This window comes from Musa acuminata, chromosome BXJ1-7, assembly GCF_036884655.1.
Source record: "Musa acuminata AAA Group cultivar baxijiao chromosome BXJ1-7, Cavendish_Baxijiao_AAA, whole genome shotgun sequence".
Classification (NCBI taxonomy): Eukaryota; Viridiplantae; Streptophyta; class Magnoliopsida; order Zingiberales; family Musaceae; genus Musa; species Musa acuminata.
In genome coordinates, this window is record NC_088333.1 from 13,318,739 (window position 1) to 13,390,827 (window position 72,089).

At 38.6% G+C, this 72,089-nt stretch overlaps 3 protein-coding genes and 1 pseudogene across 7 annotated transcripts in view; 1 reads left to right on the forward strand and 3 right to left on the reverse strand.

Moving 5' to 3' along the window:
* LOC135678907 (diacylglycerol kinase 7-like) overlaps window positions 1-4,976 on the reverse strand; it is a 19,463-nt gene extending 14,487 nt beyond the window's left edge. The window contains exons 1-5 of one of the 2 annotated variants that reach the window (XM_065192151.1): window positions 4,533-4,975; window positions 3,121-3,243; window positions 2,122-2,259; window positions 1,955-2,040; window positions 1,694-1,781 (exon numbers count right to left, since the gene is read on the reverse strand). In XM_065192151.1, coding sequence (XP_065048223.1) covers window positions 1,694-1,781; window positions 1,955-2,040; window positions 2,122-2,259; window positions 3,121-3,243; window positions 4,533-4,868 — 771 coding nt within the window. In that variant the 5' untranslated portion in view covers window positions 4,869-4,975. Of the gene's footprint in view, window positions 1-1,693; window positions 1,782-1,954; window positions 2,041-2,121; window positions 2,260-3,120; window positions 3,244-4,532 lie in introns of both variants that reach the window. The other variant, XM_065192152.1, reaches the window with a different exon arrangement.
* A 393-nt stretch (window positions 4,977-5,369) lies between these two features.
* Window positions 5,370-5,996, reverse strand: LOC135678909 (multifunctional methyltransferase subunit TRM112 homolog A-like; annotated as a pseudogene).
* Window positions 5,997-38,765: 32,769 nt separating this feature from the next.
* LOC103991946 (probable alpha,alpha-trehalose-phosphate synthase [UDP-forming] 9) lies at window positions 38,766-43,408 on the forward strand. The gene is made up of 3 exons (XM_009411491.3): window positions 38,766-41,053; window positions 41,824-42,097; window positions 42,621-43,408. The coding sequence occupies exons 1-3, from the start codon at window positions 39,108-39,110 to the stop codon at window positions 42,942-42,944; spliced, it is 2,544 nt and encodes an 847-aa protein (XP_009409766.2). The 5' UTR covers window positions 38,766-39,107; the 3' UTR covers window positions 42,945-43,408.
* A 2,335-nt stretch (window positions 43,409-45,743) lies between these two features.
* On the reverse strand, window positions 45,744-54,782 carry LOC135678910 (uncharacterized). Of its 4 annotated transcripts, none has more exons than XM_065192157.1 (5): window positions 54,617-54,782; window positions 53,142-53,220; window positions 48,802-48,897; window positions 46,391-46,492; window positions 45,744-46,308 (listed from the first exon to the last, which is right to left on the reverse strand). In XM_065192157.1, exons 1-5 carry the CDS (start codon window positions 54,691-54,693, stop codon window positions 46,264-46,266), a joined length of 399 nt encoding a protein of 132 aa, XP_065048229.1. In that variant the 5' UTR covers window positions 54,694-54,782; the 3' UTR covers window positions 45,744-46,263. The 4 variants fall into 4 exon arrangements, with proteins under 4 accessions (XP_065048229.1, XP_065048228.1, XP_065048227.1 ...); XM_065192156.1 differs by having other exon boundaries at window positions 53,136-53,220; window positions 54,617-54,781; XM_065192155.1 differs by having other exon boundaries at window positions 48,784-48,897; window positions 54,617-54,774.
* Between the last annotated feature and the right edge of the window lie 17,307 nt (window positions 54,783-72,089).

A 72,089-nucleotide genomic window follows, 5' to 3' on the forward strand; every position in this document is an offset into this window, starting at 1 on the left:
CCATCAGCATATCACTTTACAAAAGAATGACACCGAAATATAGATATTGCATGGGCTTACTTGGAGAAGGCGACCAAAAAGATGAAGAAGTGGGCAGACTTATGAAGGCGGTCATAGGAGTTCAAAGTCGACGATTTGGTGTTAGTAAAGTTCCAACTAGCATCACTCCAATTCTTTAAGAACAAAGTACACAAAGGATTGGTGCGTAAGTATGAATGGCCTTTCCCAATTATCAGTAGGGTAGGCAACGTCTCCTACAAGTTGTAGCTGCCAGCGTGGCTCAAAATTCACAATGTTTTCCACGCCAACAACTTGAAAGCCTACCATTCAGATCCGCAAGATGCTTCCCGAAGTATTCCAACTCGGCCACCCCCCACCATAGCCTCCTACGAAAAGAGAGTTGAAACCATTTTAGTGGATCGCAAGATAAAGCTACCCAATGGTGTTGAACAAAAGGAGTACTTAGTGAAGTGGCGAAAGCTTCCCCGAAACGAAGCCAGTTGGGAACCTAAAGGCGCCCTACGACATGAAGAAGCAATCATCAATAACTACCAACTAGTGTTGACGAGGGCGTCGATAGTTTAAGTGGGGGAGAATGTCATGAACGGTCATTGCGCACTCGCAACAATTTCGTTCAACGAACCGTTCGTCACTTTTGCATGCTTGTACCGAGACATGGCAGTATGTTTTGCCTTAGTTTTGTGTGTTTTTGTTGTAAAAAATGCATGTTTGAATAGGTTGCAGCGCTGCAGTGCGACCGCTCGCCGCGCCAGGCCGAACTACACAAAATAGCTCTGTTTTCACGTGCCACGGCTTATTTTCTGCAAGCCGCAACTGCACGCGAAACGTCAGCATCTCAGTACCCTAGAACCCTCCAGGTGGCACAGGGGTGGATGGGGCTTCGGTATATTGTTGGGTGTTGAAAAATCTTCACAAGTTCGCATGTTAACTTGACGGAAACTTGTCTTCGCGCCCGACACCTGGTGAGCAGTTGTTTATGGACTTGCAACTATTCGTTCTACCTTCTAAGGTCCTTGTTTTCTCCTTCCTCTTTTTTCTCTCTTGCACTCAAGGTGCTTGCTGAATTGCTTGTAAAGCTTCCCTCTCTGCGAGACGTCGGGACTTGTCCGTCGCTCGTTTTCAATCTATTCAACTTTTTGTTTTACAGGTCCTTCAGGACCTGTACGAGATTGCAACTAGGCTGAACCTTTGCGGACGCATATGTTGCAAGGGCGCCTTAGGACTTAGGTAATCCTAGCTAAGTCCGAGGTGTTGGCGTAAGGGTGCTTCACGGCTTAGGCAATTTCAGCTAAGTTCATGACTTTGCCGCAAGGGTATCTCACGACTTAGGCAATTCCAGCTAAATCCGTGACAAGATGGCGATGTCGAAATTGGCTGTTACCGATCGATTTCGTATGGTAATGGGGTAGAAACAGCCCCAATCGATGGTATCGCCCGGTAGCAGGTGGTCCACGTACTGGTTTACTGGCGGACCAGTACATATCGCCCGGTACGGGTGGTATCATTCGATATTAAAAGCCCAGATTTCAGCAACATAAGAATAACATGCAGTTCTTTTGCAGGAGAGTAATAATTAGCATGTATCAACAGAATCATACAGTATAAATTAACTAAAGAAACACCAAAACTAGAAAAATATATAACAGCAACAAGAACAGATTCAACATCACACCTGAGTAAGATCGTACTCCTCCATATGCTTAAGAGAAAATGGAAGTTCTAGTCGTTCTGTTTCTTGCATTATGATTGTAACATGCCAACTGCATATATTATAAATTTTTAGTTAACATAGCTGTGACACATCTTCCCTTATCTTTGAATTCAAAAGTAGAGAAATTCTAAGATAAAGATGTATCACCGTTATTGAATGATAAGCTTAAGAATGAATGGAGATCGGTTAAATTAACAATGACATAATGGTGATTATGCTCACCTATCAAGGTGTTGAACAGGATTCGAGACTGCCTTAAGAAGAGATTGTTTCACTGCTGACTTCCATGCAAAAGGAAACGAACCACCCTGCATTTGGGTAACCAGATAAACTGGTGCTATCTCAATGAATCTGCAATTGTCAACTGACAGTTAAATGCAGCTCTTTACCCAACCAAAACTCCTTGAGAGATCATTCCCCGTTCCAAGTGGAATAATGCCAGTTGGAGGAACTGGCTCTCTTTTCTGCACAAAAAGTTCTCCCAGGCTTCCCAATATCCAACCTACCGTACCATCACCTCCAGCAACCTGCAAAAGAAAATAATTAATCATGCATCCCATAAAAATATACTGCCCAATGGAATAAAACTGGAAAAAAAAACTGAAGAGAAGTGAATAACTGACTAGCACAGTATCAAAACTGTTGGAAATCGAATGATGATAATTTCAAACTGATCAAGGTTAACATATATTAGATTGGACACCAATTCAAACTAAAACTTAAGCTTCTAGGTTGTGGGCCAAACCCAGTATATGTAATTTGAACCTATCAATTGTTGGTGATGATGCGGGACTATTTTTTATCTCTCTTCAGCATGCACAACTGAATATTTTCAATACTCTTATTCATGTGTGGGTTGATTGTCTTGTCTTTATTCGTTAAGGGTTCAAACTTAGTAAGCATCTTTTCTGACACTATAGGACGGTTCACATATTCGCATTCACTTGTCATGGTATGACTCATCTACATTCAGTCAAACTCATGGGTTGAACCACCACATCTTGGCCTTGGCTACCAAACCCATCTTAACTCAATTTTTTAAACTCATTTAGATCAAATTTTATCTACTTGGCTCTGATACCATGTTGAAAATCAAATAATGATAATTCTGATTCTAACTGATCAAAGTTAACATATATTGGATTGGACACCAATTCAACCTAAAAGCTTAAGCTTCTAGGCTGGGTGTCAAACCAACCTAAACTTTTCAAGTTTTCTTAGTGATATGGGATTATTCTCTTAGTCAATCTCTCTTTTTTCTCACACGCATGAATATTTCTAACTAAAACATCGGATAAAAAAGGAAATACTTCACTATGATCCATGATTGTAAGAAGTTCAAGCATGCATGAACAGACACAGCAAGCAATCAGTTCAAGAAAATATACCATAACTCTTAAGTTTTCGCGAATGACCCTTGCAAGATTGTCGCCATTGTCACCCAAGTTTTCTAAGCAAGTCAAACCATACTGAACAAAATGAGGAGGCTGGATATCTGAAAGATCAAATACCTGGATTAAATAAGATAAATAATTAGTAACGTGCCAATTTTGCACACATAGATATGATTCCAGAGAAAATTTTTAATTATAATTATCAATAAACAGCATCATTGGAGTCCATGTGGATCACATTGCATTGACTTGAACATACTAGAATCCTACTTCTCTAGCAGAACTCAGCCTGTCCAAAAATTCTTACTGCAATAATGTTCCATCTACAGTTTCCACAATGGTAACATGAAAATTTTATCACATGAACTCATATCAACTATAGGGTTTTAATTAGCTACTAGAAATTGACAAAACAACACTAGTAGCATAGCAAATCAGTACATATCTAAACAATAACCACATAGGAAGCTGTTGGAAGATTGGGTTTTCTTGAATTGTATCACATCCGCAATTGAAGTACAGAATCATAAATTTTAATGAACTTGAAAATTCTGGACAGCAAGTTCCAGCACAATCTACCTTGGTTCAATATATAATTAATGAACAAAACAAAATAAGTACATGACACTCTTAAAGGCCATCAGAATTCATTGCTGATCGCCCTATCCAAATGTGTATGGAGTTTGATGTCCTTTTGTTTCTCCTTTTTTCCAATAAATTGTTGGTCAAAAGAAGAAAACCATATGGAATTCCCATAGCAAAATAAAGAATAAAAGGCAAAAGGAAAGAAATATATCACACGGCAGGCTGATCATCAAGAAGGTGCAGGCACCAAAAAGATCCAAAGTCAAGAAATCCTCTCAAATTTGAGTCCACAATGTATGCAATAACAATCTTAGGACAACCAAAAGTTCAGAATCTTGCTAGTAACAATAGCACTGAATCAACATTTAATGCTCCATAATTCAAAGATCAAAGAAGTTCAACACAAAGATGTCTACCTGATAACCATGTGTCTAATTTTTGCCATTTTTAGCTTTTATTATCACTGTTTCGGAACCTAAGAGACCAAAACTTTTGCTTGCCCAGATGGTTTACCATGCTACATACATATTAGTAAATAACCTTCTCTAAAAGCAAAGCAGCAAAGCGAACCCAAACTCTTAAGTCACCAAGAATAAAATAACTCCGAATCCTCAAAATAATGCATAAAGATCGATCGAGAAATGCAAGCTTATCACGAACTAAAGATCTAAAGATTCACTCCAGAAACTCCAAAAGTGTACTCAAAGACTAAAAGCCACTGTAAGCCAGCCTCGATCTTCGACCTCAGGAACCCCAAAGGAGATTTCGCAAAATGCAGTAGAAAACGCAAGAAGAGAGAGGAAATGGACTTGTTCGTTGACCTGTTCTACGCTGATGAGCTGCTGAAGCCGGGCCGTAAGCTGGGGGCCATGGCGGCCGCCGCTGCGGGAGTTCACGAGCACCACTATCGGCGCCTCCGGCACCTCGTCCGCCTCCTCCCCGGCTCTCACCGCCGCCTCGGCGCTAGCGCCCGCGTCCCGGTTGCGGATGGCCGACGACATCGCCGTCCGGATGTACGCCGGTATCAAGATCTTACGCCTCAGCTCCTCCTCGTCGATCCCCATCCCCAAGATTCCACATCTCCGGATGGACTCCCACAGCGAGGATCTCGCCGCCACCGTTCCTCCCCCCTCTGCAGCCGCCGTGAAGTTCGACATCTCCCTTCACGCGCTCGCTAGCTGCCGTGTTCGAAGAACGCGAAGCAACCGAGGCAAAAATCGGAGTGAGAAGGAATTAATGCCACTTCAAAAAGGAGGGAGAGAGAGAGAGAGAGGTCTTTACAATTATTATTTTTTACTCGACTGTTTTGGATCGTAGAAGAAAAAAAATAATTTAAATTAATTAGGCGCATAATTCCGCTTGTCTTGCAACCAGAGACGGGGGCGGTCGTTGACTGCCCGTGGAAGTAGATACTCAAAAACGGCACCGTAGGTAGACGAAATTACGAAAATTTGCCATCCTATTGTAAGTGGTTACCGTTCGAAGATGAACGCCAGTTTTCCCATATCCTACGTTCCTCCCAATGTTTTTATTCTCGAGCTGACTGCACAAACATAGTGGGACCCGCACTTCTTCAGGATGGCAGCAAACAGACGGTGCCACCTGAGAAGTGAGAACACGGACTGGTCCAACGCGTTCAGGGAAAAACCAAACAACGGTTCACCAATTAGGATTCTTATAATTGCAGATGGCGATACAAGAGACCAGAGTTGTACAGATACATCAGGGCATTTCCCAGCGACACAAAAACCTTAATCCTAAAGCCGAAGAAAAAGGAAAAGGGCGATCCGCAACGGTCCCCTCGAATCAGACCTCGTCTTCGTGGAGGAGCATGTTGGGAATGCCCTTATTGACGGGGAACCCGCGGCCGGTCTCGGGGCAGACGAGGGCACCCTCCTCGACGTCGATCTCGAGCAGCGCATGGTGGAACCGGTGGAGGAAGTCCTCGGAGCCCAGCATCGCGACGTCGGCCTCCTCGGGTAGCTCGCCGTAGCCGACGGCGTCAGCGAGGGCCTTTTATTCGATCTTGGGGAAGATGTGACGGAGGAAATCGGCGTTGAGCTCCACCTCCTTCTCGACCCGCTTCTCAGCCTCCCGGCGGAGGGGGAAGTCGTTGGCGACGCCCTTGATGTTGCAGGAGAGAATGTTGTGGGTCAAAAGCCTCATCTTTCCAGCTCTCCCTTTCGCTCTATCGATCGAACTTGTGGGCCCTTGAGATATCTTCCTCTGTTGGTGTTGATGACCGCGCAAGCCCAGTGGAAACGCAACACGCGGGAACGGCACGAGGAAAGAACGCTGCGACCAGCCTTCTCGAACACGCGGGAACGGCACGAGGTAAGTTGCGCCGTACCTGCTCGACGAAAGTCGACAGCAAACTTTATACTATGCTCCACAAAGAGAACTTAGTTAGTTTTATCTAAGTCGTGTGGCACCTTTGCATGTCCGTTCGTAAAAGTCAGCTTCCCTAAAACCTCTCATGTCCCTTAGGATCCACAAAAGAAAGAACGAGTTAGAGAAAACACCTCATTCGGGATCCACAAGCAAACATTTTCGAAAACAACAATACAAATTACAAACAGACTTTACAAGCTCTGAACAGTTGCATAACAAAGGGTCAAAATTGTCCACTACAGATCGAAAATCTCTCACAAGTGTTCACATGACATAACTTTTATTTACAAGTCTAAAGCGGCCACCAAACCCAACTAAAATGAGACTATTAATCTTTCGGTCGTCCCTCAATATGTTGTGTAAAGCATGAACATACCAAAAGACACGGACATACATAAGCATTACATCAAACATCCTATTTCGAAGTTTGTCCGTTACATTCTCCCCCACCTATTCCTTCGACGTCCTTATCGAAGCCTTTGTGAACACTACAACTCCTCGCCTTTGTTAAGTCTTCAATCTTCTGCTCCAATTGTAATGCGCCTCATGGCTCTCAGTTGCTCTCCGTTGTTGTTTTTGAGTAGTCGAACATTTGATATGCCATGCTGCTTCAACTCACCAATGACTCTGACTCTGGTGTGGGGTTGGCTGAGTTGTGTTGATTCTTGTTGATTCCTACGGATCCTCCGGATGAAGGAAAAGACCATCCTTACTGCGTTAGTCTCTCAAATGCCTCATGCTGCTTGAATTTGGTGGATGCTTGTTGGAGCTTTTAACGAGCATCGTCTCGCAAACTTATGAAGTTTAACATCAAGGTTAGAAAATATGCACTCTATTTTGTAAAATCTAAATGATTAAAAGAAACTAACATTTATGTTAGTATTTGTATTTTAAATCTTTTAAGCAAAGTATTGAAAGAAAGATATAAGAGTCTAGTTTCTAAAAAAATAAGTTTTACTAAAAAAGAAAATCTATAAAAAATTGTTATAGTTAAAACAAGATAGATAGCTTATAATTCTAAAAAATTTTAGATTATCAAATTTGTGGCTCAAATAATATTGATGTTATTAGAAGGAATAAAACTCTACAAATTGTTCATAAACAAGAAGAAATCAAAGATAGAATTCTATATAGGATGGGTTAGAATACTTGTCTAAGAATAATTTAATCCTGATAAATTAGTTCAAAACCTCAAGCCAAAGCAACACATCTTTTTCTTCTCTTTCAATTCATCTTCCCTTTTCTTCTCTAATCTAATATAGGTTACAGTAAGATTCTCAGATAAGTTTTTTTTTTTTTTCTCCTTTAATTACTTAAATTTAGCTAACATAAAGATAACAAAATGACAAACATACATCAAGGAAGTATAGAAAATATATGTATCATCAATAGAACAAGCACAAGTAGCACAATTCTTAGATTAGCTAGTGACACATGCCCTTCATCTTTTCTCTTTTTTTCTAACTTAATATGAATCCTTTTATAGATTACATTCAAATTTTAGGATTCATAATTAAGTCCCGAACCTAGCAATAAGCTTTCAATGTAAAATTCTTTAATATAAAAAATTATTAAAAACTTCTCATTAAAATAATTAAACAAAAATTATAGATATCATAAATAATTTAAAAATGAAAGATATTACATTCTCCCCTCCCCCAAAAGAAAATTTAGTTTTTTAAATTATCATATGTCAATCAATAAAAAGATAGAGTAAGCTTTCTTCATCTCCTTTTCTAGCTCCCAAGTAGTTTTATTAATAAAATAGTATTTTCAAATCACTTTAACGAGAGGAATTATCATATTTCTTACTATTCTCCTAGAAAAATTATTTAAAAAATTCTCACTAAAATAATCAAACAAAAATCATGAATATCATAAATAATTCAAAATTGAAGGATATTATACTCTCTCTCCTTAAATAAAAATTTAGTCTTTTAAATTGTCGTACCTCAATCAATAAAAAAATAGGGATAAGCTTTTTTCATTCTTTCTCTGGCTCTAAGTAGTTTCATTAGCATAATAATCTTACCAAATCACTTTAATAAAAGGAATGATCCTATTTCTTAGGACATTTTCTTTCTTATCGATAATTTAAGTAGGCTCTTTCATATAGGATAAGTTTTTATTGATTATAATTAACTTATACTTAATGATATATGAGAGATTAGGTATATACTTTTTTATCATTGATACGTAAAATATATCATGACTATAACAGAAGGATGGTGACAAGATAATCCTATAAACAATAGAATCAATCCTCTCAATGATCTCAAAAGGTCTAATAATTCTAGAGCTTAACTTTTCTTTCTTCTCAAAATATAATATACCCTTAAAAGGGGAGACTCTCATGAATATAAAATCCCCAACTCAATATATTTTCTTTTATTATCAGTATAGCCCTTTTAATGATTCGAAGCCATCTTTAATCTCTTTCTTATAGCTTGAATTTTCTTGATAGTCTATTTTACTTTGTTTGGTGCTAATAGTTTTTTATCACCAACCTCTTCCTAATGTATAAGCATTCTACACCTTTTCCAATATAAAGCTTTATAAAAAATTATCTAAATACTTAAATAATAATAATTATTGTAAGTGAATTAAATAAGAGAAATACTTTTATCCCATTTATGTTTCCAATCCATAATAGAAGTTTTAAGTAAATCCTTAGTTATTTAAATTATTTTTTTTGATTGACTATTATGTTTTAGTGGAATGAGAAAAAATAAAGAAAATAGAAAAACACTAAATTGTTTGCATTTTAAAAATTTTAAAATAGTAAAAAATTTTGTTATAAAGGTCTATATGGTCGAAATTGAAAGCTTTCTTAAAAATTTTATTATATTTAAAATAGTCCTTTAAATCAATACTCTAATATTGGATCTAACTAAAATTTGACAGATGGTATACAAACTCCAGAAATACTTTGTAATAACCGACAACTACTTTTTTTTTACATGTATACAATTATTCTTATTTGAATAATATTAACAAAAATATTTTATATAATTTCAAATTTTACAAATTCAAAACTCTTTATAATTTTAATTTTTTTATATAATTACAGAGTTCACCAATTTGGAAGTTCATGTATACAAACTAAGAATCAATTTTTTTATAAAATCCTAAGTTATCTATAATTGCTCCTGCAATGTCTAATTGAAAATGCTTCATCTCCTCGTGTGAGGATACAGAAAATCTAAAAATTAAAAACTCCACATACTTCATAAGGAATATAGCATAATCATTCTTGGAAAATACAAAGTTCATTAATTATATAATTTATGAATGATAAAATATATGAATTCATTGTGTTCGAACATGGCAACTTACGAGGCAACTTGCTTCAAACATGATATATTTTGATTCTCCATTCCCTTGGATTTGATAATTGACATAATCCCAAGATTGCTCTTCTTTTTGTTCTTTAATGTCTCAACCTAAACAACATTATCATTATAAAAATTGTTTATTGAAATGATATGATAGCAATCCACTGAAGAGTTACCGCTTTATAATATTTTCCTATTTCAATTTTGAGGTTGAACATTGAATTGCAATGCTTTCAAATCTTCTTATGCAAATTAATAATCTGAAGGTGCTAATGTGAGTGCTTTTTTATTATGCAATGGCACAAAAATATATTTTATTAGTCTAGCTTCATAATTCTCGCTCCACTGTATAATTAATTGGGACCCATGTACCTTGTAATATTCTTGAAATAATAGCACAAGTATTAGTGACCTTAAAATTTCTTAGTAAATAAGAAAAAATAACTCGAATCATAAATACAAATATATCTTAAATCTTGAAAATATTATTACATCACACACAAGATTCTTCAAAATAATATATATTTTTTAATTTAGAGAATTTTTTAGATATTTATTCAAAATCTTAACAATTTGAGGTTTTTCTATTTTCTCTATGTTATACCTAATTCCACAAAAACATAATGTCTTTATATTATGATTTTTTCTAATTATATCTCTAAGTTATGTTAAAAAGTTGATAAAAAAATCAAATTATGATATACAATACCTTGATTTTGGTTAAACCTCAAAATCAGAGTATCGACCTTAAGGACCATTCTAAATACTATAAAATTTTTAGAAAAGCTTCCAATTGTAACTATATAGGCCTCTATAATAAATTTTCTAATTTAGAGAATTGTTTTATATTTTTTTATATTTAAAATCTTAATAGTTTGGGTTTTTTATTTTCTCCATATATTATTTCAATTCCACCAAAACATAGAAGCCTTTACATAATATTTTATTGATATTTGAGCTTCTAAATATATCCATAAGCTATGGTAAAAAGTTGATAAAAAAAATTAAATCCTCGTATATAATACCTTGAATTTGGTTAAATCCCAAAATCAGAGTATCGACATCAATAACTATTTCAAATACTATAAAATTTTAGAAAAGCTTTCAATTTTGATCATATGAACCTATATAATAAATCTTCTAATTTAGAATTTTTTTCTTTTTTTTTAGAATCTGAACTGTTTTTTATTTTCTCCATTTGTTTTTTCTATTTTCACCAAAAAAATAATGTCTTTATGTAATATTTTTTATATTTGAACTTCTGAATATGTGCCTAAGCTATAATAAAAATTTGGTCTACAAAAGTCAACTCAAGGACTATTTTAAATGCTATGAAATTTTTAGAAAATCTTCCAATTTTAACCATATGGACCTATATAATAACATTTTTTAATTTAGAGGTTTTTTGATTTTTTTGAGAATCTGATTTTTTTTATTTTCTCCATATTTTCTCATTTTCACCAAAACATGATGTCTTTATATAATACTTTTGACATTTAAGCTTCTAAATATGTCCCTAAGCTATGGTAAAAGTTTGATATATAAACGCAAGCTCCTGATACTTTGATTTTTATATGACCTCAAAATTAAAGTATCAATGAACAATTCAAATGTAATGAAATTTTTAGGAGAACTTTCAATTCCAATCATATGGACCTCTAAAATAAAATTTCTAATTTAGAGAATTTTTTATTTTTATTTGAGCTTATTCTATTTTCTCCATGTTTTTCCCATTTCCACCAAATCTACCAAAACATGATGCCTTTATGTAATATTCTTTGATATTTTGGCTTCTAAATATGTCCTAAAGTTATGATAAAAAGTTGGTCCAAAAAAATAAAATCTTGATAATGGATACCTTGATTTTAGTTAGAACCCAAAATTAGAATATCAACTTCAAGAATAGTCAAAATATTTAGAAATTTTCAAAAAAGCTTTCGGTTCCAACCATGTGAACCTCTATAACAAATTTACTAGTTTACATAATCTTTTTGATATTATTTTAATCACTGTATTTTTATTTTCTCCATCTTTTTTTCATTTTCACTAAAGTATAATGTATTTATGTAATATTTCTTAGCATTTGAGCTTCTACGTAGGTCCATAAATTATAATGAAAGTTTGGTCCACGAAAGTCAATTTATGATATATGATATCCTAATTTTGGTTGGATCTAAAATCAGAGTATCCACCTCAAGAAATGGTCCAAATGCTATGGAACTTTACGAAAAGCTTTAAATTTCGATCATATGAACATTTATAATAAATTTTTTAATTAAGAGATTTATTTTGAGATTTTTTATTTTTTATAAAATTTGAATAATTTGGTGTTTTTTTATTTTCTTTATCTTTTTCCCATTTTCATCGAAAAAATGATGTCTTTATGAAATGTTTTTTAATAGTTGACCTACTAAATATGCCAAATAGGTATAGTTAAATTTGGCCTAAAAAAGTTAACTTTTGATATACAAATCTTGATTTTAGTTAGATCAAAAAATTAGAGTATCGACTTAGCAAGGAGGGAAAGAGTGTAATACTAGTTGAAGGAGACTTTTTGCTTCATCCAGCTACATTAGCAATTGAAATTTTAGTGAAATTTTAGTAGCAGATAAGATTTTTTTAACTGTATGAAAAATTTCTATCTTTCAATCTGTATAAATAGGAGAGAACATGTGAATGCAAAATAGTTTTTTCAATAATTCTTTTATCTCTTGTAACATAATATCGTAGCCATCGCCGTGAAGATGTCCCCAAGCATATTGTCATGAAAGTCTCCGAGCTGATCCCCGTGAAAGTCTGACTTCTAACATCTGGAAGTAGACCAGCTTCCCCGTCGGACTCCACCGCATTTGCTACCCAAATCTCAGCCCCTTCTCTTACTGTCTCATGGACCGCGACACCACCTCAGTCGCTTACCCCTCGGTTGTTGCTCCCGCCGTGACCGCACCCGGTGCCACGACAACGAGGGTCTATTTGTTGGTGCGGCCGGCCTGCTCGTCCTCGGCGATGGACCCCTCTCTAACCCCTACCCGCTCCTTCCCTCTTCTCCTACTTGAGCCGGCGGCATTCTTTACTGCCGCCTTTCCTCTGCCCCTTCGTGCAGAAGCAGAGCCGACGCCAAGAACCCTCTCTGCCTCGATGCAGCCTCGCGGCCGCTTCCCCCTCTTCTCCTACCTGAGCTGGCGGCATTCTTTACTGCCGCCTTTCCTCTGCCCCTTCCTGAAGAAGCAGAGCCGACGCCAAGAACCCTCTCTGCCTCGACGCAGCCTCCTGGATAGAGTTCACCGAAGCAGCTGTTGGTGCACACCTTGTCCCTCGCCAATTCCGGTAGGTCCACCCGAACCGCTGCCGCCGTAGCGATAGCCGCCACCTGGGAGATCGTGAGCGTCGCACCCTCCAGCCTCTCAGTCGCACCATTGCATCCGCAGCAGAGATTTGCCTCTAAAATCCCAAGGAAGCTATGTCCTCTTCCGTGGAGAGTAAGAGCGGCACTTGGTCAAACATCTGACATGGACGGGCTGCAGACTGCAAGCAGCTGCGGCTTCCTCTAACGTCCGCTGCAAGCCTCCTCCCTTCACCTCTCTCTCCCAAACCCGTGAGACCACTGCTCGACCAACAAAAAAAAAAAAAAAAAACCTGCCCTAGATGTCTTCGTTATCACGTTCTAGTTACTATTTCTATAAGGAATTATAGTACTTCTCGGGACTTATCTCTATCAATGCTACCATGCTAATCCCTTTCAAATTATCAAAAGATGACAATTATGTATCCTGACATGCTCAGTTTTTTAATCTTTTATTTGGATATGACTTGTTAGGCTACGTTGACGGCTTTCTCAATTATCCACCAGCCATGATCAATATCCCTAGACAACCTAGTCTAGTACCAAATCTAGCTCATAAAATGTGGTTGCGTCATGATCGTTTCATCCTCCAAGCTATTCAAGCCTCAGTTGCTAGATCCGTCACTCTATTGATCTCTTCATGTGTGACTACTATAGAAGCGTGGTCTAAGCTACAAACAACCTTGGTGAATCGTTCGCGTGCAAGCTCAGTCTTCTATCCAAATTAATGGTGACAAAATAAGAGAAAAGTACTATCACTTATTATCTACAAAATATCAAAGTTATCATCGATGACTTGACTTTGATAGGTCATTCCCTATATGATGAAGAGGTTATCATCCATACCCCTAATGGCCTCGGAGATGAATACAAGGAATTGGCACCTGTAATTCGTGCACGCGACTCACTAGTGTTATTTGAAGAACTCTATGATAAGTTGACTAATTAAGAGACATATTTGAAGCGTGAGGACAAACTGCCCAAACCAACTATCACAGCTCAAGTTAGTCACAAGTCGAAACGGAAGAGTACTCAATACGCTACGAACATTACCAAAGATTTGACCAATACATCTCTTGACCCTATGGGTCCCATGCAAACCCCCCCTTATCCTCATAATCATAATTTCTCGCAAAGTGGCAACTCCAATACTCATCCGCCTTACATCCTACCCCTCTAAGCCAACAAAGACGAGTTATCTACTAGTTGTGTGATAAAATCAGACACTCCGTTAAAGTTTGTCGGTCTCGACCCCACCTCCCTGCTCCATCACACTTGCCTTAGGCAAATCTCCTAACTACTCTGACGACTAGCCAGCCCAATTGGATTGTAGACTCTGGCGCCTCCCATCACATCACCTTTGATCTTTAGAATTTGTCTCTCCACAACACCTATGGCAGCAATGAAGATATCATCATCGGTGACGGTAAAAGGACTTCCTATAACTCATACTAGTTCCATAACGCTTAATTCTGATACTACAATATTTACACTCGATAATGTTTTATGTGCCCCTCATATCAAACGTAACCTTATTCTGTTTCTCAATTTTACAAACATAACAATACTTCAATTGAATTCTTTCATAATTCCTTTCTTGTCAAGGACTTGAGCACGGGGCATCCTTGGTCTAAGGCTCAAATAGAGGCAATATTTACAAATGGTCGTTGGCTCCACAAATAACCCAACCCACTATTCACTCCTCCGTTACGGCTCTAGTTGATGTGTGGCATCGTTGTCTTGGTCATCCCTCGTCTTTTATTCAGTAGAAATTATTTTCTCGTTACTCTCTTCCTATTTTTAAATCACATAATTCTATAACGTATTGTGATGCATGTCTTAGCAATAAAAGTCATCGATAGCCCTTTGGCTCATCCTCTATATCCTTTAAACCGTTTGAAATTATTTATACCAATGTTTGGGGCCCTACTCCAATTTTGTCGTTTGATAAATTTAGATTTTATATCATTTTTATATATCACTTCACTAAGTATACATGGTTATATCCTCTTCACCATAAATATGAAGTTTCTACCATCTTTACCATGAAAGTTGGTCGAGAACTACTTTCAGTCTACAATCAAAACGATTTACTTTAATGGTGGTGGTGAATATCAAACTTTGGCATCCTATCTCTCAGCTTGTGGTATCCAACACCTTAAGTCTCCCCTGCATACTCCTCAACTAGTTGGCTCCGCCGAATGCAAACATCGGCATATAGTTGAAACTGGGCTCACACTTCTACATCAGGCCTTTATGCCTTCAACCTTTTGGACAGTAACATTTCAAACTGTTGTCTACCTTATTAACAGAATGCTTATGCCAATCCTACAATACTAGTTCTCCTTTAACACACTATTTCACAAACCTCCAACGTTCGGTTGTCTATATTATCCATGGTTACGTCTCTATGACTCCCATAAGTTAACATCAAGATCTAATCCTTGCGTCTTTATAGGTTACTCTATTGAACATAATACTTTTCGCTGCTATAATCTCCACACTCACAAAGTCTTTATATCATGTCACGTTATATTTGTTGAGTCTATCTTTTTTTTCCAAAACCATAACTATCCTACCATGCGGACCACTTCACTAACCATTCCTCACTGGAGTATACCTCCGATCCAATCGGACGAGCCTCTCATGACATCGTCCAGTTCCTCCCCTCAAGATCTACACTATACTACTCCTCCAGTTCAGCAATTGCACATTCCCTCTATTCCTACTCCACTCCTTTCTTCTCAAATTGATGGGGTCATAAGTTCATAAATACAACCATTATGTTTACCTTATTCTCGACCAAGTGACCCTGACGTGCCTCCACCTGACCCGGCCTGTGTCAATGACTCTCAACTGCTTATTCCAACAACACAACCTCACAATCTCATAGTCTCCAACCATCCTATGACCACACACTCTAAAAGTAATATTTTCAAATCACGTCGAGTCATTGACCTACATGCTATCATGGATTCCTTATCCACCATCGTTGAACCCACCACCTTCACTCAAGCCTAAAAATCTCTGCATTGACGTACCTCCATGTGTGAGGAATATAATGTCCTCCTCCATAACTCAATATGAGATCTAGTACCCTCTTATCATATACAAAACATCATCGGGTGTAAGTGGGTATTTCGAATTAAGCAGAACCCAGATGGCTCTATTTCTCGATGTAAGGCATGCTTCGTTGCCAAAGGGTTTCATCAAAGACTTGGAGTTGATTTTACTGAGACATTTAGTCTCATTGTTAAGCCTACTACAATCCAACTTATCTTGAGTCTAGGCACTACTAAGGGTTGTCAATTACGACAATTAGATGCTAATAATGCATTTTTACAGGGGACTTTAACTGAAGATGTTTTTATGCAACAACCACTTGGTTTCACTCATCCTCAGTATCTAAGGCATATTTGCAAACTTTGAAAAGCTATCTATGGACTTCGTCAGGCTCCAAGAGCTTAGTATACTGAACTTGGCTCTTTTTTTGACTTTAGTTGGCTTTCTCAACTCCAAATCTGATTCCTTGTTATTTCTATGACAACACCATGGAGACACAATATATATTCTGGTATACGTGGATGACATTATTGTCATAGGCAACAATCCTACAGAAATCTAAGCGTTCATCAAACAGTTGGCAGATCGATTCTCGCTCAAAGATCTAGGACCCTTGAACTACTTTCTGGGCGTAGAAGCTATATTCACATTTTCATGTCTCTTTGTATCACAAAGAAAGTACATTCAAGATTTATTATCAAAGACAAACATGTAAGATGCAAATGTGGTTACAACTCCTCTCTCTGCTAGTGGCTCTCTTAAAATATTTGATGGAAGACCTGCTACGGAACCCACTCAATACCGATAAGTCGTTGGCTCTTTACAATACTTAGCTTTCACCCGTCCAGACATCTCCTTTGTAGTCAATAAATTATCACAGTTTATACAGAGGCCATCTACTATACACTAGTCTATGGTCAAATGAATCCTGTGATATCTTAAAGGGACCACCCTCAATCATGGTTTCTTTCTTCGTAAACACTCTCCACTTCATCTTTATGCCTTTGCCGATGTCGATTGGGCAATCAACTTTGATGATAGAACATCCACATCGGGATATATTATCTTCCTTAGTACTAATCCAATCAGTTGGAGTTCTAAGAAGTAAAAGATAATCGTATAGTCTACAACTGAAACTGAATACCGTGTTATCGCCACTGCCATTACAGAACTCAATTGGGTCACAAATCTGCTCAAGGAACTCAACATCAATTTCACTCATACAATATATTGTGATAATGTCAGAGCAACCTATCTATGCGCTAATCCGGTGTTCCACTCTCGCATGAAACATATTGCTATCGACTTTTACTTTGTGCGAAATCAAGTTGTCTGTCGTCAACTTTGTGTTTCTCACATGTATACGACTGATCAATTAGCCGACTCACTCATGAAGCCTCTCGCTCGTAAACTTTTTACATCGCATCGATCTAAGATTGGTATCTTTGATAGGAGCACATCTTATGGGAGCATGATAGCAGATAAGATTTCCCTAACTGTACAAGGAAATCTTTCTACTTTGTTGAGGGAAATCCTTCCTCTCAACCTGTATAAATAGGGAGAGAACATGTCAATACAAAATAGCTTCTTCAATAATTCTTAACGTCTTCTATCTCTTGTAATAGAATTTAGATACATAAAAATCATAAGTTATATACATAAAAAATAGCAACTGATAAGAGTGTTTTGGGTTTCAAGTCTTCAATTAATGCAGGATAGTTTTAGATAGCTAGGGTATAAATCATACAAAAGTTATTAACTCTCTACTTGAAGTTGATGACAACGACATTGGAAGTTTGCACTGAGATGTTCTAGAACTCGAAAACAGCACAGGAACTCAACGACGACACAGAAACTCTATGGTGGAGCAAGAACTCAATGACAACATAGGAACTCGACAAGGACACTGGAAGGGAGGCAACTGCAAATGACTAAGATGAATCTCTAAAACCTTAAGGCACAAGGAGCTGGAATGGTAGCTTCAGGTGAACGTGGACGTGAAAGGTCGTCAACATTGGAGATGAAAGGTCGTACATCCCCCGTAGACATCCCTTGGAACTAGGTAAATAATGTACAGTATACGTATCCAACCAGTTTGCGTTAAATCGATTTTTTCCTTGATTCAGCCAATGTAAACTCAACCAGTTCTACAAGGGTATTCATGTTATTTAAAAAAATAGGGGCACTATTTAGAAAATTTTCATGTTATTTAAAAAAAACCAAAGTTACGAGCTTTTTCCAAAAATTTGCCCATAATTTTTTTATCTTTTATCTTTCTAGGATTGATCTTTATTTCATCCCATTTTTCAAGCATTTTATGTTTGGAAGAGAAAAGTTTGTTTAAGTATTCGAAACTTACGTAAGCAAGAAACTTTTTCTAAAAGTAAAAAAATACATGTATCTCGTGTACTTCAATTTAAGAACAAAGGATATGCGAATCTTATATCTTGCTTTCTATAAATAATTATGTTGAGATTTGTGTGATAAAACTCGTTCAATAACCGAGTCGCAATATAGTTGTTCTCTTTAGGTGTCACATAAGTATTTATTTAGTAAGTTCAAAATGAAAATGTACCGAGAAAGTCATTTTATATATCATTGTTCTTGTAATTGCCAATGTAATGAGAGAATATATCGAGTGCTTTAGAATTTCTTTTAGTTTGAAATGAATATACCGTGCATTTAGGATGCTTTAAGATAAATTAGATGCTTCAAATGTTATATACTTTTTTTACAAATGCATCATGCACAAATGAGATATTCTAAGATATATTAAAGCTTTGAATATTTTTTTATATTTGATGTATTATGCCTAAATAAGTGTTGGGTCCAGCCGATATGTGGGCTTGGATAATTGGGCCTATTAAGCCCAAATCACTAATTGAAGGCAGAAAACAAGAGGAAGGGATCGGTGCGTGTGGGTAATGAACGTGTGCGACGACTGACGTGTAAAGAAAAGAGGAGAGAGAAATAGAGAGAGAAAGTAAGGTTTTTGAGATTTCTGCTTAACGATCGGTGGCCAAATGTTATCAGTTTTGGTCCAAATTTTATACGAAGAATCCTTGCAGTAAGCTCTACAATCCTAATGGTGTTAATCTACATTTTACCATTTCTGAGGTACTTTCCTATTATACCCACTTTGTGAGATCTATAATTCTTTTATGAGGAGATCCATCATATGTGATGAAGATATGCTATTCTTGAGCCAAGATCTATGATATTGATATTATTGTGATCCTCTAGTTATTCTAGAAAAGACCTATTATAAACCTGTTATCATTATTATTGATAGTGGAAGTTTAAGGTGGACTACGATCCCGTGGTTTTTCTCACATTGGGTTTTCCACATTAAAAGATTTGGTCTCACTGTGTAATTGATTTTTTGTTCTATTATTTATACTATGCTGGTTGATATTTCCATTTGGATATCAAGTTGGTATTTTGATGAGGAACCCATTTTGATGCATAAAGAGGGAAAAGAATATTTCGCTTTAATAGGTTTTTTCCCAACAAGTGGTATCAGAGCAATAGGTTGTTTGGTGCTAGTTTTTCTTGTCTGATTGAAATGGAGCAGACAGATAGTATGATTAAATTGAACTCATCAAATTATTCCACTTGGAGGCGTTTAATGGATTTGTATAAGCCTATCAAGGTTAAAGATAAACCTTCTACTATGGACGATGAAGAATGAGAAGTTCAACATAGAAAAGTCATTGCCTATATTAGAAGATGGATGAATATAAACTTGTATGAGCATATTTCGGATGAAACCAGAGCTGATGTTGTTTGGCAAAGGTTAGAAAACCTCTTTACGAAAAAGACAGTGGAAAATAGAATTTCTCTCCTCAGAAGACTTGTAAATTTGAAGTATAAAGATTGTGGTAACATTGTTGAGAATATAAGCCTATTCCAAAGTCTTGCAAATAAGCTGGTTGCTATGAAAATGAATATAGATGATGAGATGCAAGGATTATTACTTCTCATCTCTTTACCAGAAAGTTGAGAAACATATGTGGTGACAATTTGTAACTCCACGCCAGAGGGGAATCTAACTATAGATATGGTTAAAGACAATTTGCTAAATGAAGATACTAGAAGGAAAGAACAGGGTAAATCTTCTTCTAGGGCATTTGTTACTCAAAAATAAGAAAGACGTGGAATAAGTCATAGCAGAAATCCACATTGTTATAGAGGAAGATCCAAGTCTAGAAGAGATATCAAATGTTTTTACTGTAACAGGCCAGGTCACATGAAAGAAAGAGTAGGTTTTGGAAGCGAGAATAGAACGAAATGAATAAAAATGAGAAAGAGATCAATACAGTTGCTACTGAAGGTAATATCACTATTGTCTGTGATGAAGGTTGTGTTAGTCTTATAGCTCAAGATAGTAATTTGGTAATTGACTCTGGTGCTTCATTTCATGTCACTTCTCATGGTGATTTTTTTAGATCTTACACTGCTGGTGATTTTGGTAATGTCAGAATGGGAAACAGTGGTACATCTAAGATTGTGAGTATTGAAGATATTTGCTTGGAGACAAACATTGGGAGCAAATTGATACTCAAAGATGTAAGGCATGTTCCAGATATTCGTCTTAACTTGATATCTACAGGTAGACTTGATGATGAGGGTTTTGCACACTATTTTGGTGAAAGCAAATGGAAACTCACTAAAGGTTCTCTGATTATAGCAAGAGGAAAGAAACTTAACTCTTTTTTGTTGAATCTCGTATTTTGATGATGAAACCACTTGATATGTGTTTAAAATTTAAACTGCATTTTGAGTGATGCAGGTCTACTCGATCAGGATTAGACAGTTGACGCAGGAGGAATTGACGTTGCGCCGAAAGAGATCACGTCAGGATATTGGATGGCTAAATGCTTCGGACGTCGGGCATCAGGCCAAGGAGAGCGAAATTGCGCCAAGGATATCGGGGTTGCGGAGGTCAACCGTCGATTGGGCAACCAGCCGCAAGAGAGGACGATGCACCGAAGAATTGGACGAAGCGCCAACCAATGACGTGCCGGGCAATAGAATGTCAATTCGCGTTGTAATAATTGTCTAGATCGGAGTAGAGTTTTGGTTTATGTGTGCAGGATTAACTATGATAACGATGAAGACATAAAGTGAAACAAAGTGCTGGAGTCAAGCGCAAAGGATTCGTTGGGAGTTCGAGAGTTCGACGGAAGTCCGAAGGTTCATCGGGAATGCTACCGGAAATAGCTGAGAATGAGAAGGGAGCTTGTTGAAGGGTTTTTCGGAAGTTCGTCGGAAGGTTCGTTGGAAGTTCGCGGAGCTCACCGAGAAAGATCGGAGCTTACCGAAGAAGCTCGTTGGAACTCGCCAAGATCAAATCGTGAAGTGTAGGAGCTTGCCGGGAGTCCGCAGAATGGTTTCCGAGAGTTTATCGGAACACCTTCGGAAGTTCGCCGGAAGCTTGCCGGAAGAAGTCTTGACTTACGGACTTTGTAATAGCTTAGAAAATGTCTTTTAATTCATAGTAAGCACGTTAATTAGGGTTAGGATTAGGTGTTAATCCTATAACCCAAGTAGGGGCCAATTGGGCCCGAGTTCGGACTGGTTTGGGCCAAGTTTGGAGCCCAACCAGTGAGCTGTATTGGCCTAGGCGGTGGCACCGCCTAGGCTGGGCGGTGACACCTCCTGGGCTGGGCGGTGGCATCGCCAGCATCGGGAACATAAGAGAATTCAAATTTTTGGAGCCCAAATTTGAATCCTCTTGAGGCCTATAAATACCCCTCAAGTCTCAGTTGAGAATACAACTTTTGAGAAGCATTTTGATCGAGAGAAAAGTCTTAGAAAGTCTTAGCAAGTCTTATTTTCAATTTGCTAGAGAGTTCTCCTCCTTCTTTCTTACTGAAAATTTGTAAGAGGTTGAACTGCTTGTAAAAGGTTGTAAGAGGGGTATTTACCCTTCCATTTCAAGAGATTTGCTAGTGGAAGGTGGGAGCCTCATCGAAGAGGGGCCTCGCAAGTGGATGTAGGTCATTTGACCGAACTACTCTAAAATCGGCGTAATCTCTGGTTTGCATTTCATTATTGCTATTTACATTACTGCAAACCTTCTTACATGCTTTAGTTCCTTATTACCTTTGCTGCGCAACTTTAAGAATACGCTTTCAAGTTAATTTTTTCAAGTTCCGTTCTTATCGTACGAAAGATTTTTCTAAAACCGAAGTTTTAATCCGCTGCACTAATTCACCCCCCCCCCCCTCTTAGTGCCGCTTTGATCCTAACAATTGGTATCAGAGCCCAGTATTTCTCATTTCAGATTTTCACCCGAGAGAAATGGCTCTTCATGGCTTTCAAGAGGGCTTTTCGGTTGTTCGTCCACCATTGTTTAACGGATTGGACTACACTTATTGGAAAACTCGAATGAGAGTTTTTTTTATTTCTATGAATTTGGATATATGGAATATTATTGAAAATGGTTTTCAACTTCCCTCTAAACCAATGAACGAATGGTCGGATTTGGAGATGAAATATTTTTCTTTAAACGCAAAGGCTATGAATGCCTTATTTTGCGCTTTGGACAAAAATGAGTTCAATCGGATTTCTACGTGCGAAACGGCTTTCGATATTTGGTGAACACTTGAAATCACGCACGAGGGAACTAGTAGAGTCAAAGACTCGAAAGTTAACATTTTATTGCATGTTTTTGAGCTTTTTCAAATGCAACCAAGCGAGACTATAGGCGACATGTACACCCGTTTCACGGATGTCGTCAATAATCTAGGAGTTCTTGGTAAATCTTTTTCGAATTTTGATCTCGTAAGCAAGATCTTAAGATCCCTTCCAAAAAGGTGGGATTCTAAAATAACCGCAATACAAGAAACAAAAGATTTAAATATTTTTCCACTTGAAGAACTAATTGGTTTGTTGATGACATATGAAATGGTGCACAATGCACATGATGAACAAAATCACCCTCCAAAGAACAGGAAGGATTTGGAACCCCAGACAAATGAATACCACTTGAGCAATGACTCAAGTGATGAGGACAATGATGAACTTGAACTTCAAACACTAAATCTTAATAAGTTTATCAAATAAAAATCTAAAATAAACAATGAACTTGAATGGAGGGAGAGGCCAAAGAAGAGGAAGGCAACCAAGGATGAATCAAGAACTTCCAAAGGTGAAACGGAGAATTGGGCTTTGACAGGCTTCGACTACAAGGTAAGTAACTCAACTCTCTTGAATTATTTTGAAATTACTTGATGTTTTCCACAATGCATTTTCTCTTTTCTTTTGAATAATTATTTTTCTTGAAAATTGTATGTTTTATGTTAATAGAATAAAATGTTAGATTTAAATAATCATATATATGTGCTTGAGAAGAAAGAATGTGTATTTTGATGATTTCCATATTAACTTTCAATGATGATGCATGGTTTTTATATGGAAGGCTCGATGATATTTTTTTTAAACCTTGTCTTTGGTTTTCAAACATGATATATGTTTTTGACATAAGAACAAAACTTGAGTATGCTAATATAAAGTCAATCACATAAATTAAAACTAAAGAAGTTTTAGTTATCTATAAGAATCATTCAAAATTATGTTCAATGAAACCATTGCATAATGATGTAATGAAAATATTAAACATTTTGAAACCATGTTTTAGTGTCATGCATAATGATCATGCTTAATAAATTTCAAAATTATGCATAAGAATCTTGTGATTTATGGATTATTGATTTTTACCATAATGAAAGAGCCTTATTAATCTTTGTTGTAATAAATCTTACACTTTTGGTTTTAAACATTATACATGTTTTTATTTGGTATAAGTGAAATAAAATCATATGAATTGAAACAACTAAAAAGAGGAAAATATTTTTTCCTTGAAAATTTATTTTTCTCTATCCTATTGATCTTGATGTTTATTATGATAAATCTATGTATACCATTTTGAATCTCTTGAAAGTAATGTTGATATTTTGATGATTTTGATGATTTAAATTTGAAATGAGTTTTATCAAAATCATGATATTGATCTCTTGGAATAACATGAGATTACCTGATGATCATTTTGATTCATGGAATTTTGGATTCATGACTTGGTCTTTCATTTGTTTATGAGATGGTTGAAATCTTTGTACGTTTGAATTCTTCCCTTCTCCTTTCAATTTATGCATGTTATATGTTAAAGATTTAAAACTATGTTTTGGTATCATGCATATCTAAGAAATATTGATGTGACAAATTGAATAAATTGAAAATGAATGATGATTTTTCTCTTGAATATAACTTGTGATATTTTTTTTATAAATCATCATTTTGATTTCTCGACATTCGATACATGAGATTTTATTATAAATCAAAATTTCTCATTAATCTATCTTCTACGATTTTACTTGATATTCTCTTGAGAGGAGATTTTCTAAATGAATCATGATTTTTCCTTATGAGTTCTTGGAGTTATTACTTGATTTTCTTTTAAAACAAGATCTCTTCTTTGTACTCCTATGTTTTTTCTTGATATTTTATTTAAAGAAGATATTTACTATATGAATCATGTCTTTTGGTATTCAAATGATTTTATCCTTCATGATATGATTTCTTTGTATTTATGGCTTGCATGGCTTGAAATGTTTTGGTATGATGTATACAATGATGAAATATTCATAAAGTTAAAATGATGTATGCAATACTTATGATAATGATGTACATGATGTATTTATTGCATATGATGTGTATCATGAATGCTTTAAGTGATGAATGTTTGGTATCATGATCAACATGTTGATAAATGCTTGAAAATTTTAATGTTTGAGTATCATGTATGATATGCTTATTAATGATGATTGATTTATTTTTCGGTATCGTGAATGAAAAATAAGGTTATTGAAATTGTATATGTTTTAATTTGAATATATAATGATGCACAAATAAGAATGATACTTACCTTTGTCATAATATGAAAATTGATATAAGGGTCTTCCCTTCTTTTTGACAATGACAAAGGGGGAGCAAGAATTTCTAGCGTGGACATCATGAAAAGAGGCAAACTAACTAGCTTGCACAATTCAAGATGAAAGCAAAAATTGCACTTCTCAAAAGAGAAGATGCAAATGTAACATTTGCCAAATTGTTTGCTTGCCTCATGTAAAACATTATCTCTTGCTAGTTTGGCATTTTTGCTAGCTTGTATGTTGCAAAACTTGATCACTTTTTCAAACATTTTGCTAGCTTACACTTTGCAAAGAAAGCAAAAATGGCACTTCTAGAAGAAAGAGGTTGTTATTTTGAACATCACAAGCTTGCCTATCTTAAGAAACAAAAATTACAAAAGTGCTATCTTGCCTATCTCAAGAAGCAAAACTTGCAACTTGCACATTGCAATAGGAAGCAAGAATTATGAGCTTACACAAGAAAGCTATCTTGCATTTGCTTTCGAAATTTTTGCTAGCTTGTATATTGTGAAACTTACATATCGTAAAAATTGCTAGCTTGTAGTCTAAAGAGAAGCAAAAAGTTGCTATCTCAAAAGAAGCAAATGTGCTATCTTTCCTATCTTAAGAGGCAAAAATGCTAACTTGCACATCTAGCAAAACTTGACAAATTTGCATATTTCAAGAAGCAAGAGTTGCTTTCTTGAACATCTCAATATTGCTAGCTTGCATGATGTAGAACTTACTATCTTGAACATTACCAAAAGTGCTATCTTGTATGCTGTAAAACTTGTATATCTAAAACTTGATAGCTTGAATGTCCTAAGCATGATGCATTACTTGCTAAATTTTCTAGCTTCAAAACAGCATGATGATAAAACTTAATATTATGTTTTTCATGCAATGAGTTGAACTTATATTACAAACACAAATAAATAGTTGTACTTCTCCTTTTTGTTGATGACAAAGGGGGAGAAGTATGTTGATGACATGATATGCATAAGTCTATGCATGAGTTCATAATGACGTGTTGCAAGTATTCATGATGAATATTGCAATGACTTGAATTCAGTTTGAATTCAAGGTTCTATCAATATGGCATATTGATATGGGGAGTTTGTTTAAACTTCGGGAGTTAAGGTTAACTCCGTCATCAAGTGGTTGTCATCATCAAAAAGGGGGAGATTGTTGAATCTTGTATTTTGATGATGAAACCACTTGATATGTGTTTAAAATTTAAACTGCATTTTGAGTGATGCAGGTCTACTCGATCAGGATTAGACAGTTGACGCAGGAGGAATTGACGTTGCGCCGGAAGAGATCACGTTAGGATATTGGATGGCTGAATGCTTCGGACGTCGGGCATCGGGCCAAGGAGAGCGAAATTGCGCCAAGGATATCGGGGTTGCGGAGGTCAACTGCCGATTGGGCAACCAACCGCAAGAGAGGACGATGCACCGAAGAATCAGACGAAGCGCCAACCAATGACGTGCTAGGCAACAGAATGTCAATTCGCGTTGTAATAATTGTCTAGATCGGAGTAGAGTTTTGGTTTATGTGTGCAGGATTAACTACGATAACGATGAAGACATAAAGGGAAACAAAGTGCTGGAGTCAAGCGCGAAGGATTCATTGGGAGTTCGAGAGTTCGACGGAAGTCCGAAGGTTCATCGGGAATGCTGCCGGAACTAGCCGAGAATGAGTAGGGAGCTTGCCGAAGGGTTTTTCGGAAGCTTGCCGGAAGGTTCGTTGGAAGTTCGCGGAGCTCACCGAGAAAGATCGGAGGTTACCGAAGAAGCTCGTTGGAACTCGCCAAGATTAAATCGTGAAGTCTAGGAGCTTGCCGGGAGTCCGTAGAATGGTTTCCGAGAGTTTATCGGAACACCTTCGGAAGTTCGCCGGAAGCTCGCCGGAAGAAGTCTTGACTTACGAACTTTGTAATAGCTTAGAAAATATCTTTTAATTCATAGTTAGCATGTTAATTAGGGTTAGGATTAGGTGTTAATCCTATAACCCAAGTAGGGGCCAATTGGGCCCGAGTTCGGACTGGTTTGGGCCAAGTTTGGAGCCCAACCAGTGAGCTGTATTGGCCTAGGCGGTGGCACTGTCCAACACCCGAGAGCTGGGCGATGACACCTCCTGGGCTGGGCGGTTGCACCGCCCAACACCCGAGCGCTGGGCGGTGGCACCGCTTGGCTGGGCGGTGGCACCGCCAGCATCGGGAACATAAGAGAATTCAAATTTTTGGAGCCCAAATTTGAATCATCTTGAGGCCTATAAATACCCCTCAAGTCTCAACTGAGAATACAACTTTTGAGAAGCATTTTGATTGAGAGAAAAGTCTTAGAAAGTCTTAGCAAGTCTTATTTTCAATTTGCTAGAGAGTTCTCCTCCTTCTTTCTTACTGAAAATTTATAAGAGGTTGAACTGCTTGTAAAAGGTTGTAAGAGGGGTATTTACCCTTCCATTTCAAGAGATTTGCTAGTGGAAGGTAGGAGCCTCATCGAAGAGGGGCCTCGCAAGTGGATATAGGTCATTTGACCGAACCACTCTAAAATCGGCGTAATCTCTAGTTTGCATTTCATTATTGCTATTTACATTACTGCAAACCTTCTTACATGCTTTAGTTCCTTATTACCTTTGCTGCGCAACTTTAAGAATACGCTTTCAAGTTAAGTTTTTCAAGTTCCGTTCTTATCGTACGAAAGATTTTTCTAAAACCGAAGTTTTAATCCGCTGCACTAATTCACCCCCCCCCCCTCTTAGTGCCGCTCCGATCCTAACAATTTTATGTCATGGAAGCTAGGCTACACAAAGGAGAGATTAATACAATTCAAAAAGATGAAAGTATAGATCTTTGGCATAAGAGGCTTGGACATATCAACGAGAAGGGACTTCAAACTCTTGCTAGAAAGTAGTTCTTACCAGAGTTGCAAGGTACATCTCTTAAATCTTATGATCATTACTTAGTTGGAAAAACACATAGAGTTATATTTTATACATATCCATCATCTAGAAGATCAGATGTTATTGATTTAGTTCATACTGATATTTGTACTATGCAAATTAGAACTCCTGAAGGTGCTCTTTATTTTGTTACTTTTATTGATGACTATTCTAGAAAAGTGTGGGCTTTTGCTTTGAAATATAAAGACCAGGTACTCGATGTTTTTAAGAGTTTCAAGTCAGTGTTGAAAGAGAAACTGATAGAAAACCAAAGTGTATTCTATCAGATAATGGTGGCGAGTACAGGGGTCCTTTTGAGAATTATTACAGGTTCCATAGTATCAGGCTTGAGAAAACAGTTCCTAAAACTCCTCAACAGAATGGTGTGACAGAAAGGATGAACATAACCATTAAAGAAAGGATTAGGTGTATGCTTTCCCATGCTAAGTTACCAAAGTCATTTTGGGGGAGGCTATGAGAACTACAGTTGATCTGATAAATCTTTCTCCATCAGTTCCTCTGAAAGGTGATGTTCTAAAGAGAGTATGGAGAGGAAAAGATATATCTTATAATCACTTAAGAGTCTTTGGGTGTAAAGCATTTGTTCATATTCCCAAAGATAAGAGGTCTAAGCTTGATAGTAAAGCAAAAGTATGTATCTTCTTGGGATATGGTCATGAAGAGTTTGGGAACAAATTATGGGATCCAGTGAACAAGAAGATTATTAGAAGCAGAGATGTTGTGTTTCTTGAAGACCAATTGTTTGATGATGGTGATAATATTGAGAAGCCAGAAACCTCTATTTATATTCCTTGGAGTTTGGGTCCAGTTCCTTCACCTGTAGTTCATGATGATCATGGGGGAGATGAACAAGAAGATTATGGTGAGAATACCAGTGATGATTCACCTACAATTGATGATGCTGAACCAACTAAACAAGCACCTCCACCACCAGTTGAGATTCCATTAAGAAGATCTACTAGAGAGCGACAACCATCTATTAGATATCCTCCACATGAGTATGTTATGCTTACTGATGGGGTAGAGCCAGAAACTTACCAAGAAGCTATTCTACATTAGAATAAGAATGAGTGGGTTAAAGCCATACAAGAAGAGATGAGATCCTTGCTTGAAAACCATACTTATGACTTAGTAAAATTGCCTAAAGAGAAGAAAGCTCTCAAGAATAAGTGGGTTTACAAATTGAAGACTGAAAACAATAGCTCACAATAAAGATATAAGGCACGACTAGTTGTGAAAGGATTTAGTCAGAAGAAAGGTATTAACTTTGAAGAAATATTTTCTCCAGTTGTGAAATTGTCCTCTATCCGAGTTGTTCTTGGTTTAGCTACCCGCTTGAATTTAGAAGTTGAGTAACTTGATGTAAAAATAGCATTTCTTCATGGTGACTTAGAAGAAAAAATTTACATGGAGCAACCAGAAGGTTTCAAAGTCAAAGGAAAAGAAAATATGGTGTGCAAGCTTAGGAAAAGCTTATATAAACTCAAATATGCACCTAGATAGTGGTATAAGAAGTTTGATTCCTTTATGATGAGCCAAGAGTATGATAGAACCATATTTGATCATTGTGTATTTATGAAGAAATTTTTAGATGATGATTTTATTATTTTACTATTATATGTTGATGATATGCTGATTGTTGGCCATGATGTTAGAAAAATTAGAAAGCTTAAAAGAGAGCTAAGTAAGTCTTTTGCTATGAAAGACTTGGGATCGGTGAAACAAATACTTGGCATGAAGATTCTTCGTAATAGGAAGAAAAGGAAAATTTGGCTATCTCAGGAGACTTACATTGAGAAGGTTCTTGAAAGATTCAACATGAGTAAAGCCAAAGCAATTTGTTCTCCACTTACAGGTCATTTCAAGCTTAGATCGAAATAATGTCCTACAAGTGAGAAAGAAAAAGAAGAAATGTCCATAGTGCCTTACTCATCTGCAGTAGACAGTTTGATGCATGCTATGGTTTGTACTAGGCCAGATATAGCTCATGCAGTTGGAGTTGTCTATCGATTTCTCTCAAATCCTGGAAAGGAACATTGGGCAGTAGTGAAATGGATATTAAGATATCTAAGAGCTACTTCCAGATTATGTTTATGTTTTGATAATGATGAACCTGTGTTAGAAGGGTACACAGATGCAGACATGATAGGTGATATTGATTCCAGGAAGTCTACTTTGGGGTTCTTGATGACATTTACAGGGGGAGCAATCTCTTGGCAATCAAAGTTACAGAATTGTGTTGCTATATCAACCACAGAAGCAGAATATATAGCAATTACTGAAGCCTGTAAGGAAGCTTTATGGATGAAAAAGTTTCTATAGGAATTGAGCTTGAAACAGGAAGGATATACTGTTTACTATGATGTCATTCACCTCTCCAAGAATTCAACATACCATTCTAGATCCAACCATTTTGATGTGAGATATCACTGGATTCGTGATGTGCTTGAGTTGAAAGAATTACAGTTGAAAAAAGCGCATACAAATGAGAATGGTTCAGATATGTTGACAAAGTCTTTGCCTAAAGAGAAGTTTGAAGCATGTAGGCAAAGAGCAGGCTTGGTACAGCCCATCATATGAGATGGAGGGGGAGAATTATTGGGTCCAGCCCATATGTGGGCCTGGACAATTGGGCCTATTGAGCCCAAATCACTAATTGAAGGCAGAAAACAAGAGGAAGGGTTTGGTGCAGTGCGTGTGGGTAATGAATATGTGCGACGACGTGCAGAGAAAAGAGAGGAGAGAAATAGAGAGAGAAAGTAAGGTTTTTGAGATTTTTGCTTGACGATCGGTGGTCAAATGTTGTCAGTTTTGGTCCAAATTTTATACGAAGAATCCTTGCAGTAAGCTCTACAATCCTAACAGTGTTGATCTATATTTTACCTTCTCTGAGGTACATCATATGTGATGAAGATATGCTATTCTTGAGCCAAGATCTATGATCTTAATGTTATTGTGATCCTCTAATTATTCTAGAGAAGATCTATTGTAAACCTGTTATTATTACTATTGATAGTGGAAGTTTGAGGTGGACTACGGTGCCATGGTTTTTTCCATATTGGGTTTTTCATGTTAAAAGATTTGGTCTCACTATGTGATTGAACAGGTTTTTTCCCAACAATAAGTTATGATGGGTGCTTTTTTTTTTGCTATATTATTTATACTATACTGGTTGATATTTTCATTTGGATATCAAGTTAGTATTTTGATGAGGAACCTATTTTGATACACAAAGAGGAAAAAAAATATTTCACTTTAACAGGTTTTTTCCCAACAATAAGTTATGATGGGTGCTTTTTTTTTTTTTGTTCATAATAAAAATGGGTTGTGTCTAAGTGTTTCAAGATACTTTGGGATGCATTAAGTAATTCAAATATTTTTCTTTTATCCAGAATTCATGTACATATAGGATGCTTTGGGATGTGTCGAGCATGTACATAAAAATATTTTTTCCTAATATGCATGTACATATAGTTTTTCATCTTAGATGGAATATCATGTCGTGAGATATCATACTTTCTAAGCCTTATCAGTTATATTGGACATTCTAAATATTTTCTTATCTTATATGGATAAGTCATATATAAATAAGATACTCTAGGATGTATCAGATACCTTAAATAATTTTCTTTTATCATGAGTGAATATATTATGCATATTGAGATATATTGAGCATATTGAATACTTTTGGTGGACATATCATGCATAGTAGGTATGCCATGTCTTAGTCACGTTCGATGTTTTAAACACTTTTATGTCTTAGACAAAGCATCATATATAAAGCAAATACTTTGGGATATATCATATGCTTTGGATGCTTTTCATTATAGACAAATGCATTATACATAAAACGTATGCGGTCAAATGCTTCCAATTTTTTTTTTAATCTTGGGTGGAGTAATCATGCAGGTTGCTTTGGGATGATATCAAATGCTTTGAATGATTTTTTTTATTATGAGCAAATATATCACACATAAAGGGGATACATTGATCATAATAACGTTTCAAATACTCAGCATCCTATGTGGGCATATCGTATGAAAATAGAATTCTTTGAAACTCATCATATATCTTAAATATTCTTTTGTCTTGTTTGAATGTATCATAGGATACTTTGGGATGTGTTTGATTTTATAAGTATCCAAATAACTTATATATTTATTTATATATTATATATTTTGTTTACATGGTGTGATGTTAAGGGCTCTCAACTCTCATTAGTGCTTGTATGGTGTGATGTTAACAACTCTAAAAGAATGTTAATGACAACTCTCACTAAACCAAGGGGGCATCGGCTTGGGCCCAAGCTAGCCGAGTAAAGCTAGCAGAGCTGGTCAAGTTAATTGGACAAACAAGATTAATCTGATCTAGGCGATTTTGCCCATATGATCAAGTTTGGGAATGTTTTAATAGGTTAATATTTTTTACAAGCTCATCTTGGGCTGGCTAGGTATGATGGAGAGGGACGCTGCTGGACATTGTGAGGTTGAGACTGTGATAGAATTGAGGTAATAGTAAATAAGTGCCATGCATATTTGTGTTAGAGAATTTAACATATATAGGAACTTAGTATCGTGGCAATGAGATTCATTTGTGAAGGAAAGGTTTTGGGCTTGATTCATGTGTGGTAAAAATATTATTCTTTTTTATATACAATTAGTTGTTGCGATGAGGATGGAGGTTGTGGACGAAGGATCTCGACCTGACCCTACTTTGAGAGGTATGCACTCAACCTAGTGAGATAGAGCTTCTTCTAATTTTTTAAGATAGGGATTCCCAACTTGGATTTACGAGAAATCCTAGCTTTGGCTTCATCTAAGAGATGTGCACTCAGCCTAATGAGGATGGGTTTGAGAAGCTTAAGGTGGGCCTTATGTCGAATGAGGTCACTTGACGTAGAGCTTCTTATTTATCCTTTATCATTGCCTCCAAATAGTGCCTCATAACAAATCCACCAACAACCCATCAAGTCAAATTGGACTTTGACTAGCTTGAAGATATGATACGATTGATGTGAAGATACGATGACTTGATGATATAGTTGTCTTTGAGGAGTTGGTCATCTCGAGGAAGAAATCATTCAATCATCTTAAAACAAATAATCTTCTTGAAGGTGACAATCAACTTAGGTCATAAACAATTGAATTCGGGTACGATATAGCACTGGGCATACATTTGCCCTCAGATTCAAATGACTTAGCTTAATAAGATGATAAAGGCAAGAGTTTAAGATGATTGTTTATTTGTATGTTCTTTTTTATGTTAAGGCTTTGGTTATTATGTGTTGGTTCGACCGTTAGAGTAAGTCAAAAAATATTATCTAAAGCTTATTAGCAAACAAAATGAATTGTAATGATCACAAGAGAGTGCAAATGAACTAATTATCAAGTCTTCTTATTAAACCTAATGATATAGTCATCTAGCGGTTCATCCTCATCTTGTCCAATAGTTAGCAAGGCTACCATAAACTTCTTTAGAAACAAATATTGACAAAGTGGAGCTTAAATTTTTTTATCAATCATCAAAAGTGCATAACCAAGGCTGGAGGAAAGTGGGGTACTATTCTTTTATGTTTCTTTGTTAAGTAGCCGAAAAAGTATGACACATCCATCAAAAATCTCTAGATTGAAGTCATGAAAATTGAAGGAAACATGTCCCACTTGAATTTGTCAAAAAAAAAAAAAATCGATCCACAGAGCTACTACCCTCTTTCCCATATCATTCATGCAAGGTTAGACTCATCTTGTTTGGACTAATATCTTAAGGAAATGATCTCATCTTGGAATTGGTTCTGAGGACAAATACTAGGATCTTCATGTGATTGATGATTTATGTACTATTGCTAGATGCATCAATTGTGGGAGAAGAGGTATAATGGTCAAACCATTATCTCAATTAAGGCTTAGACCTATTGGATAATGCCAACGAAGGTCTTAGCATGAATAATGACCTGAGCTAGATTCTTGATTTGGGAAAGAAATTTATGTTCACTCGAGATCCTTTGTTGGTAGTGTGAATATAGGATTGATTTGGATAATCCTATGAAAGAAAAAATTAAATACCCCTAGTCTAAGGCCATTGTTATAGTGAAAATCAACAGAGAGGTTTATTCCCTAGTATAATTCTTATGGGACTTATTTGTTTTTGATAAAATTGACTCGAGCTATTCCTTTTAGCGTCAATATATTGTAGTTGAATTTAGATGAGGTAGAAAGTCAATATATTTGTGTTTGATAAAGTTGAATTTAGATGAGGTAGAAAGTCAGCAGAAAGTCAATATATTTGTTTTTTATAAAATTGACTCGAGAAAATTGGTCTAGCATTCGAGTATTTTGAACTTAGATGAGGTAGAAACTTTCTTGAAAGAAAAAAAAGAAATTATATCTCATGTCTCTTGTCTCACTTTAATTTAAGAGTAGAAGATGTTTATATCTCATATCACTTATTACAAGAGATTGTACTGGGGTTTGTCCGAAAAAATCCTTGATCTATCAAGCTAATATGTGTTTATTCCGCTTAGTCAGTCAAACTAATATGTGTTCATCCGACAAAATACCAAGTGTTTGTTCGGCAAAGCCCAAAAATATTATTTAATAAGTTTGAAATGAAAATATACATAAGAATCTCACTTTATATAATAGTATTATGGTAATTATCCATTTAATGAATACAATAGTTTTTTAATGCTTTATTGATGTGGCATTGTTAGCGGACTTATATTTATCACGAGTATGCGATGTAGCACACACACACACACCTATAATACTAAGATAGGAAAAATCAAATGATATCCTAGTCATTATACAAAGGTACAAAGGGTTGGACTATAAAAGTGGCTCATACACTATTTGCGGAATATAACATTCAACCACCACCTAAGACACCAAGACTTCATCTCTCTCCCTTTTTCTGCTCTTGAAATCCTAGTTTTCTATAAGAAACTTCTTGAGTTGAATATTGAAGGTGTATTACCAGTGATTTTTTTGACATCTCTTTGTTTAGTAGATTGACCTCAACAAAACAAAAGGAACTACCTCTTCCTGTGCGCTACTATTAATTTTGACCAAAGAATTTTGACTTAATAGTTTAGACTCAATCAGTTAATAGGTCAGTTATTTTGTTATTCCAGATCATGCGATCTAACACTTGTATTTATTTTTATTGCTGAAACAAAATTGCTTTATTATATTATTGAAACCAAAATGATGTTAGGATTATTAGTAGTGGAAAATGTTTTTAGATAATATAATTTTATATTAAGATGGATGAACTTTAACGTCTAGAAGACTGTGGCCACAAAATTAATTACCTCCTTATTGTACGATATTGTGTTGTCATAAGACACTCTTTCGTTAGACACCATTCTCTTGTTCGCCACCACTTCTTCATTTGACACCACTTTCCTCCTACCATGCCCCCACACACGGTCGAACAAAAAGAAGATGATATCCCTGGTTATCATGCAAAGGTGCATGGGGTTCCCTCAGCTGCATCACATATCATTCCCGGTACCATATATAAAAGCGACTGTACACAATAATCGATGGATATAATATCTAGCCACCACACAATAAACTAAACCAAGGCTCTCTCTCCCTTAGAGCTAGCTCTCAAAGCCTTAGTTTCTACGATAGACAGAGTCGAGTATTGGAGGAGGATTGTTAGGTACTTTCTGACATATATTTTGTGCATCCATCGTCTCTCTCGCTCCAAGGCAAAAGTCGTGTTCGCTCCTGAACTCAAGTTCCATAAATTTCGGTGGCTCTAAGCATGTTTGCGGCATCGATAGAGTTGGGAATATGGGCTCGGTCGATCAAATCCATCACGACTTGGGCCAACATCCATATCTTATGAGTAATATCCATCTCCTTCAAAAATTATGAATGAGAGAGAACCACCTCATGTGTAGAATGGATGGGATCCACAACAACTTTGCTAACTTCATCCATCAAGATGCGATGCTTGGTGGCTGCAGATGTACCGTTTCCCTCCCCACCTTCTTACCATGAACACGGCGTAATTAAGAATACTGTTCGAAGCGGTAAATGTCGACAGAGGAAGCTTCTCAGTGTTCGGGTGGGGGTACAATCTAACACGTACTTTCTTCGCATGCAGTCCTCGTGATTCTCTAGAAAGGCATCATCACTCATAATCTTAATCAAAGATGTAAACAGCCATTTATCATCTTGTTGTTTGAAGATCTCAGCATTCAAATAGATTGCAGACATGCATGGATTAGGATCCGACTTCGAGCATATTGGGTTGGGCTAGCGGCTAAATAGGTTTATTATCCTTCATTTTCTACTTCTTTTGTGTGTATTTGTCCAGTGAAAAGCAAGGAAGAGAGGAGAAAAAAGAGCACTCCTGTTGTTGCTTCTTATCCTTTATGCTCCCTAGGTACGTTGTGTGCCATGTTTCGTGTTGTAGTCCGATGTCTGTGGCACATTGTAACATACACCACCTGTTCCACCTGCAAGTTAGATCATGTCAACAGATGTTGGTGGGAGGCATGGAAAGGCAAAGGCAGTCCTTGCTATTGTACCTCCTTTGCCATTGTGCACCACAGCATGACGTACTTATCCAGATGTTTGTTCCAGCGGGCGCAACGCCTCCTTCCTGGATGAGCATGGTGGGAATTGCAGGACAGCAAAGCCATTGATTCCCCCCGGACTCTCTTCTGCTGTCCTCTCTGCCTCCTTCGGACCCAAGCAAAGGTGGAAGGTGGGACGAAGCTTCTGCAGTTGTTTGTACATGGCAAGCTAAGCTTTGGTTGTGTAGGTGGGATCGGGTGTGGCAATCACCGAGTACCGCAGCGCCCTCTCCATGTTTCCCTTCACACCCCCCACTGGTTTCCTCGAGTTAGAAAAGCCTGTCTTTCTGCTCTCTTTTGCCTCTCTTGTCGTGGATAGGGTTCACCAAATCCAAATCCAAATCCACGCCGCAATCATGGCGAAGATCTCGATGGATGCCTTCCCCCACCAATTTGACTTTCCCACACGATACAGAAATCCATCCGGCCTTCCCGACCTTTCTCACTCCTCGGGAGGGATCAACGCCCACCATGCATTCGGTCTATGGTCAATGGTATACCCGTGGCACCTCCTCCCATCGTCAAAGTCGATCGAGTTGGCTTAGCACCTTCTTGTTCTCGTCCGAGCTTCACACCGGGCTTTCCGTCAAGAAATGTGTGCATGAAGCATGTCGGCATGCAGCACTCGGTTCTAAATGTGCCATCCCCTTTGTCCTCCTCGTCATCGTCAACGCAAGCCTTGGTCCTCATCCTTTCACAGCCTGAGACGAAGGTAGGTGCATTAGGTCCGATGGCAAGTAAGAGTCCTTTACCAAAGGTCACGACGTACTATAATCGAAGTGTTGTTAGCACCGATAAGCCAACATGGATGGGCCTATTCATGCACCGCTAATTCTTATTTTACATTATCCCAAACCGTGGGTCTTAATTTTCACGTCTGCATTAGCTGCGCTGGAAACCATATTACTCGAGACTTAAATCCCCTGTTTTCCTGGCTCTGTCTTCTCTCCTACCACGCTATTGGATCAGACCGTGATCTTTAACCATTGGAGCTGGACCACACATCCACTAATTTATCCGGATAAGGCTCCAATTAGGTGTTTAGGGAGGGTGTCCACCATGGTCCATGAATCCACCTGATTTATTTATTGAGGTTGCAAATCCCTCACCCATCTTTTCTAAGTGATTCTTGTGTATCTATCGTCCAAAGTTTTGGAAATAGCACGATCTAGACTACGGAGCTCACCAAGAGGACCCATGGGACCCATTTATATGTCACCACCTTTCTCAAGTGGTAAGTCGAGACGGGTAGCTTTGACGGGGACGGCATGAGCGTGTGATGGTTATTCGTAGGCCTGCTGCTACGCGCGCGCCCAGAGTGGCCCTTCCTTTTAGATCCGTGGACCACGTTTAGCTAATCAGCACTCCGGAGGAATAGATTAACCTTAAATGGCCCAGGATAAAGTGGATCCCACGGAGGTCCACGTGGCTAGCGGAGCCGGACAGCTACGTGGACGTGGCGGTTGGGTTTGGATAACCATCGGCCGTGACCAACACGGTCAAACGTGTGACACGCCCCGGGTGACGTAGGCGGCGCGTCAACCTCGTCGCGGATGGCGACGTGTCGTCCATCCGAGGCAATACCTCCGGGGCCCGCGTCGAGACCGTCTCCATAGAATCAGCTATGCGACCCCTCGGCTATCGCGTTACGGCGAGGCTCCTGCGGACCGGCGTGCGGCGCACGTGGAAATCGACTCGTGGTTTCTCTCTATAGGAGCTCGAGGAGGACCCCGGCGACGTCGACGTGCTCCGCTGTGCAACGCTGTCGTAGTCGCCGTCCACAGCCACGTGTCAGGGCATGCGTAGTCGATTTTACGGAACTACCCTCATGTTTCGTGTGTTTTCCCCAACATTCGAATAAATTGATAAATCTCGGCATGGAAATGCAAAAGTCGTTGTATCTGGAATCGTCGGAAGAGTCGTGCCTACGAGACAGGTGTGTTCCGCGTCCGCTCATCGCACTATTAGCCACCATGGAATGCCAAATCCATGAGAACGATGAGGAGGAATCATCGGAAGCGATCGTAGCCAGCTGGAAATTGCGAATGGATAATTATCGCCGAGAAGTCTGACTGATAAAAAGCTACGGTGTGCATGCACATACATGATTTGGATCGTACATGGGCATCACACCAAGCGTATCACTTGCCTACAGCAGACGCCGCTCCTGATGAAGTGCCTACAGCATATCTTAATGGATTTTTAGAAGTTTTCTTTGGAATATAAATGAGCACAATATTTATTTTAGAAATTATAAAAGAAAGGGGAAAGAAAGAAAGAAAGAAAGAAAGAAAGAAATCGAGTTATTATGTAAATTCAAAACCTTCCCGAATTTGTAATTTCACCTCATGATAAATATGAAAAGTCCACCGCCTACTCCCGGTCACCCCCTCCAGCTGCCCGAGACCCCACACCTCCAAACCCTCCAGTTCAAAATTTCCCTTTTCCATTCCCCTATCCATTTCCCTTCTTCCCATATCTCCCTTCTCCTTCCCTTTCTATCCTCTCCGACGAGAAAGACTCATCCCAAAGAAACAAATAGAAGAAAGCAAGGAAGCGGATCCCCTTTCTCTAATCGTCACCGCCCTGGTTCTACGATTCCCTTAAATCCACGCTTAACGGCGCCCGCGTCCAGCAACACTAACCCTCGCCATCACCACCGAATGCGCCCCACCTCTTCTTCCTTCTGCTCTGTCTTCTTCCTCTTCTGTAACACCCTCCGATAGCCACCACCGGCCGTCATCCTAACCCTAACCCTCACTCTGTCTCCAGATCCAGAAGCGGGTCAAGCGATGCCCTCCTTCTCCTCCGCCAACCTCCTCGAGCTGGCAGCCGGTGACGACGCCGACTTCGCCGCATCCCCTCTTCGTCCTCCCCTCCTTCCCCGCCTCATGGCCGACGACGGCACCCCCGCCTCCCCGTCGCAGCGGGAGCGGCGGATCATTGTCTCCCACCGACTCCCCCTTCGCGCCTCCCCTGACCCCTCCGCGCCCGGTGGCCTTTCTTTCTCCTGGGACCCCGACGCGCTCGCGCTCCAACTGCGCTCCGGCCTCCCGCCCGCCGCCGAAGTCTTCCACGTCGGCACCCTGGCCGCCGCCGCCACCATCGACCCTGCCACCCACGCCGCCATCTCCCGCGTCCTTTACGATCGCTTCCGCTGCCTTCCCGTCCTTCTTCCTGCCGACCTCCACCGCCGCTTCTACCATGGCTTCTGCAAGCACTACCTCTGGCCCCTCCTCCACTACCTCCTCCCTCTCTCGCCGTCCTCCCCCGGCGGTCTCCCCTTCGACCGCACCCTCTGGCTGTCCTACCTCTCCGCTAACAAGCTCTTTGCCGACCGTCTCATAGAGCTTCTCAACCCCGACGATGATCTCGTGTGGATCCATGATTACCACCTCCTTGCCCTCCCGACCTTCCTCCGGAGGCGCTCCCCTCGCGTAAAGTTGGGATTTTTCCTTCATTCTCCCTTCCCTTCCTCCGAGATCTTCCGGACCATTCCTGTTCGCGATGAGCTCCTCCGAGCCCTCCTTAATGCCGATCTTGTCGGCTTCCACACCTTCGACTACGCTCGCCATTTCCTCTCCGCTTGCTCCCGATTACTCGGCTTGGATTACCAGTCCAAGAGAGGCTATATTGGCATCGAGTACTACGGAAGGATGGTCACAGTTAAGATCCTCCCTGTTGGGATCGACATGAACCAGCACGAATCGGTGATTTCTTCTCCGGAGACAACCGTCAAAGTCCAAGAACTTGCGGAGAAGTATAAAGATAGGATCTTGATGCTGGGAGTAGACGATGTTGATCTTTTCAAAGGTATCGGAATGAAGCTTCTAGCAATGGAACAGCTATTGGAAGAGCATCCGCAGTTGAGAGGACGGGCAGTGATGGTCCAGATCGCTAACCCCGCAAGAAGTGAGGGGAAGGATGTGCAAGAGGTCCGGGATGAGATAGGGTCCATATCGAGGAGAATTAATGAGCGCTTCGGAGGACCTGGATACGAGCCCATTGTATTGATCAACCGCACCGTGCCAACATATGAGAAGGCTGCCTTCTATGCGGTGGCTGAGTGCTGCATCGTGAATCCAGTGAGGGATGGAATGAATTTGGTCCCATACAACTACACAGTCTGCAGACAGCAGAGCCCAGCACTCGCGGATGCTCCAAAGAAAAGTATGATTGTGGTGTCAGAGTTCATTGGGTGCTCGCCATCTCTCAGCGGCGCCATTCGTGTTAATCCATGGAATGTGGATGCTGTGGCGGAGGCAATAAATTTGGCCATCACCATGCCGGAGACTGAGAAGCAGCTGCGGCATGAGAAGCATTATAAGTATGTCAGCTCCCATGATGTTGCATATTGGGCAAAATCCTTCGATCAGGACCTGCAGCGGGCTTGCAAAGATCATTACCTTAGGAGGTGTTGGGGGATGGGGTTCGGAATGAACTTCCGTGTTGTTGCTCTCGGTCCTAATTTTAGGAAGCTGTCGGTTGAGTATATCGTCTCGGCATACCACAGGACGAACAGTAGGCTTATCTTACTTGATTACGATGGGACGATGATGCCACCGAGTTCTATTGACAAAAAGCCAAGCAGTGAAGTTATTTCCGTTCTGAATGGATTATGCAGTGACCCAAAGAACATTGTTTTCTTGGTCAGCGGTAGAGGGAAAGATGAGTTGAGCAGGTGGTTTGCACCATGTGAGAAGTTAGGGATCTCTGCGGAGCATGGATATTTCACAAGGTAATATGCATTGAAATACCGAATTACGTTTCTTTAATTGGTTGTTCAATAATGGCATTTTTTAGTTTTGGTTAGAGAATTTGGTAAGAGAATCTGAAAAGTTGGGGTACAACATATGACATAAACAGGAGTATGCACAAAAATCATCATTGTTGTGTTTTGACAAGTCATTTCCATATAATATGTAATATACAACTTGTGCCAGGATGGCATCCTTGTATATAAAATAAGCCTGTTTAGATTTATCCTACCTGGACCTCACATTGATAAGATTCTCATGCATCAGACTACCTTTCCATTTATTATACAAATTTTGTGAGTTATAAATAATGCAAAGGCTTTCCTTTGTCAGAGGATGTGGAAAATATAGGTAACACTTGAAAGGAATAGAAATTGCCACATGAATGAATGCAACAAAGTTTGCTTTCTGAAGTGGTACATCACATGGCATAGAAGTTCACAGATGGTTGAACCTGATAAAACTGGATTCAGTAACATTATTATAGTCAGCCATTTTAAATGTCTTCAGAAGATGAAATGAACTTCCATAGTAATACTGTGATTAAGATATGTAAGAGAAGTGTAACTGTATGTATTTGAATGTTTCTGCATTTATTCAATGTATTATGATGATCTGGTTTCTAACTGGCTATCATAACCAAGTAATGACATCTGAAATTCTGAATTGATTGGTTTATACACCTTGTTTGATCAAAACTGAAGGGAAGGTGCTATTATCTTGTGACTGACTGGTTGCCATTGGAGTGCAGGTGGAACAAGGATGCTCCATGGGAATTGTGCATGTTAGCCACAGACTTTGATTGGAAGAAGATTGCAGAACCTGTAATGAGACTTTACATGGAAGCAACGGATGGATCCTCCATAGAACATAAAGAAAGTGCCTTAGTTTGGCATCATCAAGAGGCTGATCCGGATTTTGGTTCTTGCCAAGCGAAAGAACTTCTTGATCACCTTGAGAACGTGCTTGCCAATGAACCCGTGGTTGTGAAAAGGGGCCAGCACATTGTTGAAATAAATCCTCAGGTATGAAGATGTTGACATGATTTTTATCACCTTTTCTAAATCACATGCTTTAAATCTGAACAAAAGAAGTTTCAATGTTACATCCATGACTATCATGATTAAAATAAGAAAAAACTTAGCTTTTAAAATTAAGGTGCATGGTTTAGGGTTGACTTTTGATGGAAAATGCCCACCTTACATATGGCTACAGTGTCTTTTGATCATTTGTGAATGTCCTCACACATTTTGATTAGAATTCTATCAAAGGAAAAAAAAAGAAAGGATGGTTCTCCCTTGGCTTGGGTTGCCAGGTGTCCTTTTATTATCATTTGTGCTTCCTAGTTTTGTTCAGCCTTGACTGCCTTGGCTTATCTTGGTTGCTAGTCTTCTTTTCCTCCCTTGTTTTATTCAATATTGACCTGTCTTACACGTAGGGGATATGTTCAGCCTTGACCACCTTGGCTTATTTGGGTTGCTAGTCTTCTTTTATTATTACTTTTCCTCCTCCCTTTTTTTATTCAATGTTGACCTGACCTACGCGTAGGGGATAAGCAAAGGCATGGTCGTTGATAATCTCATGGCAACCATGTTGAGCACTGGAAAGGCCCCAGACTTTGTACTATGCATAGGCGATGACCGGTCAGATGAAGATATGTTTGAGAGCATCAGCAGTTACACAAACAATTCATCAGTCCCAGCAATTGCAGAAGTCTTTGCATGCACAGTTGGCCAAAAACCAAGCAAGGCTAAGTATTATCTTGACGATACAGTGGACATCATAAAAATGCTTCAAGGCCTGGCCAATGCATCATCTGTACAACCACCCAGACCTGCACAGCTTCAAGTGTCATTTGAAGGTTCTCTCTAAGCAAGTGCATATTGTTTGTCAGATTATTCCAAAATGATCCAAACTTTCTGAGGTGGGAGTTAAACCAGCCTGTGCGTGTGTTGGTGGAACACATGAACTAGAAGGATGGATGTGGAAAACTAGGAATTCAGTTTACATAAGGATCTACTGCAGATTGATGCTGAAACTTCATTGAAAAAGTCAGCTGGCTTGGATATTTCACAGGGAACAAATATTCAGATATTGTATCAAGCGAAGCCATCATACTCAAAGTTAAACTAGCAGTTATATTCCAGATAAAAATCCTTCCCGGATGTAAATATATCATATAGAAGCTTTTTGTTTCTTTTTTTCTTTTGCTCTTAAAAATGGTTACAGTTCTAAAGAAATTTCATTTCGCCCTCATGTTCTTCCAATATGTATGTTTTTCACTTATATTTGTGACAGATACTGAATGTGATAGTGGCTTAATTGCTTGATGTTTAGCATGGATCAATCTTGACAATGAGCTAAGAATTCAGAAACATTTTAGTCACCGAAAATTTTCTGAAACAACAAACAAAATAAGGGATTTATATGATTGAATGAACCACAGCTGCTATCAAAGTGTCTCACCAATGACAGTTCCATGAACATTGTAAGAGTTTGCTTGTTCTGTTGCCTTGGGGGAACGAAATCTGAGCATTAAATTATCATGGAATTTTCATTTACGGGATCACTTCTTTGACTGGAAAAGATTTGGTGTTGATGTTTATCCAAAATGACCTTGCTGAAAATGTGTGGAATCTAAATCAGAAATCCTTGAGCTTTACCTCGGATTTGATGTGTGCTGTCCTTTGAACATTAATTCGTCACAATTACCAGGTCATGAGAACAAGCATCAGAAGTGTTCAGTTGGATCTCTGTTCTTTGTTCTTGGAAGAAATTTTCGTCACTTTGGTGGGAAAGCATTCAATGGTGGTTTAGTGGAAGGATATACTGCAACATTCACACAACCACAGTCTGTCATCGATCCTCCCAAAGTTAATGTCACGGGAATCACATGGGAGGTATGTTCAATTGTATGGGATATAATCTATGTGTCCACTTTTTCAGTGGCCACCAACTAAATGTTTCAACATAATATAAATATAAAGGGTTTTATTCTAGATCTGTTTTCTTCATGTATTATTTCTTTAATCTTTCATCCAATTCTTCATCCCCCCTGTTTCCTTTTTAGTTAGTATTTAATTGGAAGAAATTTTCGAGAGAGAGAGAGAGAGAGAGAGAGGTTGACTTTTAACGGATGAGATGTATAAGAAGAGACGATTGATCCAAGGAGAAATGTTAGCGTTGTATAATGAACATGCATGGTTGGTCAACGCCGCCAACTTTGTGGTTGGAGTTCTCAAGCACGTCCAGTGCATCAACATCTTTGGAAAAAGATGATTTGTATAGATGAGAACAGTCCTATTAGCATGTCTTTGAAATGGTTGACCTAGTGGGTTGACTTTTGAGCGCCATTGGAGGACTAAGTGGTCGGTCATCCCTGGATGTCATGATCTCACATTAATTCGAAGTCTTGAATAGTCGATCATCCATGTAAGAACTGGCCTACCTAGAAGCACTTCGGAGCGTTCGGTGGTCGGACATTCCTCGGTGGAACGATCTTGTGAACGTTTCAGAAACCCAAAGTGGGCAATCACCCCTTGGTGAGATGATATTATAAGGCATTTCACAAGGTTAAGTTCTCTATCATCTTTGAAAGGGATGGTCTTGTCAGTACTTCAAAACACTAAGCATTTGATCATCCCTTGGGTGTGATGATCTTGAAGCTCTTGAAAGCATTGGATCACACGGTCAACGCCACATGAGATGACCTTTGTGAGTAATTTATGGTGCATAGGTCAACCTTGTAGCGATGAACCTTGGACTGTTGGCTTTTCCAAGAGGGTTGATCTTAAAGCATCTCAAAGATCTAAGTGGAACTAACGGGCACTTCAGGTCAAAGTGGTCACAACGTGGTGGATCAGTACGCTTCCTCATGTCTGCAACCTGTTCGTAACTCCCCAGCGTGGTCAACTGCGAAAAGCTCCGGAAAGGACCAAGTCCATGTCGATGAGCAAGGACGAGTGACTCCCAACCACAGACTGCGACGCGGACGTTACGCTTCGCGTGTTTCCGAGCTCTGCTCCGCGTCCGATGTCGGTGCATTGAGAGGGAGAAGTCATCCCCTTCGTATCTTGTTCCTGTGGCCAATGCAGTCCCAACGTGGACGCCACTGTTGGCTGCTCTGGTTTTGGTCCTCCCCCTGATGGTGTCCTCTCCCTCTCACTGTATTGGTTTCCTGGGGTTGTTGTCAGACCTTTCTTCCTTGATGTCCACCTTCCACTGCTGCGTCCTCCTCTGCCTGCAATTGTCTGCACATTAACTCATTGGGTGATTGGATAAACGTGAGGAGTTGTAACTCTTTATCATTCTTTGTTCTGCCACTTTGACTTTTAGCAGAGAGAGAGAGAGAGAGAGAGAGAGAGAGAGAGAGAGAGTTGAATTGATCGACAATTCAAAGTTGCGGAGGCATCAGAATATGCTATAGTAATGTTATCCCTATCTCGACAACTCGGACTTAGAAAATGCTATAGTGACGATTCAAAGCTTGGCAAGGTTGGCTTGTTCTTCTATTTTAATCTTGCAACATGCAATGTACCAAACCGATGCAACAATTTACCTCAAGTTGTTCTGGAGATGTCTGAGTTCAGATCATCCCGAGGTTCACATGTTGCTTAGATGTATCGACACTAGCCCACATGAAACATGGTCTGCATGACACTGACAAGAAGATTTGATAGGAAAACTGGAATGCCATTTCGTTTAAGATTTTACAGCAGAGAAGATTTTAGATGGCATTTATCGATCTGAGCTACAGTAGCCAGCTAATGGGCAGGACAAAAGAGCCAACAGTGGTGCCTAATTCCAGCAGCAAATCACAATCGAACACTTCAGCAGCGTTACAGGCCAGGCTGGAAACCCAGTTTTATAGGGTACTTTCTCGACAATGGCAGCTGCATGTGATGCTACCACCACAACCTGTTAGTTGGCATTTCAATTATGATTCCAGCTTGTGTCTCTCAATATCAAGTTGGTCAGCAATGCCAGCTTCTCCTTGTATACAGAAAGTCTCACTTGTTGCAAAACCAAAACAAGTTTGCACATCCTTCTGAGTCCATCGAACAGCTTTACAAGATGAAAACAATATGATTGTGGAGCCCTGCTATCCTCGTTTGAGCGAGGACTTAGGTTTTCTGTCTTCTACTCGCAAATGATGTATCAAATAGCTCAAATCCTTCCAAGCGGTGATGAACTATCGAGTAAAAAAGCTTGTGATGGCATCCCAATATCCAGCGAGCTGAAGGGAAAAGGCTGGTGTCATTTATGATGATATGGCAATCAGAAACATGATATGATGCATGGTATTTAGTTATAAGTACCTGGCCTAAGATCCCCTTTCCAGTCTGGCCCTCAACGACCAATCCAGCTGTGAGGCCGATCATTGCTAAAGTTCCATTAACTGCTTCAGCTTGACGCCGCCTCTGAACACAGAGCATAGCAACAGAATTTTAAGTTTGTGCAGGTAGAATGACTGATCAATGAAGCATGCAGAAACAATTAGCCTCTAGATCACACAAGTTAGAATGCTAATGAGGGATGTAACTCACAAAATCTTATCATGTCAATAGACCATTCTTAATAAGGAACTTGGAGCATTGCAGTACGTTAGCGAATCAAATGACCAATTAAAACCATGCACAAAAAAAGTTGAGAATGAGCTTACAATGTTTTACTTCAATAAATCTGATGATAAAAAAAGTAGGACACAAAATGTTGAGAATCAACAAATACTTGTTGTTTTCTGATCATATTATGAATCTACATAATTGACTACATCATTATATTCTTATTGGAGTTTGTACTGATTTATTTTGTTTAATTTAAGCAGACTATCTAGTCTAGTATGTTGAATGAATTGGACAGTCACTCGTTGGGAATAGCATCCCACCTCTCACTCCATAAGAATAGAAGAGATTAAATGTTACACAATGTTTCCTTTATCCTAGCATATCTACTCTCACCAATTCATGAAGATCCCCACAAAAATTGCCAGTTCCATACTTTCAATAATTGCCTACTTGGCAGCATCACTCCTAGCTGGCAGATGTGTTTCCAAAACATAAACGAGTGAAGCAAGGATGCTTCCACTTGCACAACCTACAGAGGTCTAAAAAATCTGTGCAGAATTGTCAGGAATCAAAAATTCATTCCCACAATATAAATAATAATAAAGTATCTTTGTCTAACAAATTATACATGCTCCCTCAAATATCACCAAAGATAACCTTAACTTCCTATTCCTTCTCTAATCAATAAAATAATTGAGAAGTTGTACTTCCCGGCATAAACAAGATAGTAGATGTATTGTTGTGAATCTTTGTTGTTCCCCTCTCTCATAGTGAGTTATAACAAAGAATCTTTATCAAAAGGATTGCTCAAGTGGCTTTGGTTTTAACAATTAACGTTCGGTAGCTCAAGAAATTCTCCAGAGCTATTTCTCTAGATTACTAGATGACAAGTTAGTCATTTGGAATTTCAATGTTAACATAGTTATCTGTGGTAACTAAGAAACTTCATCTATTTCCAATATTCTCCATAATTGTTTCTGATTGATCTGCTTGAAAATTTTCACTGGCCTCTATTTTAGATGCATCAAATGCAACTTGTAACCATTTTTCTAAGAAAAAATGAATTACATACTAAGGATAACAAAAACAAAATCTGAACCTAAGATCTATAGAAGAAATGACTTGCCAATTTAGTTGCAAAGCTTCATTTACTTCTATGTCGGGTAATAACTTCAATAAAGCATTATGAATGCATTTCTGTAACTCCAAGCTCCTAAGATCTACAGAAGTGATGATTATTACAAGATACCATCTTAGCCTTTCCCTACTCAGTTAATACTGCTTGAGAATCACTGAAACACATGAACTGCAACCCGAATAAATTATTTTGTAATACTTCTTATGCTACATATTTAGCAGCTAATATTGGTAAACTGCATTAAAGAAACAATTTGAAATTCTAGGAAAGCACTTGCCCCCATTCCCTGAAAAGAATATTTGACTCTGCCTCTGCCCCTGCCTCTACCACCGCCACCTAATTGCTTGATCATCTCTCCTTATACCACTATTGCTATCCACAACTGCTGGTTCTCCTTTCACCACCTCTCCGCCTACGATTGCAACTATCCATAGTTTTGCCTTGAGCAGAGGTGACCCAAACTTTCTGATGCCAGCTGGGACTTCAACTTGTTAATCAGGCTGTTTTTAAAGGCAAAGTTGGTGACATAATGTTCTGAACAATCCCCATAAGCTTACAGAAAAGGCATGGGTTGAATACAAGTCAGGTCAAGGCTTATCCACCATGGCTCGCGTGAGTTGACCAAGGCCTGAAAGAAGCAACCATGCTCAAACTTCCAGTAGCCTAGCCTATTATAGCATTTATGTTTCTTTGCATTCTTGGCTCTTTTTGCTAACTAAATACTAAAACATTTTTCTCACACAAAAAGGCCATCGAGCATAGATGCAAAAGTACTTTCATCAAGTATTAAAATGACAATCTAGGTAAAATTCTCCATCTGGTTATGCAATCTGTTCTGCCAACGAGACTAATTGATTAAAAGTAGAAAAAGCAAATAACAAGAAAAGAAGAAAAGCTACTGCTTACTACATTGGCGAAAATTTATGTGCACGATGATCATATGAATGCATCATTGTATTCATCAATTGTTCATTACTCAATTTTCAAAATGACTACATTTGCTTACTTTGAGCTTTTCTTTAACCTGAATTTCTTGCATCTGTTTGGCAGCTAACTGTTTGGCTTCTATGGGATCAACCATTATGATTTCGCCACTTGAACTTCCTTTTCCTCGAGATGCCTAGATAATTGAACCATAAAAAGTAACATAAGGACATGAGTTACATAATGACACCATGAAGGTGTCAAAGCTATGTCAGAAGGAGAGTCGGAATTTGACATTCATAAGCTCAATATTATGCATGTGTATACATGTATATATGCATATATCTATGTCAGGTGAGAACTTTAGACATATATCAATGGAAACTATGTCGGAATCAAATTGAAAGGATACTAGATCCAGATTTGGTTTGCTTTTGTTAAATTCCTAAGCACAATATTTACAAGTTAAGCTTATAAGTCCATATATATCCTAATTTGGAAGACATTTGTTGGAGAAAAGCAGTATTTATTGTTATTACTCCACCCACTTGAACCATAATCCAGATTCTGCATTCCAATTCATGATAATTTTGTGTCTCACATAACTACACCATGTGATCTGAACAATATAAATTAGGAATTCAACACCATACACAAAATTAGTTTGACAAATATAAATGGAAGTAATATATTTATCAGATTATTTTCTGCTCCAGTATTTTGTTGACAAAGTTCAAAAGGCACATCTGTATAATATTTGAAAAGACCAACTGTCACATCCCAGATTTATAAAATACAATAAATTATCATTTTATTATTCATAATTTACAAAAAACACTTCTTTCTTTTTTTTTCGAATTTAAATCTTTGTCTTTACAATAGTAAATATTTTATTAATTAAAAAAAGAACCACATCTTTTTGGTAGGGTCAACCACTCAAGCTTTAGATCTATTACAAAGTAATAGATTACTCTGAAAATAAATATAAGATAAAAATATATTAGTAATCACACATGCTGGTAGAACCTATGAAAAATCATAAAAATAATCTTCAATATTCGTAAAATATATATAAATAATTATTTAATAGGAAGTGATAATATATCGACTCCTCATAAAACTTATGCATTAGAAAAACAATGATAATTTCTTATGTAATAAATAAAATCATGGATCAACCACATGCAACAAACATATAATAATCAGATAAAAAAGACGAATATCACACCCGATGCTGCACTCTCCCAACAACGGATGTAGAGACATACTACACGGGATAGATTCCACCCAACAACGGATGAAGATAACCCATATTGAACTCCCAACAGCAGATAGAGTGGTATTCCTCACCCGCCTAAGTGAGGATACATTCCTCCCAACAGCGGATGAAGGAACCGTCTAACAGTCACGTCTGACGGCCCGCTAATCCCCGAATGGAATCGCTATACTTACCCTCAACAGGGATACATAAACATCCATGATCATTTATTTACACTCATCTAGTCACTCACGCATGTATCAAGAAATCAATATGATAAAATATTATGAGAGACCATGCTTGATGAATTATCTGCTAGACTATGTTTATTGGTGGCTCCGCACTGTGATGGGCCTACAACTTCGTTCACAGGTTGCACTTCCAATGTAAACCACTAGCTTTGTCACATTTATTACATGATAACAATCATATCAATATCATAAACTTAAGAAAAGTAGAAGGCCAATAATCATTTTCAAATGAAATCTTCATATAAAACCTTTAAGTTCATTAAATCATAAAAGCATAAAACATCAATATTTCAATAGTCTTCAATCAACCAAAACCCTAATTGGAATAGCTCAATTAACTTAAACCAAACTCAATTCAATTATGACCTAACAGAACCAACCTCAAATCCTTATAGAATTGATCCGGAATCACCCTAGACTGGTCTAATTTAGATTTGATTAATTTCGATTAGGTCAAGTGAACTAATCAAGTTGATCTGGAATCATCCTAAACTAACTTTAACTAATCAAACATGTCTAATTTAGTCAATTAACGAACTCAAACCAATAAAGGGAAAGGAAATCGGACTATGTCGTATAGTGCTAGTCCAAACCGAACCAACCCACCTGAGTCTTGGATGGGTCACGTGTGCCGCACGTGCTTGTCCTAAGTAATAGGTTGGGTTGAGGTACAACAGGCTGGATAGAGGAGCGACGATGTGTTTAGCGCCAATCACATAGTTGGGAAGGCTTAACTTCACGGACTAGGCTAAGCCTCACTCACAAGTTGGGCTAAGCCTTACCAGTGAACTGGGTCATGCTTGGCTCGCGAGTTGGATTGTACTTACACACGAGTTGGGGTCGTATCTGACCACATGGACTGGATCATACATAACCGCATAAGCTGAACCATACTTGGCCACATGGGTTGGGTCATACCATACCACATGGGCTGGCTGCTATCTAACCACATGGATTGAGTCGTACTTTGCCACATGGGTTGGGTCGTACATGACCATATAAGCTAAATCATATCTGGCCACATGAGTTGGGTTGTATCTTGCCACATAGGTTGGCTCCTACCTAGCTATTTGGGCTGGGTCATGCTTAGCCATATCACATGGGCTGGATCATGCCTAGTCATGTGGACTGGGCTGGGCTGGGCTTGGCCACATAGACTGGATCATACATGTTGAGTCGATCTGGTTTGATAGATCAACCTGACTCAATTTAGATGCTAGTTAGACTCCTATTATCAAATTAGATTTTAATATTTTAAATCATTAAAAAATAACTTAAATCCATAAATTAAAGAATTTAAATTCCTGATCTTAAATTTAAAACTAATTAAGTCATATAAATTTATACATAATTCTTGAAACACAAATATATCTAATTAAATAAATCAAAACTATTATGTTAATCCAGAAATAAGAGTTTTAATAATTAAATCAATCTTGAAATTCATTTAAATTTAAAAGATCATTATAAATCAAATAATCATTCTAACATCATAAATCAATTATCATTATTTACTAATCATAAATTTTTAAAATTAAAATATTATTATGCATCATAAAATTATAACAATCCCAACATCAAGATTTCAAAACATAAATCAAAACTAATTTTAAAAAAAAGATTCTATCTCTCCTCGATTATTCTTTCCTTGAGATTATCTTCTCGGGAAGTCATATCCTCAATCCTCCTATTGTTAGGCTCAATGAGGAATGAGAGAAGAGTAGTCACGTTTATATGAGAGAAGATGAAGATGAGATCACTCCGAAATATAAATAATAATTTAATTTTTATTTTGCTTTCAAGAGAAATATAATATTCATTTCTTATGGTTCACAAACAAAAATAGAATATAAACTATTTACTTCCTAAAAATCAAATCACTCATTAAGAAATAAATCAATTAATAATTTAATTGATTAGTAGAATTCCTAACTAGTCCACATGATTAAGGAAACCAAATTTAATCATTTTCTTAACTATAGTACAAGGACATAGAAATTAATAATAAAACAATACATTATTTATAATAATTAATTTATGTTAAGATAGAAATTATCGATGATTACAACAACAATTCTAGGGCTTTTATATCTTATAACAATATTAAATTTGACACAATTAACTATAAAACAAATTACATTTAGAGCAGGAAATTTGAACTAGGCAAAATTTTGAATAAGAAAACTAATAAAATTAATTAAAGATAAAAAAAGAGAGTTCTATGAAAAAGAATCGAGAAGCATGAAATTTTGTTCTAAGGCCATTTGTTGTCCCTTGTGCAGGTTGGTGCTAAGAAACCAACCCCAAAATGTGACCATGACGACTGCTTGTGCATGAGCAATGAAAAGTTGGCAAACCCTATTTCAGCTTTAAACAGTAGCGAAAGGAAGATGGAAAGAACTATGAAAATAAAGGAAAAAGATGACTCATTGACATATTCGATGCCTACATATGAGTATGGATCACTCTGTATATAACCCAGGTAACTGACCATTTTGAGACTCTTACCGGCCCAAATAGTCACACCTTTAATCCCCCATCAACTACAAAAGTTGCATATTATGTTATAGAAATAAGCGTTAAATTTGCACATGGCTCCAAATAATTGGTGAACAAGTTAAGGAATTCAAAGTACAATTTTCTAAATATTAATTAAATTTTAAATTCAAAAATTTATATTTTGAGATAATTCGTGACTCATACAACCAGGAAGCACAATTCACCTAGCTTCATGAGCCATTCATATAGTCAGCTTCATTGATCCTAATTAAATTTTACTGTCAACAACAAAATCAGGAACTGATTTAGCAATAGGCTTCCTTTCTTAGAGGCAGTTTTTACCTTCTTTTGTTTGGCATGTGCCTACTAAATCATGATCAAATTAGAAGCAAAAAAAGAAACATTAAGGAGAGGTCCAGTGCACACATTTACATTTGCAAAAGCCAGTAACCTTTGTCTATTGCTGATCCAAATTAAAGTATTTGCCCATTGTCTGCTTTGCAAACTCCGTCTAGAAGAAAAGGAAAGAACAGATTATTTATATACACAATCCACATGGAACAAGAGATAAACATTTTGTTGAATAATAAGTTCAGAATGTTCCAGCAGAAGTAACAGTTCTCTCAACTTCAATATAAGTAGAGTAACTTTATGATTCTCCCATTTAAACATGGTGGGTAAAAAAGGAAATGGATTTAAAATAGTAAATGAGTGATATCAGCAGCTAACAGTTTAACTTGCATGATTATGGTAAGTTAACCAATAAGCACATCATTGCACAGATCTTAATATACAATCTTAGTCAATGTCATGAGATGCCGTTGGCTACTCACTACATGAGAGTCTGTGCATTCTAAAGTATACACCAGACAAAGAGTCAAAAGTCACGATAGCATTGAACAAACAGCCTAACAGTAATAGCAAGATAGCTTCCCTCAAGCAGCTGTTTCTGACCAACCCTAGAAACACTACAACCAAAGGCAAGTAGAAAGAAACTGTGTACATAGTTTCTCAAACAAACAGAGACGGATGCCCCTTCTACATCCATGTGTATGTAAGTACATACATATAAATGTATGTGTGTTTGAGTATTTCTTTTAAATTCATATATAATGGGAGCTGGCCCATACGATTTATCACATGAATTATAAACAAAAGACTGTGTTACATACAAAAATTAAAAAGACCAATATGGCAAACGCAAAGAAACATTGTTCGTTAGTGTTCCATCAATTCAATAAAGATATAAATCTCTAATCGAGACTTTAATTATGTTTACACTTTTTTGCCAATAGTTGTTTATCATACACATCTACTCTGATATCTGGCCGTTTGATGTAGCCAAAGAGGTAAAAAAAGGTACAGTCCTCAAAAACATTTAAATGTACAAGATTCTACTGTCCTACATTCTCATCAATAGAATTCACAAGCACTGCTGCCAGTGGTAAATCGGAGGGCTTGTGCCACTAAAGCAAACTTGGAACTCCGAATCATACACATATATCCATAAGCACGAAATAAGGGGTTTTGCAATGTCGGAAGAACAAGAAGGAACAACCTAGGGAAGATTAAAACTGAAAGCAAGTTCAAATTATTGAAACAACAAAATCAGGTACCCACAAAGGTAGGGTGTGGAAACGAATCCCTAAAGTCCTTCTTTCCCTTAAAATAGGCGCACAAAGCTCTCCAAAAATCCTCGATTTGATCAGAATACCATGTCCAAATTATAGAACTACCCCCAAACACAACACTCCAAGGACAATTGAAGACCTCCGAATACAATTTCCCAAAGCAAAATCCCACCTTGGGCTCATCGTCATCGAATCTAGATAAGAGCGAACCTGGGAGATGGTTGCAACCACCTACCCATAGGAACAAAGAGGGAGAGAGTCGGGGTGGTGGTCTACCTGAGGGTTGTTCCGGGTGCGGACGAGAAAGGGGAGGTGGACGGCGGCGGGACACCGGAGGCCGGTAACGACAGCATTTCTTGTTCCTGGACCGGAAGGCGTCTGCGGCGAGCGGGGCTGCCACTCGTGGATGTGATCCAATTCTTTTCTTAGAATGATATAGATGTGTCTTTGTTGAGCCTCCGTGAGACACGTACACTACACGTTGACGGACCACTCGCTCTCTGTGTGTGCTTTTATGGGTATACATAATTATTAATAATTATTGGATAAGGGTGAAAGCTCTTTTTCATGATCCTCCCTCTATCCTCGCGATTTCTTTCTTAATCTTCTGACTTAGTATTTATTTTTCTAATTTAAAAGGAGGGACGATTAAGATCAATAATAAAATTAGTGTGGAGCTATGGAGGGACAGTTTAAAATGCTTATAATTTGCATTCACGAATATGACATGGTGTAGCCCAAATAAACGCCACCTAAAACAAGGTTTCCTTTTAGACGAGATAAGAGATAACATTTATTAGAAAATACAATTGAGAGAAATACATATTTGACTTAACATACAAAACAACACACATTTAAAGTCATATTGGATTCAACATAATTAAGTGCCCTAAAAACATAACCTCGATCCAGATTGGAGAGGTCGATGGGAGGAAGAAAGATGAAAGAATCGAATAGGATCTAAATATTAATTGTAAATAATTAAAAATATATATTAGTAAAAAGACCTTGCAAGGTAAAAAAAAAAAGACTAAGTAAAAAAATTAAGATTAAAATGTGAGTTTAGATAAATATAAATTAATAAAAGAGAGAGAAGCTCAGCAAAAACAGCACCAATAAAATTAGTTAGCAGCTTCACAATTTCATATAGCAGAATTTGGTAACATGCCCTCTGACAACTATCCATAGCCACGTCAGTACCAACTAGGAGCCTCAAAGTCAATATGACGGATCATATCGGCACCATGACCCTTGGGTACGATGGTGCTGATTGAGTACGACGCTGCCCCGCAAAGATCGAAATGGTGCTGATCAAGTACGACGCCGCCCCGCAAAGATCACGGTGCCGATCGAGTATGACGCTGCCCCACAAGATCGGGATGGCACCGATCAAGTGCGATGCCGCTGTTCGATGTCGAGGCACAAAGGACGATCGATGACCGCACGAAAAGTGAGTTCGCCGCTTAAAGGGTCGACGGCCATGAATGAGTCAGGTACAATTGGTCCCTATTCGTAGGATATAAAAACCCATCGCTTGGCCAGCACCAAGGGGAGATTCGTCATTTTGACTCAGCTCTAACTAAATCTTCGGAGGGGTCGAGTCAGAAAATCCCCCTCCCGACCCTGATCAGTGTGCAAGAGCCGGGAGACAAGGACGTAGGCGACCAATCAAAGGGGAATCCCCGCATTCTGGAAGTGAGGTTTGAGCTCAACCCAACTGGATGATGACTTCCGCTGCCCGAGTATCCACGTAGGTGATCTAGTGCATCCGAGACAGGACCGAACCATGCTGACACCTTAGCCACGGTGTAAAGGTTCACTAACATTTGAGCATTAGAAGGATGGTCCTGATGTCACAAGATCAACCCCTGCCAGGCAATTTGGGCGAGTGCTTGAGCAACGAGCACCTCCCGACTCACCCAGCTCCTGCGTTCGGGGGACAACTCCCGCCTCCCCCGAGACAAGAGGCAAACAGCTCCGCATCGACCCCAACCCACTATTGGCGATTGTTCACCGACCCCAGGTTATCACCTCCCGAGATCATAGCCACCCAACCTCCCATCTCAATAGAGACGTTCCTTAACCTGGTGCACCAAGTCCAAGCTTTATCAGGGATGATGCAAACCATCGTTCCCCTTGTTCCTCATCTTGCACAACTTGTGATGCTCCCACAAATGCTGTGACAGGGGGCGCTACCACCCACTCCTACGCAGCCTCCACCCATTCTTACGCCGCCACTAGCCCCTTGACGACCCTCGATGATGGACGTTGTCTCGTTGCCTGAAGAACAGTCGAAAAGTCTGAGGCCAATGCCTACGCATGACGTGCCTAGCCTCCAGCGCCCCTATGATAGCAGCCTTGAGCCCGACACACTATCGTCCGACTCAGAGGATTCTCTCCGAGCTCAGCTACACTCAGTCAATTATTGCCTAGATGAGGTTCAATGATAATTTCATAAGTCTAAGGAGGAGCTTGGTGAGGCCCCTCCAGGAGGGTCGCCCTTCACATTGGAGATTCAGGACATACCTGTCCCACAAAGCTTTTGTCTTCCTGTGCTCGAGACCTACAATAGAGCCTCCGACCCGATGGAGCATGTGGTTGCTTTCCGGGCCCAGATGACCTTGTACAACACCTCAGACGCCCTCATGTGCAGGGCATTCCCCACCACACTTCAAGGCCTAGCTCGGGCGTGGTATAGCCTGCTCAGACCGACCAATTGAATCTTAGATTTTGATGACGAAAACAATTGATAATGTTTATCTTATCCGCATTTTGAGTGACGCAGGAAGCTTCAATCAGGGAGAGACAATTAAAAGCAAGAAGAATCATGTTGGGTCGGAGTGGAATATGTTAGTGTTAGTCATATGTGCCCTGCAAGCTAATCACGTGAGTGATAACATGTGTGACTTGACACACAGTCTTTTTGCTCATTATATTTTGACATTTATCACTTTATGTTGCTTGTTGCATATATGCATATATATATTATGATGTCCTTCGATTTGTGCAATGGGAATCGGATCGTGATGAGATCACGATAACGAGACTGATTTGCCTTTAAACATAGATCTTAAATAATCCCGGTCATAGGTTACCCAAGAGGGGCATCGAGATAACCGAACAGACTAGTGTATTGTATACTCGTCTATATGATAGATTCAGTTAGTCTCATATCTGCTCATGTGGGGACACTAGGGATACAATACAAGTGCTTATTAGGGAATGAGTTCACTGATTGATCCGCTTATGAAATGTTGGATGATTGATGATGCATTATTGTCAAACAATGATTCCATGGTTCTAGTGTTGTATATGGCCCTTAGACTTGAGACACCAAGGATATTCTGTATGAGTGCTTCACTCTTTGATACTGGACTTATAGGTTTGGATGTCCCAGATCTAGCACAACCGATCTTTGGGAGTGGTAGTTAACCATATGAGGGCTCTTGAGTGTCGATAGATGATCATACACTCTCAGTGTCATGAGAGGAATATCCCATATATTCTTGCTTAGACAAATCCCTAGCTAGGGCCATTCAGATTGAGAGAGAAAGAGTTCTTCGGGAGATTCCGATTAGAGCAAGACTCAAGTAGAAACCTTATGGGTCTGACAGCACCATGCCTGGTATGCGGTCTCTGGGATATTAGATGGATAAGAGACTATAGGTATATGGTAACTGAGGATAGACAGGTCCAATGTATTTGATTTTCCTATATCACCTGGGGACTACGGTGTAGTGGCATAGTACGTCTATAGTCGATGAGTCGAGTGAATTATTATGAAGATAATAATTCACCGAGCTAGAATGAGTTCTGACAAGTATGACTCACGACCAGCTCGATATTGGGCATAGAGGGTCACACACAGATGGTAGGCATTGCGATGAGTAGAGGTTCGAATATGAGATATTCGTCGGAGCCCCTATCTTATTGGATATCCAATAAGCCCTTGAATTATTGGATCCCATGGACGAGATCAAATAAGATCCTATGAGAGATTATTGGATAGAAATCCACAATCTAAGAGGCTTTGGTAGTTAGATAGAGATCCAACACCCAATATGGGAGGATCTATTAAGGTTAAGTTGACAAGAGACCTCTATAAATAGGAGGGATTCAATGGTTCATGGGCTAGAGCCTTTTGTTTGCCTCTCTTATTCTCCTCCCCCTCTCCACCTCAGAGCAGGCCTGGAGTTTTGAGGAGCATCGTCGCAGCCTTGCTGTGTGGATCATCGCTAGAGAGGAGGGCGCTTGACCTCTTTCACCCTCTCCTAGATATCTGTAGGGATTCATGGATATACAATATCTCTAATTAACATAATCTATTCTATACGCAGTTTTAAGTTTCGCGGAGTTTTGCGCACCAAATCTTCGCACGATGACGAACATATCTTTGGAAATTAGGGATTTTTTTTTCTGTTCTTCCACTATGCATGTGATGCACCTGCGGGGGCAGTGCCACTCGCAAGGGCGGCCGCCCACGGGCAAGGGCGACGCCCCCGTGCCTCCCGCCGTACTAGTCGCTACCGATAGGGTGGCGGAGGCTGCAGCAAGCGAAAGAGAAGGGGGTTTAGGGCAATCTTAGGCAAAAGATAGTTTTGCCCCTATGAATTTTAGAAATTTCTGTTCTATCCTTTTTGTCTAAATTATGAAAATACCCCTAAGAATTCAAAAAATTCCTTACATGTCCTTAATTTCAAAAAAATATTAATTAATTAAAAGATTTAATTGATTATTATTTTTATTATTATTTAGTAGTCCTACATGATGATTTATACATGTGATGTATGATATGTGGACAGATGATCATGGGCCATGTGATGTGTGTCCTTGTGATTATTATTATTGGGGCCTACATGTTGAATCTTGTATTTTGATGATGAAACCAATTGATAATTGTGTTGATGTTTTAATCTACGGTTTGAGTGGCACAGGATGCTATGATCAGGATGAGACAATTAAAGCAAAAAAAATTAAGTTGTGCTAGAGGAGAACATGTTAGAAGATTAGACGTCGGGCCGGTGGATCGGTCGACGTATCGACAGAAGGCTTCGAGCCGTGGATTCGGGCATCTAACCAAGAAGAGTGGGTATTGCACCACGGATATCAGAGTTGCAGAGTCAACTGACCGATTGGGCAATATGTCGTAGGAGAGGACGATGCACCGAAGAATCGGACGAAGCGTCGAGGGACCAATGACATACCGGACAACTTGATTAATGCTTAATATTAATTGTCTAGATTGAATTTTGTTTTACATGTGTATGATTAACTACGATGGAAGTAAGACATGCAGTAAGAGTTACGGTGGAGTCAAGACCATGATCACATTAGGGGTTCGAGAGTTCGACGGAAGTCCGGATGGTCGTCGGAGGTTCTGCGAGAACAAATCCGAGAATTCCAGGAGCTTGCCAAAGAAGCTCATCGGAAATCACCAAGTGGATTGTTGCAAGTCCAGGAGTTTGCCGGAAGTCTATCGGAGCATCACCAAGGGTTCGCCGGAAGTTCGCCGAAAGCTCGCCGGAAGAAGCGATTGATGCACCATAGTAAGTTGCAGTATTAATGTCTTAAATATCGTAGTTAGCATGTAGATTAAGTTAGGAATGGAAGGTGATCCTATTAACTTAATCTGGGACAATTGGGCCCTTGACAGACCTAAATTGGGTCGAATGGATTAGCCTGTTCGGACCCAGAATTCCTAGCCGACGGTGGCACTACTTGGGCCGGCGATGACACTACCTAGGAGCTCAGTCTCCTAGGAATGCTAGACGATGGTACTGCTTGAGCTCGATATCCAAGCGAAGCTGAGTGGTGGTACCACCCTTGTAAGGGGTGGTACCGCCTGAGCTCGGTCTCCGAGAAATGCCAGGCGGTAGTACCGCTCAATTATGGCGGTAGTATCGCCAGGACCTCAGAAATCCAAGAGATGATATTTTTGAGCTCCAAATTCGAACCAGTTGAGGCCTATATAAACCCCACCCTTTCCTGCGTGAAAGGGCACCGAAATCTTGATCTTATTCCGAGAATTTGAGAGCCCAAAGGTGTTGTAAAAGGTCAAAAGTTCTTCTCCCTCTTTTCATCTAAGTTTTGATCATTCAAGAGAGGAGTGAAAATCTATAAGGGTTGTCTCCTAAGCCTGTCAAAAGGAGTAAAGCTGTAAAAGGGTGGTTGGCCTTCGCCTATTGAAGGAAGGCCTCTAGTGGATGTCAGTGACCTCATCGGAGGAGGAAGCCAAAAGTGGATGTAGGTCAAGATTGACCGAACCACTCTAAATCTCAATTTGCATTTACATTCTGCTCTCTATCTTAATTGCAAACTACCTCCATTACTTTTCTTTAACTGTACTTCGCTTAATCTTAAGTTGAAGAACTTTCCGAAATGGTTTTTTTTATCGAAAGTGTTTTTATCATACAAACGTCGTTTAAAATCGTCGAAAGTTTTCTGCTGCACTAATTCACCCCCCCCTCTCTTAGCATTCTTGATCCTAACAATTGGTATCAGAGCCATGGTTTTCTAATTTGGTTGAACACTCAAATAGAAATGGCTCATATCGGCTTTCAAGAGGGTCAATCTCTCATTCGTCCTCCCTTTTTCAATGGGATGGACTACACTTATTGGAAAACTCGAATGAGAGTTTTCTTGCTTTCAATTGATTTAAATTTATGACACATAGTTCAAAACAGATTTGAAATGTCTTCTCTTCTAATGAATCATTGGAATGATTTGGAGAAGAAGATGTTTTCTCTAAATGCAAAGGCTATGAATGCCTTATTTTGTGCTTTAGATAAAATGGAGTTTAATCGTGTTTCTTTGTGCGAAACGACCTTCGATATTTGACATATTCTCAAAATCACACACGAAGGCACAATTAGTGTAAAAGATTCTAAAGTAAATTTTTTAATACACGATTTTGAACTTTTTCGAATGAAACCAAGCGAAACCATTGTTGACATGTATACCCGTTTTACAGATGTTGTCAATGGTTTAAAAGCTCTTGGCAAATGTTTTTCGGATTTTGAACTTGTAAACAAGATTTTATGATCACTTTCTAAAATTTGGGACTCTAAAGTAACGGCCACACAAGAGGCTAAAAACTTAAACAACCTTCCACTCGAAGAACTAATTGGGTCTTTAATGACCTACGAAATGAACAATGTGGCAAAAAGGAAACTTGAGAACAACCTTCCAAAGAACAGGAAGGATTTGAGATATAGAACATTTGAAGACCACTCGAGCATATGCTCAAGTGATGGTGAACATGAACAACTCACTAAGAAATTTAAAAAATTAATGAAATAAAAATTAAATAACAAAAAGAACGAAACTACTTGCTTTGAATACAAGAAAAAGAACATAAATTGGGACGAATCGAGCTTCTCCGAAGATGGGGAGAAAATCAACAAAGGCGAGATGGCTAACTATGCCTTAACGGCATTCGATGATAAGGTAATCGAAACCCCCTTAATTTACTTTGAAATTACTTAATGCTTTCCATGATGCATTTTTTTAATTTAGTTTTGAATTATTTTTTCTTGAAAATTGCATGTTTAAAAATGAAAATGCAAAAATTAGGATCATGCTAATAATTTTAAAAATGATAATAAAAATTACATGTTTAATAACAAAATGATTTTAGTTGAAAATACCTTATGAAACTATGATTGATGAATATACTTTATGTTTAATGATTTCTTTGGTTTGTATGCCTTATCATAATGAATGTTTGTATCATACTTGATGATTTTTATGCATGAGGACTTGAAGTAATAATTTGAAATCATATGTCTTGGAATTGTGTTACACTTTTTGATCTTGATGATTTTTTATCTTTCCATTTTAAATGTTGATGCATGGTTTTAACATAAGAACAAATATTTGAGCATGCTAATACAAAATCTATCACACAAATTGAAACTAAAGAAGTTTAGATATCTTTAAAAATCATTCAACATTATATTCAACGAAACCAAGCTTGATGTCTTAATGAAAACGTAATAATGATTTGAAAGCATGCTTAATGAGTTTATATTTCGAACTTATGCATGATACTTTTTGCGATCTTTGAAAGTATTTTTTGTTTGGTGTTAATGAATGATGCATGCATTTGAAAGAAAAGAACATGCTTATATGAAATCAATCACTTAAAATGTATCACATAAAAAGGAAAATATATTATTGGATATAAAATCATGAATATAGTTATGTTATGAATTTTATGAACCATGAAATTGATTTTCATGGTTTGAATTTAATGGGTTTTATCGAAATCATGATCTTGATTTCTCGAGATTTATAACTTGAAATATTTAATAAATCAAGATTTCTTACTCTTTATTCTCTTATATTTTGAGAAAATTTTCAATATGAATCATAAGAGTTCTTATGCATGAATTGAAATCTTTTTCTCCTACGTTTCCTTTTACAATTTACTAAAGAGAATATCTTTTTCAAAATTCATGACTTAAAATTTCATTTGAATATCTTTTATTTGATCTCCTAAGATCTCTCTTTGAATATTTAAAGAGGAGAATTTTCTAGATGAATCATGATTTTGATGATTAAAGATTTAACATGCATGAATTGAGATCTTGCTCTCCTACTATTCTTTTTGCTATTCACTAAAAAGAAGACTAATTCTAATAAACCATAATATGCTATTTGACATCTTTTAAGGTTTATGATTTGAATTTTATTATGTAAAATTCCTTGTATTCATGAAATAATATCTCATCACCAAGTTCTTCTTGATATTCTTCATGCGATGATATGAATGCATGCAATACTTATGCTTTTTATAATGATGTATGTGATGTACTGCATATAATGTATCATGAATGCTCTAAATGATAAATGTTTGGTATCATGATCAAAATATTGATAAATACTTAAAAAATTTAATATTTTTAGTATCATGTATGATATGCTCATAATAATAAATGATTTATTTTTCGGTATCATACATGAAAAAATAAATGTAAGGTTTTGAAATTGTGCATGTTCTAATTTAAAAATATAATGATGCACAAATAAGAATAATTACTTACCTTTGTCATAATTTGAAAATTGATGTAATGGGTCTTCCCTTCTTTTTTACAATGACAAAGGGGGAGCAAGAATTTCTAACATGCACATCACGAAAAGAGGCAAAAACTTGCTATCTTACGAATCTCAAGAGACGCAATGTTTGCCGAGTTACACATTTCAAAAAGAGGCAATATAGTCCATCTTGCACATCTCAAAAGATGTAAAATTTTGCTAACTTTTTTATGTGTAAAAGTTGATACCTTGCATACTATAAATTTGCATATCAAAAGTGCTATCTTGCCTATATCAAAATGCAAAAATATATTAACTTGCACTTTGCAATGAAAGCAAAATTGCTAGCTCGCAAAGGAAGCAAAAATTTGCTAGCTTGCAACTTGCATATTTCAAGAAGCAAGAGTTGCTTTCTTGATCATCTCTAATTTGCTAGCTAGAGAAGGCTTCGGTCGACGTATCGATAGAAGGCTTCGGGACGTGGATTTGGGCATCGGGTCAAAATGAGCAGGTATTGTGCTAAGGATATCGGAGTTACAGAGTCAACTGGCCGATTGGATAATAGGCCACAGGAGAGGATGATGCGTCGAAGAATCAGACAAAGCGTCGAGGGACCAATGACATGTCGGACAATTTGATTAATGCTTAGTATTAATTGTCTATATCAAAGTTTGTTTTATATGTGTAGGATTAACTACAATGGAAGTAAGCAGTAGGAGTTGAACCAGAGTCAAGACCATAATCACATTAGGGGTTTGAGAGTTCAACGGAAGTCCGGACGGTCGTCGGAGGTTCTACGGGAATAAATCCGAGAAGTCCAGGAGCTTGCCAAAGAAGCTCGTCGGAACTCACCAAGTGGATCATCGCAAGTCCAGGAGTTTGCCGGAGCATCACCAAGGGTTCGTCGGTTGTTCGCCGGAAGTTCACCGGAAGAAGCGATTGACGCACTAGAGCAAGTTGCAGTATTAATGTCTTAAATATCGTAGTTAGCATATAGATTAAGTTAGGAATGGGAGGTGATCCCATTAACTTAATCTGGGAGCAATTGGGCCCTTGATAGACCCAAATTAGGCTGAATAGATTAGCCCATTCGGACCCAGAATTCTTGGCCGACGGTGGCACTGCCTAGGAGCTTAGTCTCCCAGGAATGCCAAGCGGTGGTACCGCCTGAGCTTGGTCTCCGAGTGAAGTTGAGCAGTGGTACTGCCCCTGTCAGGTAGTGGTATCACCTGAGCTTGGTCTCCGAGCAATGCCAGGCGGTAGTACTGCCCAATTATGGCGGTAGTACCGCCAGAACCTCGAAAATCTAGGAGATGACATTGTTGAGCTCTAAATTTGAACTAGTTGGGGCCTATATAAACCCCACCCTTTCCTATGTGAAAGGGCACTGAAATCTTGATCTTATTCTGAGAATTTGAGAGCTCAAAAGTGTTGTAAAAGGCCAAAAGTTCTTCTCCCTCTTTTCATTTAAGTTTTGATCATTCAAGAGAGGAGTGGAAATCTGTAAGGGTTGTCTCCTAAGCCCGTCAAAAGGAGTAAAGTCGTAAAAAGGTAGTTGGCCTTCGCCTATTGAAGGAAGGCCTCTAGTAGTCATCGGTGACCTCCTCGGAGGAGGAAGCCAAAAGTGGATGTAGGTCAAGATTGACCGAACCACTCTAAATCTCGATTTGCATTTACATTCTGCTCTCTATCTTAATTGCAAACTGCCTTCATTACTTTTCTTCAACTGTACTTCGCTTAATCTTAAGTTGAAGAACTTTTCGAAATGATTTTTTATCAAAAGTGTTTTTATCGTACGAATGCCGTGTTAAATCATCGAAAGTTTTTTGCTGCACTAATTTACTCCCCCCCCCCCTCCTCTCTTAGTGCTCTTGATCCTAACACTGTGAGCCTCCATTTTTTATTTCTCATTTATTGTCGGGCTTGCGTGCCTATGATTAAGTTGTAATCACACGAGGAAGCATAGTGAGAGCATGGAAGCGATAGCGGGACCCACGAGACAGACGATTGCGATGTATGGAGATGTGTCGAGATGCCGACGGAGCCAACAAGGATGAGATTGACGATTATAGGGCATGGAGATGCACCGCTGCATACATAGATCTTGGTGTGAGTGATTAGTCCCACTAGCTCGGGCCTGATCACATTAGGCTGTAGTCCATGATCGTCTAGTGTGATTGCTCATACACCTACTAGATATATATATATATTTGCTTGCGATGTAAATATATATTAAATATATATATGTGTGATATGTCATATTAGGAGACCAAATCATAGAAACCTCTCTCTCGATAATATTAAGTCAGTAAATGTGAGATAATTAGATTGACCCACGTAGCCTTTCATCGTTATAGGTAGGGACCGATTCCTGGTATAGGTTAAGTTAGTCGAGTCCCTCGAGGCTCACCTATATCACGATTCGCTATCTTGCCTATGACATAGAGATGTCACTAGTGATATGAGGATATGATATGCTTGGTTGAGTCCCTTGAGGGTATGCCATCGAATCAAACTCATCTTCTAACGATGGTGTTGACTTAACCGAACATCATAGTTGGTCGAATCCCTCGAGATCATGGTGATTCGGAGGCTGAACAAGACGGGAATCATAAGGAGTTGTGATCGGCAAGAGTTGCCTACCTTTTGGGCTTAGTGTGATTGGTCATTGTGGACATTGTGCTTCAGTCCCTACTAGATTCTTTTTCACAGTTCATCATGAATTTTAATATGAACAAGCTTAAGGTGACTTTCCTGGAGCTCAATATGTTGAGGGGGGTAGAGAGCACTAACAAGAAAGAGAAGCCAGTTCTCAACACTAGTGAGACAAAAAAAAAGGAAAGCAGAAAAGTCCCTTAAAAAGGGCAAGGGCAAAGGTAGACTAGGTAAAATAAAGGTTGCTACGAAAGACCCGGCAAAGGACAAAGGCCAGTGCTTCCACTATGGTAAAGATGGGCACTAGAAGAGGAACTGGAAAGAGTACCTTGCAGAGAGGGTGAAATAAAAGCTTGGAGAAGCTTTAGGTACATTCATGATCAGTCTCTATTTTTCGGACTCTTATGATAACACATGGATATTGGATACCGATAGTGTTTATCATATTTGCAATTCATTACAAGTTCTAGCAAGGACTAGGAGATTAGCGAGAGGCGAGATGGACTTGAAGATGAAAATGACGCAAAAGTGGATATAAATTAGTTTTTGAGAATAATTATTGTTCAATATTATTAGATGATGAGATCATAACGAAAGGAACATTGCATAATAGTTTGTTTATACTACACACTACTCCATATATCATAAATGTAAGTGTATCTAAGAGGAAACGAGATGAGGTGAACAGTGCATACTTGTGACATTGTCGGCTAGGTCACATATATACGGGAAGGATTCAAAAGTTGCTAAAGGATGGATATCTAGATCCATTCGACTATAAGTCATATGTAACTTGCGAGCCTTACCTTCATGAAAAATTGACCAACTCTCCATTTAGTGGAACTGGAGAGAGAGCCACTGAGCTATTGGAACTCATACATAGTGATGTATGTGGACTTATGTCAACACATGCCTTTGGTGGTTACTCCTACTTCATTACCTTTACTGATGATTTCTCAAGGTATGTATATATGCACTTAATGAAGTACAAGTTCAAGGCCTTTGAGAAATTCAAAGAGTATAGGAATGAAGTGGAGAATTAGATTGGAAAGAGTATTAAGACTCTTTGATCAAATCGAGGAGGTGATTACTTAAGTACAGAGTTTACCTAATTCCTCAAGGACCATGAGATTTTATCCCAATGGACACCTCTTTATACACCTCAACTCAATAGTGTGTCTAAAAGAAAGAATTATATACTGTTAGACATAGTACGATCCATGATGAGTTTCGCTGATCTACCCATCTCATTCTAGGGATATGCCCTAGAGACCGCAGCTTACCTTTTGAACAAAGTTCCAACTAAGTTAGTAGTGTCTACACCATATGAGATATAGAAAGGGAAGAAACCCGATCTTAAGGTTGTTAAGATTTGGAGCTGCCCTGCCTATGTTAAAAGATACAACATCGATAAGTTGGAATCAAGGATGGAGCGATGCAAGTTTGTGGGATACCCAAGGAAACTTGTGGGTATTATTTTTATCATCTTGAGGACCAAAAGGTCTTTGTAGCCAAGAGAGTGATGTTCCTTGAAAAGGAATACATTCTTGGCGGAGACAGTGGGAGCATGATAGAGTTGAGCATGTTAGGATCAAGAGCGGCACTAAGAGGGGGGGTGAATTAGTGCAGCAGTAAAATACATCTTCAAATCGATTCCAAAAAATACTTTGGCATGATAAAACTGATTTCGAAAATGCTTAACGTTGAAAGCAAACTAAGAGCGTATTGAATATAAAGCAAGTAAGGAGGTAAAGTGGTTTGTAGTTAATGTAAATTGCAAGAAGGAAATGCAAACCAGATTTTTTAGTGGTTCGGTCATTGTGACCTATATCCACTCCGCCGATTCCTCTTCTGTCGAGGCCACCGACATCCACTATCGATCTCCCTTTAATAGACGAAGATCAACCACCTTCTTACACCCCTCTTCTCCTTTTACTAGGTTTAGGAGACAACCCTTACAAGCACTCACTCCTCTCTCAAACTATTCTAACACTTAGAACTTTGAAGAGGAGGATTCTCACAAGAGATTACAATAGCATTTTTCCCTTTTTAAATTCTTTGTACTTGTGTGCCTTAACTAGGGATGAGAGGGGTATTTATAAGCCTCAAGTTAATTCAAACTTAGAGCCTAAAAACATCTCATTCCGGGCTAGGTTCGGGCAGTACCATCGCCTATGTCAGTCTAACACTAACACTGCACTAGGCGGAACCACCACTTGGCAACCTGCTACTAGGCGGTACCATCGCTCAGACTGGTGGTACCACTGCCTGGCACCCTACCAGGGGCAGTACCACCGCCAAACATAATCTCGAAGATTGTGCTACGACGGTGCCATCTCTTGGGCCATTGTTTGGGCCTTTCATTGGGCCCAACATAGTCCTTACATGGGCCCAACTGGCCCCTAATTGGGTTGGCCCAAATCCAAACCCAATTATGTGCTAACTATGATTCCTAAGACATATTCTAAGCTGAACAAGTCCGTAAGTATAGTTTCTTCCGGCGAGCTTCTGACGATCTTCCGGTGATCTTCCGACGATCTCTTGGCAATGTTCTAGCGGACTCCCGACAAGCTCCTGGACTTCATGACGATCTTCTTGGAGTGTTCCGATGAGCTTCTCTGGCAAACTCCGAGACTTCTCGGTTGGTTCCTGCAGAACTTCCGATGAATGTTCGGACTTCTAACAAACTCTCAAACTCCCAACAAAATCGCGTCCTTGACTCTGGGACTTCATTTTGCTTTATGCCTTGCTATTGTAGTTAATCTTGCACATGTAAAAACATACTTCGATCTAGACAATTAATACTAAGCATGAATTATTTTTCATTCGATTCTTCGGTGCATTGTCCTCTCTTGCGGCCTATTGCCCAATCGGCCAGTTGACTCCATAACACTGATATCCTTGGCATAATATCCGCTCTTCTTGGCTCGATGCCCAAATCCATGGCCCAAAGCCTTTTGTCGATACGTCGACCGATCCTTCGGCTCGATGTCTAATCTTCTGACATGTTTTCCCCCGGCCCAACATAATTCTTCCTACTTTAATTGTCTCATCCTGATCAAAGCATCCTGCGTCACTCAAAGTGTAGATTAAATCATAAACACTTATCAATTGGTGTCATCATCAAAATATGAGATTCAATAGAGCGAGATTGGAGATTCTAGCTTAAGCACCACTCTATTGCCCGAGTCTATTCGAGTACTTAATACATAAGTTTCAACTTTACGTAGGTCCGACAAAGTATCCCATCCTCCTGAGAGATATGTGGGACATATTAGAGGAGAGGATGTTGATGATATTGATCCTCAGACCTACGAGGAGGCTATTATAAGTATAGACTTTGGGAAGTGATAAGAAACAATGAATTTTAAGATGGATTCCATGTACTCCAACAAGGTTTGAAACCTAATTGATGCGCTCGAGAGTATTGTACCCATCGGTTGCAAGTGGATCTTTAAGAAAAAGATCAGAGTAGATGGAAAGGTAGAGACCTATAAAGTAAGGCTAATGGCTAAGGGGTATCATCAAAGGCAATGTGTTGAATATGACAAAACCTTCTCACCCGTAGTAATGCTAAAATCCTACTGAATTCTATTGGCTATTGTAGCACACTATGATTATGAGATTTGATAGATGGATGTGAAAATTGTATTCCTCAATAGGAACCTCGAGGAGGAGGTGTATATGATACAACCCGAGGGATTCGTGTCCAAGGACTGCCCGGTAAGGTGTGCAGGTTGCTTAGATCCATTTATGGACTAAAGCAAGCTTCCCGAAGTAGGAACATAAGATTTGATGAGGTAATTAGATCTTATGACTTCGTTAAGAATGAAGATAAGCCTTATATGTATAGGAAGGTAAGTGGAAGTGCTATCACCTTCTTGGTGTTATATGTGGATAACATCATGATCATTAGGAATAATGTAGGAATGCTATCCATAGTAAAAACTTAGTTATCTAGACACTTCTACATGAAGGACTTAGAGGAAGCATCCTATATCTTGGGGATTCTGATCTATAGAGATAGATCCAAGAGGATGCTTGGCTTGTCCTAGTCCAGGTACATAGACACCATTGTCAAAAGGTTTGGCATGAAAAATTCCAAGAGATGTCTCATACTGATGAGACATGGGATATCTCTTTCTAGGAGTATGTCCCCAAAGACTCCTGAAGAATGGGTGAATATAGATAGGATACCCTATGTCTCAGCAATAGGGTCTATCATATATACCATGCTATGTACCAGGCCTGATATAACACAAGCTCTGAGTGTCATGAGTAGGTATCAGGCAGATCTAGGCTTGAAGCATTGGAAAGCAGTAAAGTGTATCATTAAGTACTTGAGAAAGGCTAAGGATCTTTTACTAGTATATGGAGGTAGTAGCCTCAAGGTTGAAGGCTACACAGACTCGAGTTTTCAGTTTGATGTCGATAATAATAAGTCAAATTCGGGGTATATGTATACCTTGAATGGAGGAGCATTGTGTTAGAAGAGTTCCAAGTAAGATACCACTATTGAATTCACCATAGAGGTAGAGTATATTGCTATAGTAGAGGCAGCAAAAGAAGTAGTCTGGATGAATAAGTTCATCATAGATCTAGGAGTCGTGCCGGGTAACGAGGAGCCAATTTTCTTATATTACAACAACAACGGGGCGATTGTTCAAGTGAAGGAACCCAAGTCTCATCAGAAGTGTTCTGAGGAGGTTCCTCCTAATCAGAGAGATCGTGACCCGAGGAGATGTAGGAGTGGAAAGAGTTCTATCCGAAGATTACATTGCAGATCCACTAACAAAGTTGTTATCTCAGATTGTCTTTGAGCGTCATAGGGGTCTGATGGGGATCAGACACATAGGTGATTAGCTTTAGGTCAAGTAAGAGATTGCTAGTCATATGTGCCCTATAAGCTAATCACGTAAGTCATGGCATGTGTGACTTGACATGTAGTCTTTTTGCTTATTTTATTACTTTATATTGCTTGTTGTATATATATATATATAGTGATATCCTTGGATCTGTGAAATGAGAATCAGATCGTGATGTGATCATGATAATGAAACCGATTCACCTTTAAACACAGATCCTAAATAATCCCAGTTATAGGTTACTCGAGAGAGACATCAAGATAACCGGATAAACTGGTGTGTTGTATACCCATCCATATGATGGATGTAGTTAGTCTTATAGTTGCTCTTGTGGGAACACTAGAGATACAATACAGGTGCTCATTGGGGAATGAGTTCATTTATTGATTCGCTTACGGAATACTGGATGGTCGATGATGCCTTATTATCAGATAGTGATTCCGTAGTCCCAATGGTGTATCTGATCCTTAGACTTGAGACACCAAGGATGCCCTGTATGAGTGCTCCACTCTTTGATACCGGACTTATAGGTTTGGATGTCCCAGATCTAGCATAGCCGGTCTTCGAGAGTGGTAGTCAACCTTACGAGGGCTATTGAGTGTCGATAGATGATCAACCACTCTCTGTGTAATGAGAGGAATGTCCCATGTGTTCTTGCTCAGATAAATCCCTAGCTAGGGTCATTCGGATTGAGAGAGAAAGTGTTTTTTGGGAGAATTCGATTAGAGCAAGACTCGAGTAGAAACCGTATAGGTCTGATAGCACCATGCCCAGTATACAGTCTCTGGGATATTAGATGGATGAGGGACTATATGTATATGGTAACTGAGGACAGACATGTCCAATGGATTGGATTCCCCTGTATCGTTTGGGGACTGCGACGTAGTGGCCTAGTACATCCGTAGTCGATGAGTCGAGTGAATTATTATGGAGATAATAATTCACTGAGTCAGAAAGAATTTTGATAGGTATGACTCACAACTAGTTCGATATTGGGCCTAGAGGATCACAACATATGGTAGGCAACAACGTTGCGATGAGTAGAGATTTGGATATGAGATATCCGTCGGAGCCCCTATCTTATTAGATATCCAATAAGCCTCTGAATTATTGGATCCCTTGGACGAGATCTAATAAGAGCCCATGAGAGATTATTGGATAGAGATCCACTAATCTAAGAGGCTTTGATAGTT

Bases quoted from the DNA above. Each gene is read 5' to 3' on its own strand.
- LOC103991946 (XM_009411491.3), top strand. From the start codon at position 39,108: ATGCCCTCCTTCTCCTCCGCCAACCTCCTCGAGCTGGCAGCCGGTGAC. The intron at 41,054-41,823 runs GTAATATGCATT...ATTGGAGTGCAG, and splicing joins GAGCATGGATATTTCACAAG to GTGGAACAAGGATGCTCCAT. The intron at 42,098-42,620 runs GTATGAAGATGT...ACCTACGCGTAG, and splicing joins TTGTTGAAATAAATCCTCAG to GGGATAAGCAAAGGCATGGT.
- LOC135678910 (XM_065192154.1), bottom strand. From the start codon at position 54,693: ATGCTGTCGTTACCGGCCTCCGGTGTCCCGCCGCCGTCCACCTCCCCT. The intron at 48,898-53,135 runs GTGTGCACTGGA...TCAATTATCTAG, and splicing joins TGGCTTTTGCAAATGTAAAT to GCATCTCGAGGAAAAGGAAG. The intron at 46,309-46,390 runs GTACTTATAACT...TTTTCCCTTCAG, and splicing joins GAAAGGGGATCTTAGGCCAG to CTCGCTGGATATTGGGATGC.